Consider the following 70,253-nt stretch of genomic DNA (forward strand, 5'->3'; position numbering starts at 1 on the left):
GGTAAAAATATATTGCTTTTATAATTGGATGAAGTTTATTTCTTAGTATGTTTAGTTTTGAAATTAAATAGTTATTTATTGAAATAGTTGTAATGTTTATCATGATTTTTTTTATTCTTATTCATTGTTAACTCAAATAAGAATTTAAAAATTCAGAAAAAAATAAGGTCAAGTATTTATTCTGCAACGTTGCAATAAATTTTTAGAATAATAGAAAAAGTGGGTTGGCAGATATATGAGCATTGATGAAATTTTATAAGATATAATGTTGAAAAAACTTCATAGTACTTAGTTTCCTCCTTATGAAACTGTTGAATGTATTTAAAATTTGGTTTCTTTTAATTTTTCATGAATTTTCTTTTATCTTTAATAAATGATAAGTCTTTTGTGTAAATAATAATGTGCTCTAAGATTCATTTATTAATTTGTTCTTGGCATTTGTTTTCTTCTCTTATATAAAGGTCACCATTCATTGCATTAATAGATTTGTTACAAAATGTTTTGTATTCCTTTAATTGCATTAAAATGTAAAGATATGATATTAGAAGCAATTTTCTTTTAGCACTGACAATAAACAATATTTTAAGTTTGCGAGCATTTATATTATCAGAATTGTGTTTATTACTTTAATTTTGAATTATTTGACTGAAATTTGAGACAAGTATGTAAATTTTTTATTTTCATTATGTTTAAAATAATATAACGGTAAAATAATGATAATAGCAAAAAATTCTTTGATTGATTTAATGTTTAAAATTTAGCTGAAAAACATCTACATTATAGTAAAAGGAAGAAAAAAAATTGAAATCACAGTAGAAAATTAGGTAGAATTTCAAAAACTAAAAGAATATGATCATTGAAAAAAGTGAAAGAAAATTTTTGGAAGAAAGTAACTTAAAAAATTTTAAAATAGTTTTCTTTATCGACATAATCATTACAGAAAACGATAAATTAAATTATTGCATATATAAATCAATTATTGTTTTGCTTAGAGAGCATTTCAAAATTTACTTCCATGGCAAGGAAGACAAAATAAAAGGCTTTATAGGAACGAAGAAACATTATTAAAAATAATGAGAATTTTTGTCAATGACGGACTGAAGGGCGAAAGTCCCCAGCCATTTTAAATAATTTGGTTACCGCTTTATCACCCAAAAGACCATGAGAATTAATATAACCCTGTAACTGAAAAATTTTTGTGTTAAGAGAAATAAAATAGTTAAAGGAATAAAGAGTTAAAAATAGATTTTGATATTCAATTCAGCCACAACAGTGAATTAATGAGTTATACATTTGTATTGAATTAAAACGTTAACCGTTACATTGATTGTTAAGAAGAGAATAAAATATTTATATTAGCTTTATATAAAATGTAATAAAAATGAAATAATTGGTTGAATTTAATTAAAATTGAATTAAAAATGATTAAAAAAATTAAATTTAAGAAATTAAAGAAATTTTAAAACCTAAGAAATATGCAATGCCATCTCATCATTCACAAAAAAACCAGCTGGACACAAAGTATAATTTGCGGGAAGAGGAAGAAAACTGAATGATAGCAGAATTAATTATTATTTATTATGTACTGCTAAGTAAACAATTAGTGAATGACAAAGCTACTGATCCATGTTTTACTTCTTCACAACAATACAGAAAATTAAGTAAATTTATATTGCTTAAATATTATACTACCATCCAAATCATCCTCTTGTTTATTCCAAAAATATTAATTAATGCAAGATAATAACAGAAAATATAAAATTAGATAGCATCAAACTTATGCAAAATATTACAGCAAACTCTAAATAATATTATTTTGTATAGAACCTAACATTACATGATGCAGAGAAAACAGTGACCTTTTTGAAAGTCATGAAAAAGATTTTCTGGCTTTCTAATGTTCAAAGTGACATATAAAAGTTAAGAAGGTAGCTCAAAGTGACATATAATACAGTCGAACCTGCCTATCTTGAATCTCGCGGGAAAGGGGAAAAAATTTGAGATAGAGAGGTTTCGAGATATACAGGTAAGTTTAAAAAATGAAATTCGAGCAGCAATGTTTAATTAAAAGAAACTTTAAATCATTTATGTTGTAAAGAATTTAATTATGATTACATATTAATTACATCTAATAAAAGTTTTTAACAGTCATACGCACCTCATAGGTAGTCTTTTAATGATTTCTGACGTCGGATTTTCTTTGATTCGATAATTTTTCGAATGTTGGAGAGAGCAGCGAACCCCTCGTGTCCAACCTTTTCTTGACATTCAAGAAAGTTTGTTAAACGTTCCACGGCTTTTTCAGCTTCCTTTACTGTCACTTTCGGTGCTTCTATATGCTCTTCGTCTACTTCATTTTCGTCTTCGGAAATGCATCTGACATTATCGACAATTTCCGAATCTGTCAAAGTTCCACATGTGGCCAAGGAGTCATCCACTTGCAAAAATTCTTCAAAGGAAATGTTCACTTTTAATCCAGATTTTATTGCATTCCAATCTTGTGAATTTATTTCGATCATTTCTTCATCAGGGATATAAGTTTCCTCAGCTTCCTTTTCGGAAATTTCAGTCTCTTCTTCAATAATCCCCATCTCTTCTTCACGCTCATTCTTAAACCCAGCTTTTTTAAAACCATTTTGAATGGTCTTCTGTGTTACATTTCTCCATGCGTGGTCTGTCATTCTGATAGAATCCAGTACATTTATCTTGGGAAGGGTACTTCCTTCATCAATTGCATCTACGAGTTTGCGGATCAACTGTTTTCTGTAGTTAACTTTAAAACTTCTGATTACTCCCTGATCCATAGGTTGAAGCTTTGAGGTGGTGTTTGCGGGAAAATACTTAACACAAACATTTTTCAGTTCAGGCAGATTGTTATGAGCACTACAGTTGTCTATAAAAAGAATAATTTTTCTTTTTTTTAACCGCATGGATTTGTCTAAGGACTTTAACCAATTTCCAAAGATTTCACTCGTCATCCAAGATTTTTTATTTGCTTTGTATGGAAAAGGGAAGGATTTTACTTTAGTAAAGCATCTAGGCTTTTCTGAGCGTCCGATCATGAGAGGAGGAAGTTTCTCTGTGCCTGCTTCATTTGCAGCTAAGAGCAATGTCAAACGAGCTTTACTTTGTTTTCCTCCCCTGCATGCTTCATCTTTAAACATAGCAGTTTTGTCTGGCAAACATTGGTAAAACAGTCCTGTCTCGTCAGCATTGAAAATATTTTTTGGCTCATAGCCTTTCACTAAATCAGGAATGTTTTTAATCCAATCTTCGCATACACTTTCCGGAACAGAGGCACTTTCACCACAAAGTTTTCGAAAAGTAATACCGTGCCTATTTTTAAAACTTTCTAGCCATCCGTTACTGCCTTTAAAATTATCTTCATGGCCAAGCTCTTTAGCAAAATCCTCAGCTTTTTGTTGCATTATTTGTCCACTGATAGGAATACCGCTGCTCCTGCATTGTGTAAACCATTTTAAAACACATTCATCCACGTCCGGAAAAGTGCATTTTCGGCTTTTTTTTTTCGCATTCTTGTTGCTGCTATGAAATTTTTGCTCCACAGCTTCTCGATTCTTAATAATTGTAGAAAGAGTGCTTGCTGGTAAACCGAACTTCACCGCAACTTCGTTTTTTTTCATTAATGGATTTCCGTCCAAGAATGTTAAAATTTTCATTTTTTCTTCAATGGAGAGAACATTCAATTTACGTTTAACCCCTGCCATACTTAATCAAAATTCAATTGAACAATGTTTTAAAAAAGACTGAGACGCTCAAACCAACGACCTCCTAAAAAAATTCTACTGATAAAAGGAAATTCTCTTTGTGTTGTTCTTATCCATGTGTGGAAACTGATGCCTAGTGGTGACGCCCCCCTCATCAATCAACTTTTCATTGTCCGAATACACTCAATTGGTTGGAGAGTGTGACGATAGTAACCGGAAATTCCAAGAAACGACCCCCCAATCTGCTCATTCTTACTTCCCATGGGGCTAGGGAATTTTTCGGTTCTTCTAATGTAGCTTGTTTGAACAAGTTCTGCTGTCCAGGCATCGATTATGATGATGTACATTCTTTTTCAAAATTCGAGAAACACAGGTTTTGAAAGAAATTTTTTCGAGATAAACTTGGAAAAATACATTAAAATTAAATCATTAATGTCGGGAAACTAAGAAATTTCGAGAAATACAGGTTTTCGAGATAAGCAGGTTCGAGATAAACAGGTTCAACTGTACCATATTCCACTTAACTTATAACAAATTTTTGAGTTTGGTAAACATAAATTGAAAATTTATAATAGACTATTTGTTATTGATCAAAACCTTTTGAACCTAATGATGAAACTTTATAAGATATAATGTTGAAAAAACTTTATAGTACAGTAGAGAACCATTTATCCGGTATCCAGATAACCGGGAAACCAGAAAACCGAGAAAAATTTTGATCGGTTTTGCCTCCATTTTAAACTAAAACGATTATGAAAAAAAGCGGAAATGAACTCATCCTTGAAGTTGAGTAGAGGAAAATGTAAGGAAAGGGAGAATTTTTTTCCCCGTTTACCCAGAGAAACGTCATTTCCTCCGTGACCTCCCGAGCATCCCAAATAATTGGTTCTCTACTGTACTTAGTTTCCTTCTTATGAACCTTATGCTTGAACTTTATATATAGACATATTATGTCTATGAAAATCTGAATCTAATTTTTCCTTTAGTTCCATTCTAAAAAATATCTATTCCAAAGCAGGGTTTGAATGAGAAAATTTAAACATCATAAAAAATGAGTATTGAGAATAAAATTAGAATTATATCTGATGCTCACTTATTCCACCAACAAGTATAAAAATTAAAGTTATGTATATTTTTATAAAAAAGATGTATTGTTAATAACCTAATATAAAATATTGAATGTTGAAGAATTTTTTTTATAACTTCAAATGGAAAAAAAATATCCTTATCATTAAAAAAATAACTTTGAACACGAAAATTAGAAAAACGTTCTTTAAAAAAAAATAAAACCATTGTAAAAATGATGGGAATAATTTTAAATACAAATTTTTAATTTTTTGACAATAAATTATAATAAGAAAATACCTCTATTTTTGCTTTTGAGTCACTCATTCTTTCTTGCAATTTATTTTTTTGTAGAATAAAGTTTTAATTCTTTGTTCATAATGAACAATTCTGAAAAAGAAAAATATTTAAAGTGAATGAAATTAGTTATTGCTATTTATTTATTAGAAAAATAACAGCATTACTCAGTCAAACACTCAAAGACTGACAAAGGCAGGGGCATGAGGGGCAGTTGCCCCGGTCCCCACCTCAGAGGGGCTCCCTAAACCGAATTAAAACTTTACTTTAGGTTTCCTTCATTAATGAGCTTTTTTTTAACAAAGTATGTGTACAGTGTATAATCAGTCAGTTTTATGTTAACTCCTTCATAAATCTATCATATGAACACAAAAAAAAATCTATATTTTGTAAATTCATGGCTTTCTAGTGCGGAATTCAGTTAAATTTTTGCAAATACGATGGAAAAATTCGGTCAATCAAAAGCCTGTATTTTTGCGTATAGCAAAATGCGATATAATTACAAAATTACAGGTTTCTGATTGGCTTGAGTGAGTCATTGTAATTGCGAAAATTTAGCTCAATTCCACCCTAATGTCAGCAAGGATATGAATTTTTTGCAGCCAGATGACAAAGTTAACAATCAAAAGTATTTTATTTTAATTAATTCAACATGATTTTAAATTTTCAATTTTGTTTCATAAAGCTACGGAAATATTTTAAAATAAAGACAACTAATTGACAATTTAAATCAGTGTTTCCCAAAGTGTGGTATACGTACCCCCAGGGGTACGGGAGCAGTTCAGCGGGGGTACACAAAGGCTGAAAGCCCTTATATAGTAAGACGGAAAAGAGCAAAAACTGCCACGAAATACATTTTACTTTAGCATTTTTTCGAGAAAAATAAAATATCTGTAACTATCAATATTTCTTCTATAGTTTTAAGATATAGTAAAACTGCTTCCTTTCCAAGATAAAGAAGAAATTGTTGAATAGTTTTAAAGTAAACTTCTGTCGAAAACTAGCAATAACTGAATTGGTTTTTCTACCAGCCTTTCCTCTTTTCCGTCTCGCTTTCACCCCTGGGGTACACGTTCTTATGCAAAATATCTTGCAACAAATGAAAATTTCAAAAAATTTTACTTAAAAATAAAACTAGCCATGAAACTTTATGATTAAGTATTTTTCTGTTGACTATTATTTGCAGAGATAACAGTTAATAATCAGTGGTATCAACAGCCAGATGTGATTTTTAACTTTAGTGCCATTTTTTTACAGTAAAAAAATCCATTCATTTTTTTATCAGTGGTAGACAGCGTTACGAGAAATTTAAAAAAGGTACACAAAAGTCATAAGTTTGGGAAACACTGATTTAAATAATTACAAATATTTCAAGTACATTTAATTTAAATAAACTATAACTTCGATAATAACATTAAAAAAGTTAAAAAAAGAAGATTTCGGATTGAAATATATACAGGACTTGTGAATTGTAATAAACTAAAAAATAGCATTTTCTATTTAAAAATCTAAGGTCACACTTTTTTAAAAATATATACAATTTTATTGTGATGGCAAAATGAAAACTTTATTTGGCAAGGAGCCACAATAAAACAATTTATATACTTTATCACCCTCAAATAAACTGTACATTTAAAATATTTATATAACATATTTTTAATAAAAAAATTTCCTGCTCGTTGAAAAATACAAACAAGATACTATAAATTTTTCATTTGAATTAATTTTTAAATTCATTATTAAAAAATTTTGATAAAATCCAAACTGCTCTGATCTATTTTTAAAAGCTGCTTAGATGTAAAAGTTAAATTTAGCTATTATTTTCATTTGTCTTAAGCGATTAATATGTATTTCTTACAAACTTTATTTTTATATACAGTAAAGCATTATTTTTATGTTCCTCACATATCCTTTTCCGTTATTAACATTTATTATTACCATTATAATCAGTTATTTTATAATAACTTTTATTTATCTCTTTCATTTATTTGTCATTTCATAGTATTTCCAGTTTATTCTTAATCTATGCATCTTAATTCTTTTTTATGTTAAAAAAACAATTGGTTACATGTCTCATTTTTTTGAAGTATATAATTTTTTCGCCTGGATTCATAAAGTTCTAAGCAAGGCTCACAAAAGGAATCCTCCCCCCCCCCCTAATTTCAACTAAGTAAGTCCCATAAAAAAGTAGTAGTTAAGAATAGGGAGTAGGGATTAAAATATTTGCTGAAAAAGAATGACATATGCATAAAAGATCAGTACTCACAAAAAACTTTGTATAGAAACTTTAAAAAAAACTTCATTATTGAAATCTCATATCTCTGAGCACGGTTTTTAGAAACATTCCTACAAATCAAAGAAATTTTTAAAAGCACAAAACAATTTCACTGACAGATAATTGTAACAGGTGTTTTGTTAACTATATTAATAACCATGTTGATTGTTTTCTACATCATTAATATTAGGTTGAAAACTAATGCTCCCATCAAGTCATTATTAAAATTTTTATTTCAATGGTGAATTTGCATTTTGTTTCCTTTTAAGTTATACATCCGTTGGTTTATACACTGATAATATATCAGTCCCCTGACAGACATAAAGAATATGCTTTACTGTACTATAATTTTTATTTTATTTTGCCCTTTTTAAAAAATGGTGGTTTAATGCAGCAAAAAAGTTAAAAAAGTTTTTCTTAACAAGGAACTTTGGTCATTAACTGAGACTACCAAAAGAAATTATTTTCTAATATTAAGTCACTTTGGATTTAATATTAAATTGGGGAATGGGGGGATAAATTAATTCAATATGAGACTGGTAATTTTCAGTAAAAAAATTTCATTTTGGCGAACAGTTGGATTTTTATGATATTTCAAGCTTTATTGTATTACAATTCAATTTTAAATATTGCAGAAATAATTTAATTAAATTTTTATTTTCAGTAGAAAAAGATATACCTTAAATTTAGCTTTTAACAAAATCACTTAATAGAAAAAAATAAGGCATACTTGCTTATTTCAAATAAAAATCTATCAGATCTAGCCATATTATCAATTTCTATGCTATGTTCTTCCAAAAGGACTTTTTCCTCATGACTAGGCATAAACTTCAAAAGCTTTAAAACAAGAATAATGATATTAAATAAAAAAATTACAAGAAAAAGAGTAACATACAGGTTGCTACGCAAATTTCCGTACTTTATAAATAGTTTTAAAATCCTTGCAAAAATGAAGTAAAAAAATATATGCAATATGAGTTGCAACTTAAAATTTACAGTAAGGTAAAATTACAGTGAGGGAACTTAAGTGATGAAAAAAATCAGTATTGCTTGAGAAATTTTTTGAGGGAGATAGCTGAATTAAACAACATTCTGAAAAAGATCCTTGGCATCAAGCAATGTACTGTAAAAAAAAAAATTTCTTCTGGTGCGTTATTATACAAAATGGCCACCATACAGCTTTTTTTTTTTGTACTGAAGACTTACTTCTTGAAGGGTGTATGGCTGGACAAGTAGCACAGCGAATTTTTAAGTTAGAATGAAAAAACCGTTTTAATTTACCACAGTGTAAGAAAACATTCCCTAGAACAATCACTAAAAAAACAGTTTATAGCAAGAAAACAATGCAATAAAATAATTTGAATTTTTTAAAAAAAAATCTATTGTCTCAATTATTACAAAAATAACAATTTATAAACTCTAGATCTAATTTTATTTTAATGTTTTTGGAAATGACTGACATAGTTACATTTCATGAGAAAAAAAAATTAAGATAAATTTTCAACTAATTCAAATGTAAATTTAACTTTGTAATTATATAGGGTGGTTTTTTATTATGTAGTTTCAGAATCTAAATAATGAATGATAATTATCAAATAGCAAGTGGCTTAAATTACGACTTTTTTAAAGCATGTTTTACAAACATTGCAAGAAGAATAAGATTATGTATGAAGAATAAAAGTTGTATGAAGAAATGTATGAAAAATAAAAGTTGAGATATAGTATTATTTCTTAAATAAATTTGAAATATTAAAAAAAAATCATAATATAACATAAGAACAAAAGATATACTTTGGAGTAGGAAGGAGGAAAATGGATGGTAATGGGATTCGCTAATATAATTTTATTTAGTATTTCTGTATTGCTAAGTAAATAATACATGGAATGACATTATAAAAACTATTGTTCTAAGTTTTACTGCTTCACAGCAATGCAGAAAATTAATTAAAACCATATCACCTAATAATTCTACTACCATCCAAATCTTCCTCTGGCTTACTCCAAAAAATAAAAAGCAAAACAAGATAATATCAAAATACAAAATCTAACATCATATAGCATCAAAACTAATGCAAACAATGACTTTTTGTATCTTTTTAATATTAGAAGTTATGCAAGATAACGTTAGATTTTATTAATTTTCTGATGTTATCTAATATTAGTTGCTACTTTGGTAATGTTGTGTTTAAAAAAAGAGAGGACAGCATCAATGGTCAAAAGAACCAGTAGCTGATGGGTAACCAGGGGCCTCAATCATTAGAAATTAATTTAAATTGATTATTTATTTAGTTACAATGCAAAAAATTATTACAATATTCAAATTCCAAGTAAACTTAATTTGCAGAAACATTAAAAAAAGAACATTTAAGAAAAGAAGCTTATTGTTATAAACCTAAAAACAGTCAGACTGATTAGAAAATATCAGAGAATCCATAGCAAATAATTGAATTTTTCGACTGACCTATGACATATGAAACCTACAAGGGAAGAACAGTTTAAGCGAAATGAGAAAGCTGATACAAAGAAAGATGATTTTGCGTGGGGAAAGGTAGGGTTTTAGTATAGTACCGTCCTTCTTCACTGTGTAATAACACCCAAAAAGAGACTATTTTTCACATGATTACTTTGTCAAAACTTAGCAATGCTCAAAATGCAACAGATGGAGATCCAAGTATAGCTCGTTCACCAGGAGTTGGCACTTGGCTCCACCTTCATCACGTGGTATGCGACGATACTATTGCGCTATTTTTGGGAGAAGGTTGTGAGCAATCCTGAACAATGTTGCTATTTGGCGATCGTTTGGCAAAAATATTTATTTCGCAAACTTTATGTGCATTTTTTTAACAATGAATATTCCATAAATTTGACGATATTTTACACTATTTTTTTATGATATTTCTTTCTTTTGAGTGAATAGTTTGTCCTTTATGAGACATTTCGCTGGGAGAACAACAGTTTCTAAATGTAAACTATATTTAATTAGCTAGTGTAACAAAAGGTATATTAGCAGATGATAAAGCAAAGTAAGTGAAAAAGAATTCACTTTCTGTGTTTGGCGCAAATTAAGGGTTGTCTTAATTTCAACAACGGAGATGTTTTTCCTCTTACTCCCCCGCGCTGAAATGAACTCTGCGTCCGAGGAGGTGGAGCCAAGTCTCAACTCCAGGTGAACGAACTATATCCTTTTTTGAGAAAAATTGACTTAAACTGTTCTTCCCCCTTAATATACCTACTTATATATAAAGATCAATTATCTGCTCAACCATATCTTTTGGTAACTGTTCCTTATTATCCATACTAAGAATTGTTCTACAAATTTCGTCATTTGAGAGTCTTAATTTTGATAACAATATTGTACAATTTTGAACATGCCTACCATCAATGACAGAGAGTTCTCTTGATTTGGCTTTAGTCACCACTGCTGGTATATCTTCTATAACTGAACCAATGCACTACAAATTAATAACAAGTACTTAAGAAAAGCATAATAGGCATTCATTTAAAATATGCAAAATGTACACTTATATAATATAAATGTATACGTTTATAATAGCTTTTAATTTTCTGTAATGCAAGGATAGATCAAAAAGACTGATATTTTTTTAAGAAAAGGTTGAGACTTGTTAATTAGGGTGTGTTTAAATTTTTTTTTTTTTCATTTTGAAACCTAACTAATATAGAAAAGCTGCTTCAAAGAAAAACTGATATGACTAATTTTCACAAACCAAACGTAATAATCTTTTAAAATTAACAATAATGTAGAGTAATTCCTATTTCTTTACTATATATACATGTGTATGTATATTTCACCACAGTTTTCAAATTAGAAATAAACAGAAAATCTCAATATTTACGATCGTTCAAAAGTTATGCACTGAGAATAAATTTCAGCAGAAACTTATCAAAATCTGAAATACTTCATAACTTAAAAGGAATATTACCTATGAACAAACACAAAGAAATTGAGAAAAAAAACACAGAATATATTTTTAATTTTAATCTAAGTTTAATTTTATACATTAAATCCAATTCAATCAGAGAAAAAAATTATTTTACTAATTTTTATGAAAATGATACCTGCTGTTTTTGATAAGCACAAAATGTCTTATCAAATTTTTGTAAATCAATATCTTTGTACAGTTTTCCCAAACGGTTCAAATAACATTGGCTATACACTTATGAATTATTTTTTTGAAATGTATATTAATAAGCAAGTTTGTTTTTCTTACTTCTGGTAGTTTACACCAATTAAAGGTTTTCAAAGGATTTGATGGCTGAGGAATATTTTTAGACATCACTCTTGACAAATTTAAAGGTTTGTCATTTAATGAACCTAAAAAATTATTCATACAGAAAATAATCACAATAATAAATCAAAGAAGACACAAAAAAACATAATATTCAATAAAATGTCTACAAATAAAAACAGTTGAAAAATTACCATACTAAAATATTTGTTCAGAATTCACTTGACCCTATAAGCATTGAGATCCTGGGTAATATTGTGCAAAAATTTCCTAGCTATACACTAACATTGAATAACAAGGGGCAGGGATTGATTTTTTGATGCAGTAAAGTTTGCAGCTAAGAAATCATAAAAGCACATAAAACTGCATGAAGCTAAGAAGGAGACTTAGATTTCATTGAAATCATCTCTTTTTACATGAATGTTTTTCCAACCAAGAAACAATTTTTAAGTCTAAAGACTGTCATTTATGTGCAGAATTGCCAGAGACTACAGTTTTAAAATTTATGTCATTTGATTTGTTAAATTTATAATGGGTTTTTCTTTATTTGTATGAATGGCAAACTAAGTTAATAAATGAATAATTTTTCCCTTAAAACTGTTTCTTTTTTTTTATTACCTAACATTTTCAGAAAATTCAATATTTATCAACAATTTTATATGCCTCGATATATTTGTGGTTTTATATCATAGTCAACAACTTGGGGTTAAGAGATTGTTACCGATGTGCATCATCACCAAGAGAAATTTTGGATTGGATTATTATTTAAGTGTAGGATTGACAGAGAGCATAATTTTAAAAATTGTCTGCTTTATAATGGAAGTTCCTGAAAATTGAAAAAGTTTTAGTTAATATATGCAAAGGTTTCACCTCAAAACTGTACTGTCTTTTTTCTTACATGTCATTCTAACAAAATTCAATATTTTCAAACAATCCTATTTTCCCTAATGTACTTATGGTTGTATAGAAAACCATTTCAAAGAATAAATACTTTTAAAATTTTCATATAACTACTAAAAAATACACAGAATTTTGTGTCTTGACTGGATAACAGTGATAACAGAATATTATATTGAAATTGAATGCATTAACACATATTGTATTTATGTCAAATAAAAGCTGTTTTACCGATACGAAATAGAGGTGGTGGTGGAGGACATGGTACTATTCCAGGTGCTGGGGTTATTCCAGCTTTAGCATCATCAGATAAACATCCAGCTTTTGCCAAATTTTCAACTTGAGTCCTTTGTTGTTTTTCCATCTCAAGCTACATTAAAAAAAATTATGAATTAAATAAAGGGGTCCAATAGTAAGGCAAAGTCCATGTATATGTTTAATATTATATACATGATCTTTGCCTTACTTACCTTAATTTATCTCAAGTAATCATAATTTTCAGAATTCACACACATTCTGGCTAATCAAGCTTTTACTATGTATTTATTGTATTCACAAAAGACATTTTAATTTGAGAACAAATTATAAATTGTAAGCAGAAAAAATTTAATGAAATTAATTTAAATCTATGTGGGAGCAAATTAAGAATGTGCTACAACCCATAAAATTTCAAATTTAGAACAGAATTACTAAAGAGGTCAAACACCCTTTTGGGATTTATTGTAGATGCCCTAGTTAATCACTAAAATACTTATTATATTTTAATTAGTGGTATTATATTATATATTATACCATTAAATATCAGTACAATACTCGTGCAAAAAGGATTTTAACTTTTACCTATTTGGTTGCATCCTTAGTGCAGTTTTTAAGTTGTCTAAAAGTTTTGCATGGGCTATTATTTCATCCTCTTCACGTGGAAACAATAACTGAAACATACAATAGTAAAATTTTTATTCTGTTAACTGAAGAATAGGGATAAATATTTCAAAAATTAACTACAATATTAATTTTGTGAAAAAAACAAAAACATTTATTTCAAAACTTACTTCAAATAGTGTAGGGTGATTCCAATAGAGATGCGCCAAGTGTTTTTAAAAATACTGTCTTAAACATGAATTTCAAGTGCAACTAAATAGATGATATGGTTGGTAATGTTTCTGATACAAGTACCAGAAGTCATCTAATTTAGCATTTTTATAAAAAGAAAACCCCATGTTTTTTTTTTAATAAAACCTGCAATAGGAGAATCACCAAATGAAATAGAGGTAAATGGAATGTACTTAATTCATGTAAACTAAGAAATATGAAAAAAACTTTTGATTGTTCAATTTTTGCATTAACATAACTAGTAATAGTTCATGTTTAATAAGCTTTGTATTTTCTAAATAGGGTTGATGTTGGTTGCAAGTACATAACAGAATTTATTATAAACTGTTCAGTATGAAGACAGATTTTATACTTATAGTTTTCAACCTAATCACTAAAATCCTGACAAGTATTTTAACATTTACATACCCTAATGGAATGAGTAGTTCATGTTATGAAGAATAAAAAACATAAACTAAATTTAATATTCACTTTTACTTAAACTAATAGCATATAAAGGTTTGAGTGATGGGCATCATTCACAGAAATTTTAGTCATGATTAAATTTAGCCAGAATAAATTTATTCTGAATGATTATTCTATAGCAATTAAAAAATAATTCAATGTACTAGCAATAAACTCCTTACTCTATTTTACAAATAGATCTGTAAGCTAACAAATATCACTACTGATGTCATATTTAAAATAGTTGAAAAACTGAACTGTCAGAAGTTAAATTCAAAACAATGGGTACTGCTTAACTAGTCAGAATTTCCTTGTTTGCCTATCCCACTTGAACAATTCGTCATAGAATGCTATAACACTGACAATGATCTTCTTAGTGCTTTGAATTATATATATGCCAAATTTCATTGCATTTGGCACACAGACTTAGCCCAAAGACATTCATTTATATATATATGTATAATAACAAATTTAAAATAACTTTTATGTTTGGAAAAATTAGTACTTACATCATATTTACTCTTTTAATCACAAAACTAAGGAACTAGTAAAACTATGAGCCTTTATTACTTAGAATTTTTAAAAAAAATTATAGAAACATTCTATCAAAATAAGTGAACAGTAAAATATTTAGAGGAAAGCTGTTAATTGTTTAAGTTATAGTTTAAAAAGGTTAGAAGTTACAGTTTAAATCAAAATGTCGATATTTTAAGTTCAAAGTGAGTTTTTGCAGCTATCTTAAATTTACAGAAGAGGTCAGAGTGGTGCAAAACTTGAACTTTGATATCTAAACAGGGAGGTGTTGTCGCTGATGAATTTGTACATGTAAATAGAACTAAGAGTTTAAAACTTAATGTGATTTAATGAAACAAAAAAAAAACAAAAAAAATTACAAATTTAGACTAACAAATATTTAAGCATCTGACACTGCTGTCTGGGCTAGTGAGGTAATGTTTCATAAGTTTCATTTTCATTTAATTTTCAGTTTTATGTGAAATATTGATTATTAATATTGCTAAGAATTTTCAATGAAATTTATAACATTAAGTTATAATTAAATATTTCTTTAAATTAAACTCTTTGGTGAATAAAAATACGCATTGTGGATACATAACGGAGAATATCAAAAATTAAATGAGTTTTTAAAGATAACTTTTTCTTTAATGTTTGTTTATAGAATTATGGAAGCCAGGTGGCACTTTATAGACGGTGTCATGTGATGTGTATATATTTATGTATATATTTATGTATTATGTTAATATGTATTTATATCACTACGTAGGATTTATGCAGAGTTTTCCTTAAACAACTTTAGAAGCCCTGTCTACCCTTTGATCCCTATAAATGTACCCTCTTTGCCCCTTCTGTAAAAATAGCCACCATCTCTTAGAAACACTGCCTATTTATTCATATTCCATTTTTAAGAAAAATAAATGATAATTACACAATGGTAAAATTATCTGTGTTCATAGATTTAATTTTCAATACTATTACAAATATTTACTTTGTTAGAATTATTTTTATATGGTAAAATTTGCATAAGTATCTCTTTCTCCGAAAAGGGAATATTAATGACTTTTTTTAACCAATTTTAAAGTTATTTTTTAAATAAATACTTTATTTAAAAAAATACACCATTAAATGCTTATTTTCTAATAATTTTCTGTTTGAGTTATACAAAAAAGCTTTCAAGCTGTTTATTGAAAAACAGTTTTTTTTGTTTTACTTTTTTTTACAACTAAATATAGATCAGAGTTAGATTGCATAGTATTCATATAAAGAGAAATTTTTGTATGATGAATTTTCTAAAATAAATTACCTAAAATCTGAAAAATATTTTACATTTTAAAAATATATTTCTAAGATGAGAAGCCAATAATTTCTAAGATGAGAAGCCAATAAATATTAGGAATTATGAATCAAACTGTGAACTTCAGGATGATTAAACCATAGCCATTCTCAAATAAAAACTAAAATACAATGATTTTAATCATTTATGAAGGAATTTTTCTTCTTAGTTAAGAACTAATTAACTTCTGACCATGTAAGTAAATCTTAATTGTACCTTAAATACATATAATTTTTTAACACCCAAAAGAACATGATCATAAAAGTTTCAATAAAACTCATAAATACCCAGGTATTTATGAATTTTAAGTATTTACCCGGGTAAATACCCAGGGTATTATATAATATAACATCTAAATAGTGAAATACAAATTTTACAGCATCTTATCTGCTGTAGCGTATTTTACAGATATGACTTAATATTCTATTAAATTAAGGCAGTTGATAAATATGCATTTTACAGTGCTGACACCCTACTTACAAGAATGCTCATAGTACTTTTCTTATTCCTGTTATAAAGAAATAGACTAGAAGAATTTAACACTAAGTAAAATTAATGATAGGATGATTTTAAACTTTTAACAAACGATTATTGATCAATATATAACTATACCATTTAAAAAGTGTTTACATAATAGAATGTTACAAATATAAAAGGTAATGCAAGGTAGTTAAAGGTAAGTAGTAAATGAAACATTTAGGTAGCAAAACTGAAAACCAGCACCTTAGTTACATTTAGCAGGTCTATTATGTTACAAAAATAAATTAATAAATGATCCACATATTAAAAATTCATATTGTAGGCTCGTCATATAAGAACTCGTTCATTATCAATTAATAAATTTAAAGTTTGGTTTCAGTAGTTATTATAAATTTTAAAACACACAAGAAAGAGAATTATTGGCTTAAGTTATTTTTTAATTATGTAAACATTTTATTATGTAAATGCCTTTAACTACCTACTGCAAATTCTTGTGAGTCGTTTTTTCTAAGCATTTACCTCAAGAAGGAAACTTTAAAATACAAGGGAAAAATCTGTACTTTTTCCGGAGCACAATCATCTCTCTAATATAATCAAAGTTCATAAATTGTATGTAAAAATTAAGTTTATTGTTAATTACTAACTAACCATTAGATTAGCTGATAGCCTCTAGTTTTTGACTACCAATGATACCACCATCAATTCTTTCTTGTTTGCAATCTTCAGCTTCCAAAAGAATTTCAAGGATGTCCAACAATTTCATCATCTAGATAAGAAAGAAAAAATATTTTAAATTAAGTACATAAATAAGCATAGCTATCAACATGAAAAAAAAAAAACAATCTGAGGATTTTGCAAAACTGTAAATTTCACACCAACCAACTATCAAACCATATCAATATTTTTTTATGAGCTTCGAGATTTGATAATTAGCTCACTTTAAAACCCAATTTCTAGAAAGTACCAATTTAACTAAGGAACTATTTTTTTAATTTAAACTAATTATCGCTAAAAAAAAGTTTTTTAGTGATAAACTTTGTATATTTTGAGTGTCTTAAAAGTCAAGCAAATATTTGTACATAATGCTTTTTTTTTATGATAGGTGCCCTTTTTTAGGGGCTCTTTCCAGTTTCTAATGCCCTTTTTAAGGTCTAAAATGAACACCGTAGACTTTGTATCTTAATATAACAGTTACAAAACAATGAAATAAAGATAATATTTCAATTAAAAATTGCAATTGGAATACTGAGAAGTAATGTTTAAAAACATTAGAACATTTCAGATTAACAAAGCTAAGTATTACACAATACACACAAATTTATCAAGAAAATAAATAAACAAATAAACTGGTTCCTCGAATGTTAAGCACTGTTTTAAACTAGCAAATGAATTATTTCAGTTTTGTTATCTCTTACTAATGAGTAAATTTCTTGTTCACTTCGTTACAGAACGATATAATATATATATACCACACCAAATAGGTTTACACCATTTATAATATCCTACACAATTCAATAATTTTTCTCCAAATAAAACTTCAAAATAAAAGAGAGCACTTATAATAAATTTGAAACTAAAACTAGCTCAAAAATAACAAGTGGAATATCGACTTAAATAAAGCAAAAATTGAAATACTAGTACTATTTTGATCTTATGATATATATATATGCCCCATCCCTGCAGATAATTTTGTTTCTGAATATAATATTTATATGAAAATTACTATAACATAAAATACTCAAGCAACCTATCACTAGTCAACATGCAGAGTAAGTATTAAAAAAAGTTGTGCACCCCGAAATTTGTAGTTTCAAAGAATTTTTTTTATTTTAGTCGAATTTTTTTAATTTAAAAATTATCTTTTTGTTATTATTTCAATTAATTAATGCTAAAAGCAATTCAAATGCTAATAAAAAAAATTGACATTAAATCAGTTTCGAAGGACTGTGTGAAAATATTTTTACGCTTTTAGCTTACTAATTTTCTATCCGTTATTAATTTTTTTGGAATTCAAATTTTAGAAAAGGTAAGATAGCAGTGCGCGGCAGACTGTTTGGTAAACATCTTAAAAAAAAGAGAAGAAATTAGAATAAATAATCTAATTCTAAGCATAGAGTTAGCATGTTAGATAAGGGGACTCCTTGATCAAGTATTGGGGACAATTATACGTTCGTGGAGGATTTTTTGCCGTAAATAACCTGCATTTGTGTTACATGGAAAGGAAAACCTTCCACGGTTAGTCTGACGGCATATGATTAGTCTAACCCGTGACCCGTCTACCACTGAGGATATTTTTCATTTGTACTGTGGTCGGTGTGAGCTGGGTGCCGAGTTCGAATCGACCAGCTATCATTGGGATCGAACTCAAGTCACCTCATTTAGAGGCAAGTGCTCTATTCTCTCAGCCACCCTTCTCAGTATTATAGCGGTCGTTGAACAGCCGACCCAATTTTTTCGTGGTGTTTACGAATGTGGATGTTCAACTCCGTAGCCTAGTAATTTTGAACCCAGTACAGATGACAAGGGAACCCCGGGATCAAATATTCGGAGAAATTTTGCCTCCATGACGAATTTTTTTGATGAAACTAACCCGCATTATAGTTGCATGGAGAATAAAACAGCAAAAAACTCCCACGGTTAGCCTGACTGCAAAGGAACCCATGATCCGTCTACCACTGAGGACACTCTTTATATTTTATTTTATTTTATTTAACAACCGATCCGATTTTTTGTGTTCACGACTACTCATGTCCAACTCAGCAGTCTTGTAATTTTTAGCCAAATCCAGAAGACAAGGGAACACCTACGCCTAGTATTGGATTTGTTGTTGTTGTTGTTAATTTACGTCGCACTAGAGCTGCACAATGGGCTATTGGCGACGGTCTGGAAAACATCCCGGAGGATGATCCGAAGACATGCCATCACAATTTTGATCCTCTGCGGAGGGGATGGCACCCCCGCTTCTGTAGCCCGACGACCTGCGCGCGAAGTCGAGCACTTTACGGTAGCACAGTTTAACGAGGACCAATACCGCACACCCTCGGTCCCTACGTAGACTGATCCAAGTGGTCACCCACCCGCACACTGACCGCAGCCAGTGATGCTTGACTTCGGTGATCTGCTGGGAACCGTGTCCTAACGATCAGCCCACTGCGGGACCCTAGTATTGGAAGAAATTTGCCTACGTGGAGGACTTTATGATGGAACTAACCCGCATTTGAGTTACATGGAAAGGAAATCCACGAAAAACTCCCACAGTTTTGTTTTTCCTGACGACGAGCTGAATCTAACCCATGGCCCGTCTACTACTAAGGATACGTTACATCAGCACTATGGTTGGTGCGAGCCGGGTGCAGATCTCGAATCAATAAGCCATTGTCGGGATTCGAACCCGGTTCACCATATTGGAAGTCGAAAACTCTATCCCCTGAGCCACCGTGCTCCAACTTCTCTGCATTGAGCTATCTGTCTCTCTATTTGACAAAGGTATAATAAGAATAACGGGGATATTTCCGTATCGTGATCTAAAACGCCAACTTCGATCTCTAAGGAGCCAAATTGATTTTAATGGGAAAAATTATTAAGAAAAACATGCAAATGTTTGCTTGGGAGTGGCTATGAGTTACACCCTTCGAGTTAGTCTCATTTTACGGCGTTTCTTTTAGTTTCTCGTGGTGCGCTGACCTGAAGTGGCCAAGATATAGCGATTATTCGGCCACAAATCACGGTACGGAAATCTTCCCAGCCTAAATTGAGCACACAAACCTGCAGATCTAATAAATAATAACCAAATTCTTCAGCAAGTTTGAGTCAATCTTATATGACTTAAATGTTGCTACAGTTATCAAAGTGCCCTCGAATGATGATCTGTTAAATATTTTCTTTTTCTTGATTAATTTTTCTTTGGGGAATTAGCTTATTATTTTATTAAAGGCATAATAGAGCATGAATTCATTTTTTTTATTATCTATTACTAGCTGAGTACCTGTTTTTGCGTTTTTTTCAATTTTTTTCCATATTTATCATTAATTAATTCGACTAAAGAAAGTATATATCGATATTTGAATATTGGGGAAAAGGAATAGAAATTCTATGAAAAAAATTCGTAATGCTCACTGAAAGAAGAGTAATATATATATATATATATATATATATATATATATATATATATATATATATATATATATATACAAATGTATTTTAATGAGTAATATAAAATCAAATTAAATATCTTTATTAAAGAAAATTTATAGAGTTTAAACAAAAAGCAAAACTTAAAGGCAAAATTTATTATCGCAATAATCGAACAAAAGATGCATTAATTTACGATAAAATTAGCACGAATAAGTAACTATGAGTAATTATTTGAATGTATGATTTATAATTCCCATGATGAAATAAATATCGGAATTTTTAAAATCATCTGGGATTGCATTATAAAAACTGCCAAAAATTATAGAATAACATGGATTTTCTATAAAAACGGACAAAACACAGTACATTAAGAAGTGATTATTTAAATGTGTGATTTAAAACTCGCGTGTTGTAATGAAACTGAGATTTTTCACACTAAAAGCATAGCAGTTACTTGGCATTATTCACGTAGTGACAAAGTATATTAAATTAAAATAAGTTCACGCGATATTAAAATAAGTTTTACGTAAGATTGGAAAGAAGCTTTGACTCTTAATTTGTAAAAATAATAACTTATAACTTGTCGCAACTTTCTTTTTAAAAAAAATCGTGACTTTCCTCTCCACATAACGCAAATGCTGGTTATTTTCCCAAATAGTGATGAGGAAAAGGTACTTGATCCAGGAGTTCCCTTGTCTTCTGGATCGGGTTCAACTTAGGAATATAATGAAGTTAATAAATTTTATCTGAAAAAGAGTTGTAGTTATTATAGTTAGAAACAGTAATAAAAGTAATAATAGAAAAGCAATAGTTGTTTTAACTTTACAGATAAGAAGTTCAGTGCTATAGCGTAGGTGGAGAGTCCAAAAGCGAGAGTAAAATCTGTAAATTTGCATGAATCGACCACAGTGCTGACTTGAAATATCTTCAGTGGTAGATAGATCATGGGTTAGAGTCCCTTTGCAGTCGGGCTAATCGATGGAGGTTTTCATGGTTTTCCTCTCCAAGTAACGCAAATGCTGGTTAGTTCCACCAAATGTCCTCCACGAAGTCTAAATTTCGCCCTATACTTGATCTTAGTTTTCCCTTTTCTTCTGGATTGACTTCAATATTTGAAGACTACGGAGTTGAAAAATAATAGTCCTAAACTCTAAATCTGGGTCGGCTGTTCAACGACGGTTGTTAAATAAAATAATTTAAAAACGAACCTTTAATTTAAAGAAAGACCTAAACTAAATGACTAGCACAATTGATTAGTATGTTATTGAAAATATAATTTGCGTGGTTGCGTACATAATAAGATCTTGAAAAATGTAAAAATACAACTAAATAGTTGGTCAAATAGTCAGCTGCGAAAACAGGCAAGGCCGCGTAATTAAGGGATTAAGTTTCAAAAATGTTTAGTTTCATAAATGCCCGCCAACTGTCCATGAGCGGCCTGCGGCAACAACCTAAAAGGAAAAAAATAAGAAATTTTTTTTTTAAATAAAAAAAAAAATCAGTAATTGCTTCGTAAGGTTATTAACACACCCAATCTCAATCAATGTCGTTTTTCGATCTCTTTTTTTCGATTTTCAACCCTACGGATTTACGCATAGTTTTGAAAATACCATATTTTCAAAACGACATTATTACGATACACGAATTTTGAATTCTAGTTATCACTTTTGACGCTCTTCATGTGTGTGGGTTAATGGTAAATTCAATGACTTTTCCGTAGTTATTGCTACCCATTTTCACGCAGTTTCTGAAATCGCAATTATTTTAAAAATTTATTTTACGTTTTGAAAGTTTGAAATGGGGCATTTAAATAAACTCGTTTTCGACGTACTTTATTTGCGCAAACTTTATCGCAAATTAAAATGACGTATTTCCACGATGTTTATAAAATTTCGATATTATTACGAATCGCTCATTTAGATATCCAACCATGACGTGGTTTGTTTGCGCCGATTTTGTAGCAAATCAAATTATTTGTAGTCTCAGGATTCAGAAATCCTATATCGCGATTCGTATTTACGCATTTTAAAAATCATGCGTTTTGATTCTTCTCGCAATTTAAAAATCACGCATCGTGATTAGCTAAAAATCCCGTTTTGTATTCATCATTTTCATATGCATATGAAAAGAATTCACATTCTAATATCATGTGCAATATTTTCTCATTTTGAATGAGGAAGAAAAAACACATGAGTTTATTTCAAGTGAAATGGACCAATGTCGACATATGTAAACTATTTTTATAAGACAATGCAATAAATTCATTTAATTTTCTTCTCTGTATAAAAATTAATACCTTACATTTTATTTACATAAAAAGTGTGTATTTTTAGAAAAAAAAAAGTTTTTTTTATGTATTCCTGATTTTGGTAGATACTATCAGTAAATTTTCTCGTTTTCTAATGTATTAGATAAGAATAAATTATAATCATCTAGCAATGATGTACTTGTTAAAAAATCAGCCATGTTGACTAAAGAAGCAATATAGAGAAAAAGCTAATCGCTACAAGGATGAAAACGAATGCAACCAGCGACCCCCCCCCCCTCCAGCTGTTTAATACCTCCTTATTCCAGTTAATAATCGAAGTAAAGTTTTCAACATTATGAAATATACAAATGTTTTTTTATTCTTCTTCTAAGCCCTACACCCTGGAGCAGGGGAACGCCGGTTATATTAATACTGTTTGTAAAAAAAGAATAAGTTTGCAAGCTGATTTTACTTAATTGATGTTTACATTAAAAATATTTCTTCATTACGTTTGCTTTCTTTTTAATTGTTTTAAGTGCATTTGTTTCATTTTTGTGCTAGAATAAAAATTATCATTTATGTATATTTTTTGGCTTACATTTTTAAGGATTTATTAAAGAGTCTATTAAATATCAGAGAGAATAAATGTGACGGATTAGAAGTATCAGCTCTGCTCTTACCTTTTTTACTTAATTTTTTGAGAGAAGTTTAAAAATATAATATCCAGGTCATTAACTGAAATTAAATTGGCTTTTTTTTTGTATGCCTTTTTTACTTACATCATCCACACTCAACTGTCTGCTCTAAATAATGCGAGCATGAAATGAGATAGCAAAACAAAACGTGTGGAGTTATTTGAATTCATATTCAAAAGTATTAGTTCATTGTTTTTTTAATTGACAATTTCAGTCATTTTTTAGGTATTTAAAACTGCTGCATATCACATGAAAGCATTAAATGTATCATTTGTGCAATTTTAAAGTAAAATAAAAAGGAATTGCGATCCTTAGAAACAGATATTAAATAGTCTCATGAGCAAATGATGGGACAAAATTACCTTTTAAACAAATCAGCAAACTCTTTTACCTTTAAAACTAAAAATATTGCTTATTTTTAAGTAATTCATTAATACTCAAATTATTTAAGATATGATGCGTTCCTTTCTAATGACAACAGAAGTTTTTTATTTTATCCGGTCATTTATTTATATTTTTTAAATTTCCTTTTCATTTGTTTTTATTTTATTAAATTAAATGCACAGACTTAAAATAAAAACAAATCTGTCAAAACTTCATAAATAGTTTCCATTTACAATTTTAAAAACTTGTTTCGACTTTGATTTAAAAATTTAAAAGTCTTATAAAAATTTGAAAGCCTTATTACTTTAAAGACATAATAACAGCAAAAATAAAAAAGTTAAAAATAGAAGAACGTATGTTGTTGTTATTGTTAATTTACGTCGCATTAGAGCTGCTCAAAGGGCTATTGGCAATGGTCTGGGAAACATCCCGGAGGATGATCCGAACTCATGCCATCACAATTTTGATCCTCTGCGGAGGGGATGGCACCCCCGCTTCGGTAGCTCGACGACCTGCGCGCGAAGTCGAGCACTTTACGTTAGCACAGTTTAACGAGGACCCATACCGCACACCCTCGGTCCCTACGCAGACTGATCCAAATGGTCTCCCACCCGCACACTGACCGTAGCCAGTGATGCTTGACTTCGGTGATCTGCTGGGAACTGTGTCTTAACGATCAGTCCACTGCGGGACTGAAGAAAAGTATGATTGATAAACATTTATGTACGAAATATAATATTTTACAAATTAAACATATTTCATATTTAGGGAAAACATGAAAATTTGGTCAGACAGGAGACTTGAACATTTTTTTTACATATATATTAAAACATTTGTTTAGCTAATGATCACTTGACTTCAATGCTGTATCAAGCAATATCACATGGTGTTTCTGTCTTTTAGCCGTAAGTAAAATTAAAATAAAATCAGATCTGTAATCTGAATTTCATCCAAAGTAGACCAAATGAAGAATTTTAGTAAATCAAAGAGGGAATTGAATAGCAGTAACTAAATAAATAAATAAAAAACTAAATAAATTAAAAAAACTAAATAAATAAATAGAAAAAGATATATTTCTCTCCAATAAGTTCAAATTACTGAATAAACCTTAATATTCATTCCTTAATAAGCATTAATATTAATATTTAACAATGTAGCTTCAGATTTCTTACTATTCAACAGTAAATAACAATAAGATTTGATGTTTCTTTAAACAAAATTATAGCATTTTTTAGATATACTTACTTATTGCTTTGTTGGTTCACAAAATACTCATCCTTCAGAGCAAAGTGGGTCAAGTTACCCTTTAGTAAGAAGCTTTGGCTTAGTTCTTCACCTCTTAAAAATTATTTATAAAACATATTTTTTAATTTGACAAAGTTTTTAATTTAAGTAAAAAATATTGAAGTAAGCTGGGGCAAATATAATAAGCTATTAGATAATTGATAATTTCATTATGTTAAAAAATGTATAAATGAAAAACTGTGCAAACCTTTCACATGTTTTCCCTTACCACAAAGTTCATTTAATAAAAGCCTTTACTTACCTCCAAAGGTGAGAAATTTATGTCTTCTTGATGTCCTTCAATATAGAAATTCGGAGTTCACGAATTCATGTGTGATTATTTTAGATTAATTAAACAATATAAAATCAATTACAATAATTAAGCAAATTAAACAATTAGGCTAGTTGAAACATTTAGGATAATTAAAGGGAAAAAAAAGCCTTTATTATAAATTAGAAAAAAAGATCTAAATTTTGCAAAAAAGAAAAATTAGAAGTGAACGAGTGATACAACGGAAATCTCGAAGCAGAGTGACCCAAATAAAGAAATACGAACAAGACCTTATTAGCAGTCTTAGAAATTTTTTGTTCCAAGCAATTTATGACCAGAAATCAAACAAAGGGGTGTTTCTGTGGATATCCGATATTTCCGGAAGTAAGGACAAAAAGAGTCCAAGCTAAAAACTAAGAAAGAAGCTAAAAACTTTTTCCAACAGTGTGAAGTGAGGCAGCTATTTGACAATTCTGTGGGTGGTAGCTACGACAGCAGGAATGTTTATATCAGTTTTATTGCTCTTTTGGTTAGAAAAGTGAAGACAATTATTTTAAATTTGTAAGCACTACGATTAAATTTTGAAAACCGTCCGCCAATGTGAAAAAGAAAAAAAAGATGTATTTTAGGTTTCAGAGGGCCCCAACTCCGGATAAAACTTTAAAAAAGAAGAAAAAAAAGGGGAAGGAGGGGCCTTGCCATCTCGGGGCCCCAAGCTACAGCTTACTTAGCTTATACGTAAATCCGGGCTTGCATATTGTGGACCCACTAATTTGTTGATAATTATGTCCTTTGGTAAGGTAGCATAGAGTATACTACAATATAGTAACTGGTCGAGTGTGAAAATTATAGGTTAATATTACGAGGGTTGCTATTTATATTTCTGGCCTTGGCAACAGTAAGTGTTGCTAGGCGACTGCAGACGATTTTAAACAAAAGTTTGATATTTTTAAACATAAATTCAGTAGACGATTTACCATTATAGCTTTATTTGTGTTGTTGACAGTAAATTGAAAAGTTCTTCTCTTTCAAAAAATGGAATTGAATCGTGAACATTTTCGTGCCATTATTTTTAATAACTTTCGACGTGGATTGTCAAGACAAGAATGCTTCGATGAACTTAATTCTTTATTCAGCGATAAAGCGCCATCCTACAGCACTGTAAAAAATTGGTATAACGAATTTAATCGTGGTCGATGTTCGATCCAGGACGAATCCCGTGCAGGTCGTCCAAAATCCGTTGTTGTGCCAGAAAAGATCGATGCTGTGCGTGAACTGATAAAGCAAGATCGTCATGTGACATACCGTGAGATAGAGGCGTCTTTGGACATTAGTATGACTAGCATCAATAAAATATTGCATGAGCATTTGAGCGCAAAAAAAATTTGTTCGCGTTGGATCCCGCATAATCTGACAAACGCTCAAAAAAAGGCTCGCGTCGAATGGTGCAAGGAAATGTTGGAAAAATACGTTCAAGGTACATTAAAGGCTGTGTATAACATCTACACAGGTGACGAATCATGGATCTATGCATATGAGCCGGAAACAAAACAGCAATCAACTGTATGGGTCTTCCAAGACGAGGAAAAACCAACAAAAGTTGTTCGAGGAAGAAGCACATCGAAACAAATGATTGCCTGTTTCTTCGGCATTAACGGTCAACAGTGGCGTTAGAGCAACGCAGGACGGTCAATTCTGAATGGTACACGACCATTTGTTTGCCAGAAGTCATTGGAGAAATTCGAAAAAAGCAGAAGAACAGGCGAATCATTCTTCATCATGACAATGCGAGCTCTCACACATCGACTCAAACAAAGGCATTTCTGACGGAGCGAAAGATCGAATTGATGGGTCATCCGCCGTACAGCCCTGATTTGGCACCCAATGACTTCTTCTTATTCCCACATCAAAAATAAATTACGTGGACAACGATTTTCGACCCCCGAAGAAGCGGTTGATGCATTCATTTATTTACACAATAAATAAAAATTTACAAGATTATTTGAATGAGCAAATAAATATTTTCACCACAAATCCACCTCTATTTTTTTTTCGCTTTTTTTGTTTGCTTTCTCTCCAGAATACAAGAAGCAGCGACGTCTAAATTACGAAAATATGAGCTATCCGGCCGACGGATAAAAAATACGGAAAATCTTATTTTCTATGCGTGAAATCGGAGAAAATAGCTAATATAAGTAAACATGCGGAAGGATTAGCAGCAAGGACGTAATTTGAATTTTCTGTTTTTCTTTGAAAATCGTAAATAAATATAATAATTTGACTTCAACGACTGAATTTTTTTTAAAAAAAAAACGTAATATTTATAAATAAATAAATAAAAAAAAAACGAAACTTTTAGAGAATCTGAGTTTTTGATAAAAAGGCTGAAATTCGAGAGACAAAAGCGAAAAAAATCTCATCCCTGTATAAAGGTCAACCAGTTTTATCCCAAGGATGATTTTTAGAGAAACTTCAGAGGGAGGAATGAGGACTTCAATAATTTCGCTCCGCGGAAAATTAAATTCCTCATAAAATATTTTAACTTGTGCAAAAAAACATTTCGCCGGAAATTAGCGGGAAAAATGGAAAAATCTGAGAAAAAGCGGAATTCTGCGAATCCGCGGAAGAATCTCATCCCTGTTATAAGAATGAATATAGTTCGGCTTTACCCTGTCCCGCCCCCATTTCGGGGCATCCAGGGAATACTGTTGAAGGATCGGTTTAGGCCAGATCCTCCATTCTGTTTTCAAAAAGTCTTTTAAAAATCTCTTCAATTCCTTTGTTTAGTTTCTTTTAATGGTATCAAAGTTGAAATTTCTCGGGAAAAATTTAATTCTTAAATCATCATAAACAGGACAGACAGTAAGTACGTGTTCGATATCTTCATAAGTTTTACAAACTTTGCAGTTCGGGTCTTTCCCGAACAATTTTGACTGATAACTACCTTGAGCTCCATGGTCAGTTAGAAATTGATTGATATACAAGTTAGAGTAGATTTTTCGATTGCTGTCTTTTGGGATATAATATATATATATGAATACATAAAGGATGAATATATAAAGAATGAATAGGTAATTTTTTAAAAAAAAAATTTAATAAGCCACAATAAAGGAACCTTACCTTGCTACAATGAAGAAATCTCCCTGTGCAATTGATGAGCCTGTTATTCTGCTAGCACTCATTCGCCTCAAATAACAATGCCGCCTATAGGTCATTGAGTTCGCGAATACTATATTATAATATTTGGTCGGGTTTGAAAATTATAAGTTAATATAAAGGGAAGATATAGGTCATTTATAAATAAAATACATGAACAACAATTTTTCTATTTTAATGATATTATACGGGCCTAAAAAAAGAAACAAATAATAATTTTAAGAAAATAAAATCTTCTATTAACGCTAGAATATTGTAAAATAAATAAAAATCACATTTATTTTTATTAGATATAAATTTTACTCATTGACCATAACCGTGGTTCGAACCTCCGATCAAGCACTTCCAGTAACTGCAAACTGATTTGTTTTGCACGTTAATTCAATCAATTCGATTTTCAACTCAACTGGTTAAAGATTCTTCGTACTGTCGGACTAAGATTGGAAGGTTTTCACCATTAAGGACAGGATCAAGGATAGCATTAAGGACAACAAAACCTTTCTACGAATCTTCCGTACAGCTCATAAGTTAAAAACTTGGCACTGAACAACGAATAATTTATGAGAACTATGGGCATAGCTTGAAAGGAGTGTTTAAAAAAATAAACATGGCTCAAAACGTGGTTTTAAAAAGAGATCTAGCATTTGGTTTTGTTTTTTAAACTTCTCTAAAAATTTATCTTTTTAAAAGAATAAACGAGTGAACCCTCATGAATTAATCGACCATTTATTTTAATCCTTTTGGTCCGAAATTTCCAGAAGAATACCAAAGTTAAGCATCCCTGACTGCTGTCAATAAGAACGTGTGACCACTTTCTTCATCCTGCTTAGGAACCGAGGGTGCGCGGTATCTCTTTAAAGTGTTCGACTTCGCGAGCAGGCTACGAAAATGGAAGAGAATTGTGAAGGCGGATCATCCTCAGGGATGTTCACCAGAACGTTGCTAATAACCCATTGTGAACCGTGTTAGCTCCAGGGGATAGAGCATTCACTTTCCAATGAGATGAACCGGGTTCGAATCCCAGCGATAACAGATCGATTCGAATTCTGCACTCGGCTTCCACTGACCACAGAGCTAACGTAAAATATCTTCAATGGTAGACGGATTATGAGACTTCCCTTGTCGTCAGGCTAACCGTGGGAGGTTTTAATGGTTTTCCTCTCCACATAACGCAAATGCAGGTTGGTTTTACAGAAAGTCACCCACGAAGGCAAAATTTCTTCCTATGCTTGATCCAGGAGTTCCCTTGTCTTCTGGATCGGGTTCAACTGAAGAATATAGTAAAGTTAATAAATTTTATCTGAAATTTTTATTTATTTATAATAGTTAGTAATAGTAATAATAAAAAAGCAATAGTTGTTACTTATCATATAAGAAGTTCAGTGCTACAGCGTAGGTGGAGAATTCGAAAGCAAGTGTAAAATTTCTAAATTCGCATGAATCGACCACAGTGCTGACGTGAAATATCTTCAGTGGTGGATAGATCATGGGTTAGAGTCCCTTTTTGCCGTCTGACTAATCGAGGGATGTTTTCATGGTCTTCCTCTCCATGTAACGCAAATGCAGATTAGTTTCACCAAAATGTCCTCCACCAAAAGTTTCACCTAAATTTCGCCCTTTACTTGATCTAAGATTTCCCTTTTCTTCTGGATGGGTTCAAAATTTGAAGACTACGGACATTTGTAGTCGTAAATCCAAAAAATTGGGTCGGCTGTTCAACGACGGTTGTAAAATAAATTAATAACTCATTGTGCTGCTCTAGTGCAATATTAAAAAAGTATCTACCTAAGTCACTTTTTTTTAAATCATTCTTTTTCGCGATTTCAAAAATAATTTCAAAAAACTAGGCAGTTATTTCTACTTGGTAGTTCCGGGTTTAATGAATTGATAAATTGACGTTGTAGTACAAATTTAGATTTTTAAAAACGACTTCATCGCTTAGTGTGCTGAAAAGATTAGGCCCAACATGGAGATTTGGAGCACGCTCCAAACTGTTCAGACATTGATACTCGTAACACAAAAGTTAAATCGGTTTTCATCTTAAGAGGAAGCGATACCACGGGAGAAACTTTTCATTGTAAAATCTCTTCCACCTTCATAAAGGATTTTGAATATAAACTATCGAAAAATTGAGATCAGGAAAAATAGTTTCAAATACTGAAATGAAAATTTCAAAATATCAGAAAATAGAAACTTTGTGAGAGGATAACTTAGGAACACTCTACAGGGAAGTTGCCTTCCAATAATTGATTGCATTTTTATTTTTTCAAAAAAAATTTTTTAAGCAATTAAAATTTTTTGACTAACTTAAGGTGTGCCGGAACTCACGTTTTCTTTGCTTGAATTTACACTGGCTTAAGAAATTAAGAGAATTTGCAGACTTGATCGATTATCTTCAGAACTACAGAACCGATTTTAATGAAATGTGCTTACTTTGATGCAATACAAGACAAATAACTAGTTAACAATTGTTATACACATGCATGATCGTGCGTTATACTCGTTGGAAGGTATGAAATAGCGGAATAAACAAAGAAAATGGGTCTCTTACAGGCGTGATTTCATACTTGAAAAAAGGCAGTTTATTATTGTCGTGTGGCAATTTCATACCTTCCGACTCCAACGAGTGCACGATCATCATGCGTGTGTATTAAAATTGTGTTATTTGTTTTGTATTGTATATACATATCAAATCCGTTCAGTAGTTCTAGAGATAATTGTCTGAAAATTCTCTTAATTTCTAACACCAGTGTAGTTAAGGAGGTAGTACTAAACTTGCGAAGAAATGTTACTCCTCTTAAGAGATGTTCTGTTATAAATAAACAATTTTATATAGAATTGAAATGTTCAGAATACAAATTTTTCATTTTAATAAAAAATGTTTTTCCAATGCTGAATCGATAATATTTTTTTCACTTTTCCATCAAAATAAAAGAGACAAGATATACCTATAAAGTACACATTAAGAAAATTAAGAATTTGACTAGCGCATTTAAAGAATCACATTACTTTCGGTAGGAACATTCCATTAATTTATAAAAATTGCGAATTGCAGTTCATTAATTTCTACGCTTCATTTCTAGTTTAATTTTTTGAAGAAAAAAATTAAATTATTGGGAAAATAAACTGTAAAACAAATAGCAACAGTTAAACGATTAACTTCTCAAAAGTTTAAACAAAATTGGAGCGGGCCCCAATAGCTCTGTGTCACTGAACAGGCCCTTCGCCGGAAACGTTTTATCTGTAATAAACCCAGCAATTCCGACCCCGAAATGATTATACTTAGTGTTTAGTGCAGGGATGGGCAAACTACGGCCCGCGGGCCAACTGTGGCCCGCCGGAAGGTTTTATCCGGCCCGCGGATATAATTTTAATTTGCCGATCAGTGGCAATATACATAAACAATATACATCCATTTTCTTGTCAACTATTTAAAATTATTTCTGTTTTTCCTTTTTTAACAAAGTACTGATGACTTTTTTACTTTCTCTATTTTTGTTCTACAAAACATAAATTGATGGAAATAGTTAGCACAGACAGCTTCAATTGGTAAAATGTTGAAAGCAGAAGTTCTTCATAGAATAGTCTTAGATTGGCTCTAACTAGCGTTTGTCTTTCTCGAGGAATCTAATATAGGTAAATTGTACTTCACATTTGGCAGACTACGCATTTTAAGATCCAACGAGCGGACAATCTAACAATCATCTGAAGCAGTTGTTTCTAAATATGCCAAAGTTTTACAAATCATTACCAAAAGCTAGTTTCCAAAATTTAATATTTCATGCCCAGAAAATCAGCTCTATGTTTGCTTAATTTTATATATGTAAACAAGAGTTTTCAACTTTGGACCTTAGAAAGAATCATTTCAGAAGTGGACTAACAGAAAAGGATTTAGCCTTGTTCCGTAAAATAGGCACATCTCGCTTCGAACCTTAATATTCGCTTTTTTTTTTTAAATTTTGAAAATTTTATTTGTCCCACCAAACATTTTTTTTTTCTCGATTTTTGGCCCTCGACCAAAAAAGTTTGCCCATCCCTGGTTTAGTGGATAGATCGCTGGCCTCTCAATGAGGTGCCCCGGGTTCGATCCCAACGATACCTGGTTGATTTGAATTCCGCATCCGTCTCACACTAACCCCACTACTGACTTAAAAATATTTTCAGTGGTAGACGGATCACGAGTTAGAGTCCCCTTTTCATTAGGGCTAACCGAGGAAAGTTTTCCTGGCTTTCCTTTACATGTAACGCAAATGTGGGTTAGTTGCATCAAAATGTCCTCCACGAAAACAAATTTCTTCCAATAAATGATCCAGAAGTTCCCTTGTCTTCTGGATTGGGTTCAAAATTACAAGGCCACGGAGTTGAACATTAGTAGTCGTAAACCCTAAATTGGGTCGGCTGTTCAACGACTGTTATAAAATAAATAAAGAAATGAAGTATACTTAGTGTTTAATACGCGGTGGATAAGGGTATAGAGCATTCACCTACCAGTGAGGTGACCCAGGTTCGAATACCAGTGGTGGCTGCTTGATATAAATTCTGCTCTCGGCTTGTACCAACCACAGTGCTGAGGTAAAAAATATTCCCACTAATAGATGGTTCGCGAGTTGGAATCCTCTTGCCGTCAGGTTTACCATGGGAGGTTTTCGTAGTTTTTTTCGCCATGTGAAGAAATTGAGGATAGGTAGAGTTCCATTAAAAATGCACCAACGAAGGCTAGTTTATCCCAATGCTTGATCCTGGTGTTCCCTTGTCTTTTGGGTTGGGACCAAAATTACGAAATATTACATATTATGTACATAATCATAATATGCTTAGTGTTTAAAAAAGTAATTCCTCTCTTAGTTGTTAAATTTGGGTTGAATATTGATTTTTTTCTTCAATTTTTTTAAACATATTTCTTTGATCTGTGTCCAGAACAAAAAGTTCACTGACTGCAGGCATATTTGAAGCTCAACACCGTAATTTCATATTAAATTAAATTGACAGTTCATTTCCAAGAAAAGCCATTTCTGTCCTGCATATCATTTAAAATACGCAGAACATTTTTCTTCAAACATTTATTAAAATCTTAAAGACTTATAAGTGCTTGTATTTTGTAATTGTTTATTTTTTTTATTAGTGATATGAATTTAAATGATTATGAATTGTGATTAGGAATTTAATTTATTAATGTTTACGAAAAATTTTTATTAATGATTATGAATTATGATGAATTTAAAGTAAATAGGAAAAAAACTCTACTTTAAAGTGGTTATAATCTGGAGAAACTTTACACAAAAACCCAAATGCAGTAAATAACAGTTTTTAAACACTTTCAGAAAAAACTAAAATATGCATGAAAGTTTCGAATTTTCAGCGTTTTCTCTAAAAGATTTGTTACGACAGTACTGTTTAAAATCAATGCAAAGAATAGATTTAAAAATATATATATATATGTAAAATGTGTCCGAATTTAGAGTTTTACAAGTTAAGTAAAAAGTAATCGCTTTTTTATCTGATTTCGCCAATTTGTATGCAAACATAGCCAACTGGCTGAGATTTGGCTTCGTCATACTTAATCTGGTAACCCTTCAAATTGTTTTAAACATTCGCAATTTTATTTCACTCTGTTTGATAAAACTTTAACTTGAGCTTGCTTTCTGCTTTATATTAGCCTTGCACTATACATTTAAGAAATCTTTGATTTCGACTGTTTGATCCATATATTCTTACTGTAAGTACATTTTATCTTAAAGTGCAAATTATTGTATTTTTATATACAGAAAATTACTTTAATTCTTATTTCTTAAAAATTTTTTTAATGTTGCCTGTTGAAATATTTTTCGAAAAATGCCTTTTATGATTAATATCAATTATATATATGTATGTAAGCCATTTTTTACCTAGCTCTAATTTCAACGAGAGCTTAGTACTGGTAGAACGAGTTTTTCTTTTTTAAGAGTTTTCTTTTGAAGTTTTTCTTTTTTAAGTACAATCAAAAAGTGCTTGCTAGAGTTTGAATTTTAACTCTAAGGTTCACTGCTATCTCTAAGAGATTGTATTGTCTGACATAATAAAAAATTAAGAGGGAGAATATGGCTCTATAGTGTCATTTAGTATCTAAAAGGTGTTATTGCCATATAGAAATAATGATAAGAAATAATATGGCTCTTCAGTGTCGTTCAGTACAGAAATGTTGCATAAATTTAATTCTCATTTTAATTAGTTAGATTAAAGAGTAAAATCAACGTCATTTTATTTTAGTATTCTGTAATTTATGAAACAAATTAAAATATAGTTTTAATAGTTATAAGATTTTTAATTTAGGTCTATACAAAATAAACTTAATTTTAACACGGCAATAAATAAACAAATAAATAAAATCCAAATATAATAAATTCTGCTATTCTGCTGTAGCATGTTTAAAAATATTTATTGTGAAAAATGAAATATGTAATATTATGATTTTTTTTTTTTTTTGTATTCATATGATGGAAACTAATAAAATTAGCTGAATTACAGTGTTTTGAATTTTGTACGTTCTGAATAGTTATCAGAGAAATATAAACTATTATTGGTGAATTTATTTTATTTTTGAATGGAAAAACTGGAAATTTTCATGTGTCTTCATCATGTGTCATGAATCTTCAAGTGTCATAATTTTTTCTACTCTTTAAACAATTCTAAGCTAAATAAAAGAAAAACAAAATACATTTGATAGCAAAGAAATCGTATCTTCCACCAATATATTTTAATACTTAATTTTCTCTCCTAATGAAAAAGCTAAAGAAAACTCAAATCTGAAATTCAGTAAGCAAACAATTTTAATAGTTTTAGACAGGATGATTCTAAAGCAGGGGTGTCAAACTCAAAAGCCAACTTGGGCCAAATAAACGATGCTTAACTTCAGGTGAGCCGCAAAAAAAATTCAATGTTCATAGAAACAAATATTTTTATTTTGAATTGTAATAAACATATATGAAGTTAAATTATTGTTTGCGTCCTGATACTTGACATCTCTTCTCTGCTATTATCTTTTCTATTTCGGGAAAAATTTTATTAGCCGAATCTACTTTTAAAATTGACCCAACGTGAGCTTTATTAATACGGTTTCGGACAGGAGATTTATTTCCATTCATAACAGAAAATAATTGCTCTCACTGATAAGTACTTCCAAACTTGGAAATAATGTCATGCGCGAATTTTCGAGTATTTTCAAACCTTGCTGGTAAATATTCATGAAATTTAGGCACACCCACTTCAATGAATTTTGCCTTCAAATTTGAGTCTCAATCACTATCATTTGCATATAACTGGGTACTGAGTCTATATTTATTGAGAAAATCGAAGAAAACAAACAAAATTTGTCTTCCAAAGAATTAAAATCTTTAAACCTTGTTTCAAATTCTGTTCTAAGATTTGAAATTTTTTTCTGCGTATTTTTGATACGATGCAGTATCATCTAAACTAGATTTGTTCTTGTTGCACTTTGGGAAGTGCGTTAAATCTTCATTTTTCAGTTGCTTTTCCCAAAGATATAGTTTACATTTGAATGCTTTTTTTAATTATGTCAAACATGTTTGTAATGATCTGATCCTTGCCTTGTAACAATAAATTTAAATCGGATAAGTGTTTGGTTATATCAACCATATTTGATCGGAGAACAAGCTTGTATCTTCATTTATAGTTTGTAAAAACTTACATATTTTTTCTTTCAAATCCCAGAATTGATTGAGAACCTTGGAGCAAGATAACCAACTTACCTCGCTATAATAGGATAAACCTGATTATGTACTATCTAATTGATAGCTTAGTGTGAAACGGACTCCATTTCAGCCAATTCGAATTTTGCATTTTCGAGCGGACAATTTAAAATGATCCGTATAGTTTACAAATAAAGTATATTATAATTTTATATGCTGGTTTCGTTTCTAATTCACACTTCTATTTTATTTGTACTTTGTTTGGGATATATTGACTGGGCCTCAAAAATGTTCATCTCGGGCCGCATGCGGCGAGTTTGACACCTCTGTTCTAAAGTAATAATGGGTTAGTTGTAATTTAATAAAGAAAAACTGGAACATTAAATCATACTTGTTTTTTTGGTAAGAAGTTCATATTTTTACTGAGAACATCGAAATATTTTGTGTTATTCAATCCTATCTTAACAAAACTAATTCAAGTGATGAACACGTTTCATAATATTTTTGAAAGTTTTTCAAAATAAAAAATGCTGGTAGCAAAATATGTGTTAGTTTGATTTCAGAAAAGTTCCAATTTTAAGGAATGAATATTTTATTTAATAAGCAATCTTGAATAGCCGACCCAATTATTAGTTTACGACTATCAATGATGAACTCCGTAGCCATGTAATTTCATAACCAATCCAGAAGACAAGGAAACTCTTGTATCAAGCGTCGGGACTTGGCGATAGAACTAACCCGCATTTGCGTTTCACGAAACGAAATACCACGGAAACCTCTATCGGTTAGCCCGAAGACAATGAAATTCGAACGAATGATCTATTTTTTGACAGTGCTGCGGTAGATTAAAATCAAGAACAGATATCTCAACGAAATTCTTTTATATTTATTATCCAATTCTGAATATACTTGTTTTTCTTCGGCTTTTGTACATTTTGCAACATAGGGATAAAATAAAGGACTTGAAGCTGTTTTGCTTTGATACTCAAAAAGAATTGTGAAAGAAAAATCTTGTAAACTGTTCGCACTTTCAAATTAATATTCAAGTGTATATGTTTTGAATTTTGTACACAGAAACCAAATATATATTTAGAATTTTGTTCAGAGAAACCAAATATATATTTGGAATTTTGTACAGAGATGAGTTGGATGAACTATTTATTCTAAATTTTAGTTTTCAAATAAGCATGCTAAGTCAGGTTGAAGCAACGTATGCAATAAGTGAGCTCGTTATGTGCAGCAATCGAAGGGAACTACGCAAGCAGTTCTATGAGCTGGCTAGCATTAGCAAGCAGGGCACATAGCATCCTAATATAGCAGTGGTGCCAATCTATTACAACTTAACCGTAGCTGTTACCATTTCATAGTAAAGCTTGCGATTTTACGATTGAATAATAAAAATTACACTTTTTAAGAAATTTCGTATTAATTTGCGTAAAATTAATTTTTTCTTCCTCTTAACTACTAAGAGTTTAAAATTTTGGTGTTCGCAATTAATTCTATGATAATTTTTTTTCTACTCCTTAATCAACTCTAGCAGAACAAATAAATAAAAAAACAAATGATTTGATAGAAAAAAGAGTTTTTAAGGAAGGAAATCTCATCCTTTTTTCTCCCAACAAACTATTAAGAAACTAAAATCTTCTCACCGCATGGAAAAGCAAAAGAACGTAAATATGAAATGCAGTGGGCAGAAATTTTTAGTGGTTTTAATGCGAAATGGCAAAATAATATGGACTAGTTTGAATTTAACCAAAATCTTGACCATTGATTCCATGAAATCAAATTTTTTCATGTTATACCAAAGTCGAAATTTTTGATGGTTTTCTATTGATGGACTAACATAATTTTGAAGGCAACCATCAATAATTTCATCATGAAGCATTTTATTTTTGATGGTGACCAACATAAGTAACCATCACCCCAATTTAAGCATTCGGACTGATTTATGATGTTCCAACGTAAGAATAGCAACTTGTTTTGATGGTTCGTTCATGCTGAACTATCAAAAATTTCCCTCATAGTTTGTTAGAAATCAAATGTTGGAACGATCATGAACCACCATCAAAACAATATAGGAATGATTTATGATGGGCTAAATTGTTCCTGCTGAACCAACCAGAATTCCCATTAAAGAATCAGGGAAATGTATTATCTTCTATGAAAAAAAAATTTTTTTTTTTTAATATGTAATTAGAAGCCCAAATGTTAATATTCTATACCTATATAGAACTAAATAGTACATACACCTTAAAATTGCGCTAATTTTATCGCTAAATGTATATATTTCTGCCTTATTGTATTTCTGATAGATAATTTGGGAAATTGGAACCTCCGTGAGTTTATTTGCGTGTAAATGAAAATAGCTATGAATATTTATTAAGCATAATAATCTAAGTTATAAAATTTCATACAGATACTTTGTCCCCTCTTTGAAAGCAAATATTGAGATGGTGTATAAAAAATAATAGGTTTACTTTTAATTTATTATACTACAATATTGTGTTATTTTGTTGTTTGTATTTTATTGTATTATACTTAATTGAGTTATTTTATTGTATTATTTCAGTTAATTTAAGTTATTGCACGTTTAAATCACTTTTTATGTGACGCAAAACGACGAGCAATTTTTACTTCAGAGATTACAGTGATTTTGTGAGCAGTTTGCTTCTTCGAGCTTTTGTTAATTTGAAAATTTTGCTTTCTCGGGGAAAACTTAAAAAAAAAATGTTTTCCTAAAAATGTTTACAAAATATTGTGAATTTTAGTTATTGTACTTGTTTGAACAAATGCATTTAACATGAAAACAATGGAGTATTTAAAGATCTAACAAAAAAATGTAACTGTAAAAAAAATGTAATAATAGCTTTTAAAAAGTTTCGAAACTTTTAAATTTTTTTACTAGTTTTTCATACATAATTCCATATTTGCTCTCTAAGAGGAAGGGATGACAAAGTTGCGACAAAGTGCTTAAAAACTCATTTTTTTAAAAAGATTTATTCAAAAAAAGAACCATCTTTCATTCTTTCCTTCCAAATACAAAATTAGCTCAATTTTAAATTTTGACAAGTTATGATAAAATAACTGGATTCTGGTGTTTTTTTCCTATTTCAGTATCGAAAATCTGGTAATTTCTGCAGAATTGAATTTTTTCCTATTTTTACATTTTTAGGAAAGATTAAAAATTAATCATTGAAAAAGTTCAGTTTTTTCGTATTTATAACAACATGGTCTTACATTGCGTAAAGAGATACGGTTCCCAGTAGAACACCGAAGTCAAGCATCACTAGGGTTGATCACAACCTCTGCACGGGGGACAGCAGCGGTATCTGTTCTACCGAAAAATGCTCCCGCGCAGAAGTATTCGGGGCTACTAAGGCAGGAGAGCCGTCTGCAGAGTTTTAAAATTGCGGTGGCATGTCTTCGGATCAACCTCAGGGATGTTTCCCAGACCGTCGCCAATAGCCCATTGTGCAGCTCTAGTGCGACATAAATAAAGTGCCTACCTACGACAACGCGATTTTTCAACGCCCACTATGAGTTGAAGAAAATTAAAGTTTGCAAGTCGAATTTTTCTCCCTAGGATTTCCCCTATACGAATGATCTCAATTTTGATTTCTCATTGCACTGACGAAACGTTAACGCATGTGTCGATTTCGTTTCCACTCGTTATGAAATAATTATTCGCTTTTTTAAAATTTTAATTCAGTTCTATTTATTTTCCTTACTATTTGTTATCTTCATTAATATCGGAAGTTTAACTTTCCACACGTAATTTTATCGTTAGGAGAAATTTATTTCTTCGGTTTTATTCTCTTTGAATTCTTATGTCGCAATTCGAATATTTTTGAAATTTATGAAGTCGAATTGCCATCGCGATTAACAATTCTCATGGTTTAGGACTTTACATGTTTTCCGAATCTTAAATCATATCACCCGATTTACTCACTGCGAATCGCAATTTGATTTCAATATATATATATATATATATATATATATATATATATATATATATATATATATATATATATATATATATATATATATATATATATATATATATATATATATATATATATATATATATATATATATATATATATATATATATATATATATATATATATATATATATATATATATATATACCCTCTGCCTTAAATTTCGCTTGATTTCCAAAGAAGGCTTGCTGTCTAGACAAGTGGATAACAAAAACAATTAATTAAAAAATTATCAAATTTTCTATATCATTTTTCTGCTTCTATTCTTTTTATTCAATGATTGAAATATTGTTCAAATCTGTGTCAAAAATATAAATTTTATTAATACGGATTGATATTAATTAAGATAAAATCAACTAATTGTTAATCAGATATTATTTGTTTTCATCATTTCATATTGTCAAAAATTTATTGCGTCATATATTAAATGAATGATCTTAATTAATTTTTTAATTTACTTATGTAGTTTTGACATTTTCAGATTTAAGAATGAAACGAAGTTTCGATGTAGCCGCCGGGGGCTCAAGTGCTCCATCCGGATCAGCGTCTGCTTCAGGCCCTTCTGGTTCTGGACAGGAGGGTCAGAGTAAGAGAAGGTATGTACATTAGAAACCTTGTTCTTAGTTTTAAGGGTTCATATAGTCGATTGGGTACTTATAACTACAATATACCTATTACAATTGAGTATAACTGACTTCCAAGCACTTTTAAGCTTCATTTTACTTTGTATTATAAACGTCATTGAGCAGTCTACCCAATATGGGTTTACGACTACTAATGCTAAACTCCGTAGCCTCCTAATTTTGAACCCAATCCAGAAGACAAGGGAACTTCTGCATCACGTATTGGGGGAAATTTGCCTTCGTGAAGGACTTTGTGAGGGCACTTACTCGCAGTTGCATTACATGGAGAGGAAAATCACGATTAGCCTGATGACAAAAGGACTCTAACCCATGATCCGTCTACCACTGCGGATATTTTACGTCAGCACTGTGGGCAGTGAAAGCCAGAAGCGAAATTCGTATCAACCAGCCATTGCTGGGATTCGATCCCGGCTCGTCTCATTGGATGGCTAACGCTCTATCCACTCTTTTATAATGTATTACGATTATTTTTTTTCCAATCCATAATAATAAGAAAAGGCATGAAACTAATTGTTCTAAACTTAACAATTACTAGCCGAACTGAAATTTCGCCTTGCCCCTACTTCATATTTAAGAAAGCATTAAGAACATGTAATTGTTATTGCAATAATTATTGCCATTGTTAGTGCAATAGTAATCATGTCAAGTCAACGTAAGGAAGTCTGAAGATTTAAAGATTCCTGTAGGAACACTTTCGTTGGTAAAAAATGAGTGAGTCAGTATTAATGAATGAGTAAGTATCAGTACTACATCTTTATATAATATAAGAAGAAAGTGAAATGATGATACATAGCCAATCACAGAACATTTGCGTTTAGTAACGCACAAAACAGCCAATTAAAATAGAGAACGCATGTGTGTGAAAATGATTTTTATTTTCTTTTGAGTGTCTTATAATGCTGTCAGAGTTTTCCATTGTTGTCCGTGCATTTCTATTGGCTTAAAAATCACGAGGTGCGATCCGGTTTTTCCTCATTCATTACTAATTGCTTTGGTTGTCATCAGCATAAAATTAACAAAAGTCGTAAAGGTATCGTTTTTCTTTAAATATTTTTGTATCCCTAATTTAAAGTTATTTTCCAGTACCGCTATTAATAACGAAAATTTTAAATTATGGTTTTGAACTTATCAAATTTATTTGAACACTATATTGTTATAAGAATATAAATGTTATTTTAAAAAATGATTGCTTCGAAAAATCACTTCTGTTCACCAAGAGATCTAAATGTTTATAATACTAATTGATAGTAATATTTGGACGTGGGAAGTACAGGCGCAAGAGTAAGCAAACAGTGAATAAGTTTAACTTTAGTAGGAAAACTGTTTTTGCCAAGAAAAAACAATTATGGCGAAGCTATCATCGGGGTTGGTGAGCGGTAGCGAAAAGGGGGCTTAGCCCACTAGTATATATATATATATATATATATATATATATATATATATATATATATATATATATATATATATATATATATATATATATATATATATATATATATATATATATATATATACTACTGTACTTTAAAATTGAGGCATGATATTCTAAATGAAAATAGCTTAAGTTACAACTCAACGTTTCAAAAGATGAAACTTACCCACCAGAATTAAATATTTGATTGCCAATGTTGCGAGAATAATGTTTCATAAAATTTCTACGTCAAAGTGCTAATGCTATAAACATTAGTATTTTTATTTGGTATTATGCGACAACAATGTTTTTTAATCTTAAGTGGTTTGTCTTCTAATATGGAATCTTGTTTTTTCCTATTGACAAGCAAAAAAGTAAACACTTATTAAGCAAAAGCATTCACAAAGTAAAACAAAGTTACTTTTAAGAGTTGCTAAAAAATTTTGAAGAAACTCTATTTTTGATTTTGTACAAATGTTATTTTTTGTCCTTTTTTAAATTTTTTACAAAAGGATTTTTTATTGACATTTTTAAAATTTAATAATTTTTTTTTCTTCTGAAACATTCGATTCCTGTAATTTTGTACACGAAAAGTTGTATAAGTTTTTCAGAATAAATAACTTGTACAAAAAAAAAACTTATACAAACTTATACATTTATACAATACCATGTTTTATCCTAATCCAGGTGAGGGAATTTTAAATCTGAAATAAGTTTTGCTCCCAGATTTTAAAATTAAAATAATTTTTTAAAATGACATTTTTAAACTACTTATTCATCAATACGTACACATTTAAAAATGCTATAGATAACAGAAGGTCACGCTAATGTTGCAACAGACTTCTCGGAGAGTTAAAGTACATCCTTACGATTAAAATTTCACAAAAGCCCATTCCCGGAAATGTTGTACGCGGCTAGGAGCGATTCCCTATAATAACTAACCTGTTTAGAAGCACACGAATAAACAGTTCGTAATAGGGAAAGATCCGTATCGGCGCATGACAACATTTCCGGACATTTTTTAAATGGAATTTTAGTCCAGAAGATGTGCCGCAACTAATAGAAGTTTGTAGCAGGATTTAAGCTACCGTCTGTTATATATAACGTTTTCAATCATGTACAGTGAGCACAAAAAAAAAGGAAAAAGAAAGATATCACCTTGTTCGTTCTAATGATCAGATTTCCACTTTCGTTCTAATGATCAGATTGCCACGTACTAAGTGTCAATCTTAATGGTTCCCGGGGGGGTGACCTCAAATATGCAAATTATTTAGTGCTAACTTTTAATTAAGTTACGAAATCGGACATAAAAACTTACTTTCTCTGGATAAACATATATTTTTTTAAACATATTTGGATTCTTAACTTTCAAATTATAGGGGGTAGCCGCAATCTGGGAAATATGATCCTCATAGTTTGGTCAGGAGAGCGATTCAAGGTTCGGACCATTTATTGTTAATTTGTCTTTTTGCGTTTTTAGTCATGTTTTTAGAACTAATTAAGCAATTCAAAAAAATTGTACCCACTTATAAAACCCATTAACCCAAATATAATTTCATACAAAAAATAATTTTTAATAATTGTTTATTATTTTTTATTATTCAATTCGATTGTGGATGAAAAGAATTTGAATTATGAGGCATAGATTTTTTATACCATATTAAACTACGTATTTTTTCTAATGCACAATTTAAAGTTCCCCCAGTTTTTATTAGGTAGATGCCGAGAAAAATTAATTTTAATTTAAAAATTTATTTTGGTGACAGTGAAAAAATATTTAAATGGAGCGATTAATATTTAAATGCGGTTAATTTATGAGGAAGTTGACTTACGCACACGTAGGGAATTTCCTATATATTTTTTTCGCTAATATCCGATTGCTATTCCTTTTTTTTTTTTAATTATAAAATACGATGTTTCTTTCTCAGTAGTCTAAAAATTTATTCGCAATTTAATAACGAGATTTGAATAAAACATTTTATTCAACGAATATTGAGTTTTATAAAAGCATGTTTATGATAGAATGCGATTATACATCAGCTCTTTTTTATTTTATTTTTTAGCTTGTTCTTTCAAAAACAACGTATGCATAGATTTGGAATAATATATTTATCAATTTCTTGAATATATGTTTTATAATTATTAATAAATTACGTAGTCAACATTTTTAAGCATCTTAAAATTTTTCAACATCTTATCTATCGTCTTTATCTTAATATAAATTTGTCAACTACCTGTCTACGATTGTTTTGCAGAGTTATTTTGCTAACTATATAATTAAATTGCAACATTTCTCAATCTTATTCTTTAAGCTACCACGTGCATTATTTTGCCCTTACTGTGCAAATCAATTGATTTAGTACTTTAATTTAGTAAAATTAAAGTAAAATTCCCTTAAACTATTGTCAAGTTTTTATTGTAAGAAAATAATTGTCAGCTAGCTGAGAATTAAATCTTGTTAAGAAATTAAAAATATTCTGTTAATCAAAATTGTTTAATTCAGAATAGCTGACTATTTTTTTTTTGAAAAATGATGATGAAAAATGAAGATCGGCGTTTTTATTGTTTCGTATTTATTTGAGTGATAAAAAGTAAATGCGTATGGGTGCACAGCAAAAAATATAAAATTATGCTTTGTTTTTAAATGAGCAAAAAATTGCAGTAAATATTATACAATTTTATTTTGACGTCTATTTGATTCTTGCCCTCTAACGTTAAGAAAGTTGCCATTTTAAAAAGGATAATGTTGAAAAAACTTGTTTAAAAAGTTAATATTATTTATCAACTTTAGCACAATTCAAGAAAATTGCATCTCAAGAAAATGCTCGATGTGCCTTATTTCGTTATCGATTCAAAAACAGTGCTATTTTTAGAATCATCATCTCTGAAATAGTTCTTTTTCTAACATTAGGATTTTTCTACTTAAATAACTTATAATAATAGTTTTAACACATGTTTTGAAGAAATTATGAATACAAATTGTGATCTAATATTTCGCAGTAAGGAAGCAAGAATATTAATGATTCATTGATAATTGTTTCATTGAACCAGAGTAATTAATTTTTTTTCAAAACAATGTCGATATGATGTAATCGACCTTGCAACTATTTAACTTTTATTCTTTGGATTAGGTGTCATTTCATGTATGTCATTCGACTTTGAAATTTCAAATATAAAATGAAAAAACTACAAGAGTGAGTAAGCTGGCTTTAACTAATAATTAAAAAAGGTCAAAAGTTATCTCGTGATAAGAATATCAGAGTTAAAAAAGTATTGTAAAAAACTGAAACAAATGTTACTCTTGTTTAATTAGGGGTATTTTAAACCTGTATGTTCCTTTCTTTCAGTTTTATAAATTATACTTTTTAATAAACTAATGAAATGAGTGTGATGTAAATAACGTCCATTCTTTTTACTGCAAACCAAGTTTACTCAGTACCATTCACAAATCTTATGAAGCGCAAATTTTTTGGGCCCTCGTATAGGGCAGTATATTAGTAGGTAGCTAACTTCCTTAAAAATTCTAAATTGGAAAATTACTTGTTATTTCACATGTTACAATTAAAATTTTGAGACCCAATATTTCCTGACCACAAATTTGCAAGTTTTTAAAATTAAATATTGAATGTTGTGGTGAATATAAACATAATTAAATATATCTTCTTAGCTTTGCTGCCACATTTTTATTTCTTAAAGATATTACGAACTCTACTTAAAATGAAGCTATCAGATGTTGGTAGTGAGGATGAGAATCGTGAAATAAGTTAATAAACAAAGAAACTTTAGTAGCCATATTTTGTGATAAATATGTAACTGTTTGTAATCGAAGAGCTTAGTGGAGCGACATGTTGAGCAGGTTTGAACGTGGTTGCAAAAGTCAGTTTCAGAATGTATTGAAACATAAAACATTGGGATGCTATTTGCAAATCATGTTTATTTAAGAAAACCATGTAACTTAAATATTTATCTGAGTGAAATGACCTGTAGTAATAAATATGTATGTGTGTAGATGTGTGTGTATATATATATATATATATATATATATGTATATGTATATGTATATGTATATGTATATGTATATGTATATATGGTTAAAGGCTTTTTAAGAATTTTCTATTTTTCTTCTAGAAGGAAAGGATTGGAAACGCCAGAGAAGGTAAGTTTATAATTTTCCTTACCTGTTTTTAACAATAGTCGCTTACTTATAAATAAAACGCTTGTTAAATTATTAAAATTAAAAGCCGTAGTAAATGAAAATTAACGTTTTAATATTATTTTATAAAAATAATTATCCAAGAAATTATGCAACGAGTCTTATGGATTAAATTCCAAAGTAAGTGTAAATCTGAATGCGGTTATTTATTTTAATTTCCTAAGCAGCAAGATTTCAATTAACTTTTTCAGAACATTCTCCAGACTAAAAATAAATGATAAAGATGAATAATAATATAAAAATAAGACATTTTGACCCATAATTTTTTATAAATGTTGAAACAGTTTTTAACACCTGTTTCAATTTGTGAATGAAATAGTAGACAGATTGTATTTCATAAAAGGAATTCTCAAGATAATCTAAATTTAGAAAATAATGAAAATACAATTCTATTTTTTCCTTAATGGGACGATTAGCTGTAACATTTTTTATTATTTTCTTCTTTTAAAGAACACATTATTTCTAATTAAGTCGGTTGTTTTACAGACATCTCTTAACTTTTTTTTAATTGCCAGAATAAAATAAAAAACAGGTACGGACACCTTTCATATTTAGGAAATAGAATAGCTTAGTCAAAAGTTTTAAGATAATAAAGGATGTCCCAAAAGTAACGCAATGTTTGAATTAAATAGAAAACTCAGTTCTTAGCCTTTTGATTGTTATGTTTGCATTGAATCATAAAGAACATAGGATAGTGTTATATCGGGCAAATGGGCTCCACGGCTTTCCTGGCACATGCGCACTCTTCTGTCGAAATTTTTCCTCTCCTTTTGCACAATTGTGGCTGAATTTTGTTGATGCAGTGTTTAATTTCCTCTTGTAATGAATGGGTGGTTGAGGGCTTATAAATCCTTTGATTTCAAATAACCCCTTAAGAAGAAATCTAATGGAGTTAAATAACATGATCTAAGGGCCAATTCTTGTCATCGAAACGAGGGAGTACACAACCAGAAAATGTCTCATGCAGTAATTGAACTGCCTCACTGGCTGTTTGGCACCGTCTTGAACGCTCCATTTTTACCAACTCTGCTGTCAAATTGTTCTTTTTTCAGAGTTGTCAGCAATTTACTGCATGATAAAAACGGCAAATTCAAATCTTATGTTTATTTTAGAACACTCTTTAGTTTAGCCGAAGAAATGGAGAAAACTGCGAAAAGAACTTTGGAAATCGTAATGAAACAGAAATTTTTGAAGAAAAAAAGCATGAAAACTAAAAGCTGAGAGGGGAGCAAAGAAAATCTGATAGTTTTATGTTTCCTTAGAATGTTCTGGGGGTTCACTTTAAGATAAAAATACAAAATTGATAATATGAAAGATTTTAGTTACAAAATGACGCGTGTTAAAGTAATTTTAAACAAAATCCGTAAGTTTGTAATAAAAAATATTTGTTTCAAACTCAGTAAATTTCTATTTTTTCACAGATAAAGTTTTGTTTTCGAATTATTATCCTTTCATACTATTATTAATTTTTATTTTATCGTTGTAATCTTCATCATTGTTCCTTAACGCTGTTTTTCGAAGCTCCGTCGAAAAGAAAAATTCCGTCGAAACTGTGGCATTCGGTGCCTCAATTTAAGTCCTTTACAATTGTAGCAGTTCGATGATTTTAAACTATAGATTGTATATATTTTTTATTTTATAACCGTCGATGAACAACAGACCCAAATTTTTGTGTTTAAAACTATTAATGTTCAACTCCGCAGCCTTCTAATTATGAACCCAATCAAGAAGACGAGGGAACTACTGGACAAAGTATTGGGAGAAATTTGCCTCCGTGCAGGACTTTTGATGGAACTAATCTGCATTTGCGTTACCTAGAGAGAAAAACTCCCCTAGTTAGCCTAAGGGCATGGGGTCTCTAAATCATGATCCATGTAAGACTGATGATATTTTACATCAGCTATGGTTGGTGCAATGCGGGATTCGTATCGACCAGCCATCCCTGGGATTCGAACCCAATTCACCTCTTTGGAAGACGAACGCACTATCCTCTGGGACATCACGACTCATACTATCTATACAATCTTGCCATGAAGAAGTATCTGGGCTTTAGTACAGATAAATAACTTAAATATTTTAAAACTCTTTCTTCGAAAATCTCCAATTTGGGGAAATTCTTTTTACCTAGAATTATCAAAATCACTGCCTCAGTTTTTTTCACCTTTTTAAGAGCCCACGTAAAGCAGCATTGGAGTAAGATTTTAAATATTAATGCTTTTCACAAAACTGTGGTTCTTCTCCCTATTGACGTTTTGAGCCATTAAACGTAGTCAGCACTAACTTTAGATAGACTAAATTTGATCAAACAGTGATGAGTAACAGTTGAAAACTCACAGCAGTTATAAAAATAGCATATTATTCGCAAAAAAGCATAATTTCGACAGAGCCATCGAAAAACAGCCTTGGAAATGCTACTTGTATCAGTATGTTTTTGAAATTACTCTTTGATTTTTTGTTATTTATGTTCTGCAGTCACAATTCTGGCATTCTTTTTTAGGTGAGGGAATACAGGCAGGGAAAGGAGAAGTCCCAGGCCATGCGTGACATCCATGCTTGGTATGCTCAGGAAGAACGCCGCAAAGCCCAGCTGTACCAGAAGCGAAAAGATGAGCAGGAGGTGAAAAGGAGAAATGAAGAACGCCAACGCATCATCGAGGAAGCTAGCGCCCTAGCCACGCGACTAGCACACGAACAAACCATCACCTTAACGAATCGATTCATTGATAGAATGTCACAGGGAGCATCATTTGAGGAGGCACGAAATCAGCTGGCAACCGACATTGACGAAAGAAGTGAAACGCTGCGAAGATCGATTCAGGATTCTTTAAATCAGTCTTTCCCTCCTGAGGTACTGGATGTTGTTTCTTCTCCAATTCAACAACCTTCTCCACCACCACAAGTCCAGGATTTGCCGTCACAGTCACCTGAACCAGTACCATCACCGTCTCTCATGACTTCTCCACCACCACCGTCTCCCATTCCAGCAGCACAGTCACCTCCTACAGCAGCAGCACAGTCACCTCCTACAGCAGCAGCACAGTCACCTCCTCCAGCAGCAGCACAGTCACCTCCCCCAGCAGCAGCACAGTCACCTCCCCCCGCTGCTCCACAGTCACCTCCCCCCGCTGCTCCACAGTCACCTCCCCCCGCAGCTCCACAGTCACCTCCCCCCGCTGCTCCACAGGCACCCGCTCCCTCTGCTCCAGCTGCACAACCTTTGCCTCAACGAAGAAGACCAGGAAATCCTGGCAGACGCAGCACAAGATTGGCCATGCTGTCAGAAGCGAGTTTAGCTTTTCTGAAGGTGGAACCATACATCGACCGTCTGAGAATGAGGCCTCTCATGCCAAGCCGCTACACAGCTTAAAGTCATCATGGTTCTTTTTAAACATTTATCTTTTTAAACAAGCTCCTCCTCCTCATCTAAAGTCTTTAAGTGGTGGTGAAAAAAATAAGTTCAGTCTCCAGCTTTTTTCATCCAATATTTTTCCTACCTGTCATCTTAGAGTGTCGCAAAGAATCCTATCGTGAAGACGATCGGGACGTTCCCGAAGACGATCGTCTTTTACTCATCGGTAGACTTCGTCATCTACTCATTCTACCACTTCGTCATCTACTCATTCTACCACTTCGTCATCTACTCATTCTACCACTTCGTCATCTACTCATTCTGTCTCATCGTCTTCAACTTCATTATCTCCTTTCAAGGTGGTGGTAAAAAAATCAAGTACCCGAAATCTTCTCTTTATTATCTTCTGAAATTTACTATCCCATTTCTATATGCCCAGAACATTGGCTATTGGCACCATTAGTTCTCTTGCCTTTCCATGACTCAGAAATTTGCGCCAGAAGTGCATCGATTCCTATGCCTTAGAAAAATGAAATCTCTGAAATCTTGGACTATTTGAAAAAATCAGGCAAATATCCTGCATCCCATCTACAATTTCGTTGAGTGGAATAATGCTGTCTTAATCTGTGTTGCTATCAGCGTTGCTAGTTCAGCGTCCAACAATCTAGTAAGTTATTATTTTGAATTCTAGAAATTTGTCTTCCATTTATTAAATTTAAACGTTTACATGTGATCTTTGGCATTTAAAAAATTAATAATTCACTCAAAGCTTCTTTTCCGCTGGTGGCAACGTTTGCTTTGTTTTGAAAACACCAAAGCATTCTGCCCCTTCATGATGTGTTTCTAATCTAAAACATTTCGCTAAAAAATAACGAATTCTGAAAGAGATAAAAATAAACAACTTAAAAAATAAAAATGCTGTTGCCAGCCATAGAATTTTTTGAAAGTTAACTTAGCAAAATAAATCAATGACATAGAAGCGCAACTAGATCTAAATTATGATACCTGAGCGCTTGACGTAACAAATCCTTCAATTCTAAAAGTGTTGTATCGCCAAATGCCCACATTAACAATTGTGTTCTTAAAGAAATTCTATAAAGTTTTAAATAAACAACCTACTTCTACAACTGATTCTTGAAGAACTTGGCTCATTGATTAAAAATATTGTTTTAATTTTACAGTACTAACTTTACTTCTACTTTCATTATTGCTGTGACCCTCTTTCATTATATTTTACAACTTCATGCTAAATTTGAGGACTTTAAGTTGTTTTGTGGTTGAATACTGACAGAAATGTGTACATAAAAAAATAATATTTAGAGGTTAAGAGTTGCCTCAGGAAATATTGAATTGTCGACATTGAACTTAACAATGGAAACAATCGTTTTTGTGAAAAATTGAATTGTATTGTTGACATCAAAACTAAAAATATTGTGTTTCAACTTAACAATACTACCTTAATTTATATTTTAGAATTGCCTCGGAGAAATTTGAATTGTTAGCAATGACATAAACAAAAAGTTTTATTTTAACTGACAATTACTATATTATAATTTTAACTTTTTCTGTGACTATACTCATTTTTTTGTGATAAAATAAACTTATAGCTGTTCTGCTTCTGAACACTGATGAAAACACAAAATGATCGGCTTCATCAACAATCAAAAATATATAAATTTATTTTACAAATTCCATATTATTAAGGTGGCACCCTTCAGAGAATTAAAAATACAAAATTATCTTCATCAAAACCGATGCTTTACATCCAGCGCTCAGTGGCAGACTACTATTTCATATTGTTTTACAACACATGGTTTTAGCCCTCTGGTGGGAAAGACTTTAAAACAAAACTTACAGCAGTTACTTTCCTCAACTGAAATTTAGAATAGTGTGATTAAGAAAAATATGTGAATTGTTTGCAAGTTCAAATTAATATTGAAATGTACAGATTTATAATTTTCTACAGTGAAAAGTTTTCGGAACTTCAGTATTCAAAAAAGTATACAAAAACTAGACGTTAAGAACGTATCCAATGAGCGAGCAAAGCGAGGATTGGATTGCGAAGCAATCCGAAATGAACTGTGAAAGCAGTTCCGGGGGTTGGTGAGCGCCAGCGAGCAGGGAGCGAAGCCTCCTAGTTATTATTATATATATAAAGATTGTATGCATACTGTTATAAGAAATGCCCTGGTGTTTTCAAAATATGTTGTGCTAAAGTTTTACTATGTGCTTTTCCCAATTTTAAAAAAGCTTCTTTTCCTTTGGAAGAAATAGAAAATTTCAAATTGAAAAAACTATGAGAAAAATCACCACTATAAAAACTAACAAAAAGTGTTTATATAAAAATAATCCAGATAAATTTAAAGGTCATGATACTAGAGTGTACCTTATCTTAAGACATTAGTATTTTTATACATATAGCGTTTTTCGCTTTTCATTCAGGATGTCATCTCTACCGGAAAATTCTGAATACTCGTGGGTGTGTCAGCAATGTGTTACACGCAACTTGATTCCAAATATTATTATTTAGCATTAAAACTGTATCGAGCATAGTTTTAATCTAGAATAAAGAATATATTATAAAAACTCATACAACGGTGCATACTTTTTTGTTATCAATGTTAATTTTAATAAACTAATTCAAATAAATTTTACTTCCTATTTCCTTTTAAAAAAGCATTTTGTTTATAACAATAATTAAATGATTAGATTATAATTTTTCAAACGTTTATTCGTATCTAGAGCTTTGAAAAGCTCATAATGAGCCTTGTAGGCAGAAAGTTTTTAATATAGTACTTTATTTTTACTATTTTTAGTATTATTACTATTTTTAATAAAATTTAATTTTTTTTACATGTTAAGTGCAGTTTTTTTATTCAACTTTTAAACTATAATCATTCATTTCATATGCATTATTAGACTCACTCTAAGATTCGATCTTAATGATCACGTGATACAGCTTTATTGTTCTAACGCGGTTCGGTAAGCGTATCAGTTAGTAAAAGTTATTGCATGCAAAACATGTCATTAATAAAACACTGTCTAATAATTTGTTCTAAATATAATACCTGATATAATGAATATAATATACCGTCTAATTTATCCAATCATCAAATTTACATTATATATCGTCTAATTTAACCAATTGACACACTAACGCAAACAAGTGCAAACCGGTTTCAGTCACGTAAAAACAATAATGCTGTTATAGTATCACCTGATATTTAGGATTTTTCATAGAATCTAACAGTGCGTCTAATAATTTGGCCAGGGACTGTGCAATACAAATTTTTGTTATTTGGACTATTAGTAAATCTAAAAATTTTACTTACAATCGAAAAATTTGTAAAGTTTAAAAATGCAATGCAGAATGTAACCTTAAAATGAATATTTATGTAAGAAAATAATAAATAATTAAGCATCCTTTATTGTCTTCTAATTTAGATGAATTCAGAATCACAAATATTTGATATATGCACATGAGCTGTGTCAGGCTATTTCTTAGGCTAATCTGGCCCATTGCTCTTTTCGAAATGCATTGTTAGTCCTATGCAATCACCACCTGTTTAAAACCCATATTTGCAATTTTCTAGTTTCTTTTTTAGAATCATTTTAATATACCAAAAAATAAACTACTTTTAACAAACTATATTACATAAGATTTCACTCTCAATTCATTTTCGACCAAAGTTGCAACAACATTTCAATAAATATTTTTTTTATTGAAATGGTTAATGACAAATGAAATATTTTGAAAATGTCTGATTATTCCTTTTAAGATTTATCATATGTTTTTACGATGAGCTAAAGTTGCAAGCCAGAAAAAGAAAAAAATTTCATAAACACAAGCGTTTAGCTAAATGGTTTACGCATTAATTTGGTGAATGATGACTACATGCAGCATCTTATTTCTTAAATAAAATATAATTTTTCATACATGAAATATTTTTTTGTGTCTTAATGAAATATAAGCATATTTCAATGAAAATAATGCTACATTTTTATCAAATTTCTATATTTGGCCTGAAATGGGTTAAAATAATTTATTTGAATAATATTTCAATTGATTTCTTAGAAAGGAGAAACCAAATGTTTTACTGATATTTTTTTCAGTATTTCTTAAAATTTTAATTGAATAAATGCCTAATTAAATCCTTTTGGAATGTGTTTTCAATGATATAGATTTGCCTCTTCTGGCGCATTACTTTCAATTTAATTTGACAGATTATCTGGAATGTTTTTCATTTTATTTAACTCTGTGTTTCATTTTTTCATCTTGGCATTCAATTTTAATCTTATAAAAAAAATTCTTTTTTTAGAGCAAAAGTGAACTGGATGCCGTTTCTTCAAGACTGTTTCCATAATTAAAATGAGACCATGATATCTTCAATCTTCAATACAGAATATGTTGTGTTCAAGCTTGATGTAGCAACAGTGATGTCCTCTTCCAACATTTGATGACACAGAACTTACTAACAGATATGTAATTTCAATTTATCTACAATTATGTATAATTGTGAAAACTGTTTTAGTGTAACTCATTTGGTTTAATTTTTGTTAAAAGACAAAATGTTTTGCCTCAAAATGAATTTTCTGATTTTTGTGAGGGCCTTCCCCTTAGTTTTAGTAGCAAGACTGTGTGAAGTATTGGGGAGACATTTTCTTTTATGAACATGTAAACCAGATCACGTGACTCATAATGTTGACAGCATTTTAACAAATGACCAAAAGAGTAGAGGGTGAAAAAAAAAAGCCCACAATTTATTGCAACCCACGAAATGAAAGATTTGTAATGAAAGAAAAAAAAATTCAAAATTGTAATCTGAACAATATTCGAAACGATATTTAGGCGTATTCAAAACAGTTAAATGTGAGAAAAACTAAAAAAAAATCTTAGCCAATGGTAAAGATTATTACAAAAATTAAATTATTCAGAATTTCATAGCTAAGGTGGAAATATTAAAGTTCTAAAAAGTTAAAAGATTCTAAAAATGAAATATTAAAACTATTAGATAATGTAACAGGACAAATGTTTATAGTGAGTGCATTTTAGTGAAAAAGGATGGTTTTTCCCTCTGTTATACAATTTAAAAGAAAACTCTCATGATGTGAAGAATTATTATTCTCATTATGTATTAAAAATTCAGTTTTTTTCCCTGCAAAAATGAAAGCTAGCCTTCATCAGGCAGTAGAAAAGATATAAATTTTTTAAATTAGTGTGCTCAAAACTGAGGGAATAGTAAAATGAGAATCCAAAAAAAGGAACTAGAAAAAAAAAATCAAAATGAAAGAATCAAAAAACGGAAACTTTCTTTCAATAAATATGACTGTAGTAACAAAAAGAGAGATACCACAATGTTTAGTTCAAAAATTAATTATTGTTTAAAACTCAGTTAACGTTGGCTGTTGTGGCTGTCAATTTTTTTTCTAGTGTTAGAGAAGTTAATGCACGATTCTTTGTTTAAAAAATATAAAAAGAAAGCTGAAGCATCCAATAAATTCTATATAATATTTTATTTTTGAATTTTCATGACTCTTAATTATACTATATTAAAATAAAACTATATTACGGAATATTTCTTATGAAGTTTATAAGGGGGAATTAAAGGTCATGTATTCCTAAGTTGAAATCGAATCTAGTATAACAGTACCAAAAAATTTTAATTGTGTTCCGTATACTTAAAATTATTTAAATATAATTCAATAGACGTCAAAATTTTAAAAATGTTTAGTTGCCTTCATAGCTTGCAAAACACTTCAATTAAAAAATATCAAACAAATTCCAATTTTCTATGATTCCTTTTCTTATTTATGAAAAAAGTTCCAAATGAGTCTATACTGACAGAAAACTAGGAAAGGAATTTAATTGTCAGCATATAATATTTAAAGCTGGGTTTAGGTGTTTCTTAGAAAGTATTTTATTTTTTTAATTCTGTAAATATTTTTAGGCAAATTTTGGAATCGTTCGAAATGTTGACAACCCTCTTCTACATGATGAAAATTTCAAGATGTTTTTCATTTACAAAAAGAAAAATATATAAAAATTTAATGCAAGGAAAAAAGTGAATAAAACATAAATAAAAGTACAGAAATGGACATTTGGTTCTATAAACAAAAACCTTCCCCAACACCAGAGGATAGTAGAAAAATAAAGCAACAAGCATGTGCAAAGTTGCTCAACCAATAGGGACAAGTTTGAACAAGATAATAAAAGAAGATAAGAAATAGGTGTGATTGGGTTTGGCTGTGACCCCAGGATGCAATAGATTATAATAGAAAATAGATTTCCAATCATTGAGAAATAGTGGGATATTAAAAAGGTCATTGTAAAATTTATTTGAATTTTTTGAAGTATGGAATGATTCCCAGAAATCAAGTTCAGTAGAGGAAGAGTAGTGTTGAATGATTTTAGCAAAAGAAAACTAAAATATGTCATTAGAATTCCAACTATGTAGATTGGTTGAGAATCATTATTTTGGATAGATTCTTCGTGTTATTTAAATCTTAATTTAACAGTGCGTTTAGTTTGTAAAATATATATGCGAGATCTCGTTGACACAAAATTTGATAAATCGCTCATTTATTAATAGCAGCTATAGTCTTTAAAGCTGGTGAAATTCAGTTTATTTACAGAGCTGAAAACTACTTAAAACTCAAATTTGCTTAAAGTCTTAGCAAATTCGGGGACTGGTCAGATAAGGTAAAGCAATCTAATTGTTAAAGTTCGATTTACAAAGTTTGGAAGATTGCAAGATCAATTTTTTTATAGATGGAATCAATAATATTAGGAAAATCACGGCCTACAGCTATAGCTTTTAAGGGTACATAGCTTTTTGTTGATTAGATAACTAGTAGAACAAATTTCAGATGCACATTAAACATGTGCGTGCAAGGCCAATATTGGTTCCAGGGATGAAATGAAAAGTTATGAGGTAATAGTGAAACTGCACACAGTTTCTGAGAAACTATAGTAAGCTCTTATTTCTTGTTTAAATGTGATTTGTATGGAATTCATACTACTAAGTACATGATCAATGTCGCTTTTGTCCATCAATGTGGAACAATCGTAGATAAACTTCAATAAATCATTTCATATACGGGTTACTTGAGAAGGGGCTAAGTGGGTTTCCCATAGCTAAGCCATTAATTATTTCATACCATTAAAACTAAAGGGAGTTGATTTATAACTTTTTGTGGTTTACTACTAAGAGATTTATTAATTTATACTACTAACGCTCTTTCCAATTAACCTTGCTCCATTTTTTTTTTCAAGTTTCTTTTCATTGTTTTATTCAAGCTTCTTTACATCGTTTTTTTTCCCCAAGTTTCTTTACATCGTTTTTTCAAGTTTCTTTACATCGTTTTTTTTTCTTTCAAGTTTCTTTTCATTGTTTTTTCCCAGGATTTTAATTTCTTTTCAATTATATTTTTTCGAAGGTTGTTTTTCCATTTTGTTTTCCAAAGATAATATATATGGTGTTCATTTCAAAGTGTTATTCTTTGTGCGTTTTTCCAAATTTTGATTCAATGTGTTTCCAGAGTTTCATTCAATGTGTTTCCAAAGTTTCATTCAATGTGTTTCCAAAGTTTCATTCAATGTGTTTCCAAAGTTTCATTCAATGTGTTTCCAAAGTTTCATTCAATGTGTTTCCAAAGTTTCATTCAATGTGTTTCCAAAGTTTCATTCAATGTGTTTCCAAAGTTTCATTCAATGTGTTTCCAAAGCTTCATTCAATGTGTTTCCAAAGCTTCATTCAATGTGTTTCCAAAGTTTCATTCAATGTGTTTCCAAAGCTTCATTCAATGTGTTTCCAAAGCTTCATTCAATGTGTTTCCAAAGCTTCATTCAATGTGTTTCCAAAGCTTCATTCAATGTGTTTCCAAAGCTTCATTCAATGTGTTTCCAAAGCTTCATTCAATGTGTTTCCAAAGTTTCATTCAATGTGTTTCCAAAGTTTCATTCAATGTGTTTCCAAAGTTTCATTCAATGTGTTTCCAAAGTTTCATTCAATGTGTTTCCAAAGTTTCATTCAATGTGTTTCCAAAGTTTCATTCAATGTGTTTCCAAAGTTTCATTCAATGTGTTTCCAAAGTTTCATTCAATGTGTTTCCAAAGTTTCATTCAATGTGTTTCCAAAGTTTCATTCAATTCATTGTTTTCTCCAAAGTTTTCCTTTTCTCCAAAGTTTTTTTTATTTACTTATTTTTTTCCCAGGGTTTTTTCATTGTTTTTTCAATTTTTTTCACTTTTCTTCACTTTTTTCCTCCAAAGTTCTTTATTTTGTTTTTCTAAGTTTTTTTCCTATTACGTTTTTTGTAGGATACTTTTTTTCTTTTATTTTTAAGTTTCGTTCCATTGTGTCTTTTCCTGATTCTTTCTCCTTATTTTTTACATTTTTTTTAAGTCTGTATTTTCAAGTTTTCATTATGTTATTTCCATTTTTATCTTTTTTTGAAGGTATTATTTTTTCTATAGGTTTTTTTTTTTCAAATCATTTTTCTTTTATTTTTGTATTTTTTTAAAATTATTTTAATTGCAAATTTTATTTAATGATTCAATGCTTAGCTATGGGTAATTCTCTCAGTCCCTTAAGTAACCTGTATATCCACTACTTTAAAATGAATTTTTTGGGTCAATTAAAGTTCCCTCTTTATAGACGCCGGTCGACGATTGTTTCACACTGATTGCCAATAAAGACGTTGTTAATTTTCCCAATATTACGATTTCTATAGATCTTTGCATAGAATTAACATTTGGACACGAAAATAAGTTACTTGTCTTGGACGTCTTTATTTCTCGTAATTGTAATTTCCCTCATAACATTTTATTCTATCTCTCTAACGAAAAGATAGATGGCTTACTAAATTTTTAATACAGTGCTTCTAAATTTTGCACAAATAACTATCGCCTCATTGAAAGCTTTTTTACATTAAAGTTAACACTGTAGACTGTGGTTTTCTTTCTAATTTTGTTGATTTATCGACAGAAAATTACTCTAACAATTCACCAAGCTCTCTAATTCAAACTTTAACAGTTTGATTGTGTTACCGTGAGCAGTGCCCAAATTGCTATGATGATGAGAAAATTTGAGTTGATTCTCCCATGTTAATATATTTCCCCCAACTTTATACACCCTATTGTTCATATTAATATCTAGGGTATTAATCAAATTTTGTGTCAATGTAGCCTTGTTGTATACATTGGAAAATTCAAATGCACCTTAAACTTTGATTTAAATAACAAGAAATATATGTCCAATATCAGGATATTAACTGAACTTTATCAAAACATTCAATGCTGCTCCTAATCTACCGATGTTTATTTTTGGGAATCGTTCTATATGTTGAAAAATTCTTAGAAAGTTAAAGCTATTTCTAGTATCATACTTTTTTCCTTATGTTTGCAACGATTCTAATTGTAATTTAATATTTTGACTCAAGGAGCACCTTCCCCTCATCTGTTTCTTATCTCCTTTCGTTTATTATCTAATTCAAACTTCTGTTCCTATTAGTTAAAAACATGATCAAAGAGGTGTAGGTTTATCTATGTTTGTTTATAAAACAATAGTACTTTCAGTACTTTCATTTAAGCTTTATTTAGGTTTTTTTTTTTCGCAGTAGTTCATACTAATTTTAATCCTACTATTAGATTTTTTTTTTCATTTTTAATTCAATTTCATCTAAAAGTCAAAAAAGTTAATCATTTTATTACACTTATTTTTATCTGAACATTTTGTAATAAACTTCTCTTTATAAATTTAATTTTACGTAGAATTTGATCATTTCTTTTCTAAAAAACATTCTTTTGCGAAAAAAATATTTACAGCGAACTTTGGAAAATTCCTATGTTAAATAATGCTAAAAAAATCAAAGAAATTTTTGCAAATTCCTTTGAAATGATGGTTGAGGTAAAGGAGGAAGCGAGTATCTGAACAATCTAAAAAAATACTCATTAAATTCTATTGTACTGAAATTATCATTAAATTCAATCACTAATATTGCTGGAGCCTGAAAAAATTAAAAATTAATCATTTGAAATTTGCCTAAAAGTATTTACAGAATTGAAAAATTTATTAATATAAAATTGTGTACTAATCTTCCATATTTCATTGTTCAAAATTTCCCTAGTGTTGTAAAAATATAAAAGAAAACAATAATAAATCCTGAATGCTATAATTGAGTTTGTTATTTTTAAAAAGTCTGTGTTCATGCATATAACGCCTGCGTTGCAGAAAATAGCGTAAACCGAACAAAGCTTTGAAGATACAATTTTTTCAGTAGCTTCACTGATCTTCTATTTAAATACTGTCGTTCTAAAGATACTTTACTAAATATTCTACGCTTGTAATATGAAATTAAGATTTTACAGTTTTTTTTTTCTGGTGCATCACTTATTGAAATAAAGACAGATTCCCAACCTGCTTGCAATTATGAGGTACTGCGTTAGTAGGGTCAAAAGGAAATTTTAAAAAAAAATTATTTTGTTAATTTGATATGCGATTTTTTAGTAATATTATTTAAAATAAATGTAGGAAATAAATCACTTAAATAAAATATAAATCTTTGCAATTTTTTTATTTACCTAAAGGTAATGTTAACTGAGGTGCAATACTAAGCACTGCAGCACCTATTGCTTTGCTGCATGGTTTCTGTTACCCATAATTTTAAAAATCAGGAAATTCATAAAGCAAACAAGTTTTATAAATACCCAATTTGTGTGTCTGCTTATAATGTTTTTGAATCTTATTATAATTTATTATATTGAATATGAATCTAAAATTGAAATGTAACAAAATAAAAAAAAGTTGTAGATGCATAAAACAGCATTAAGCAGAACTATAATATGCTGTTTTCATGAAAAGCTATTTTTTAAAGTTAAAAATAACTTTATTTGACAAAGAAAAATTAAAAAGAAAAATAAACTTCTATTAGCTATATATCAAATTATATATTCATGCGAACATAATATAAATATTATTATTATAAAACTTTAAGCAAACTTTTGGACATTATAAATTCTGATACAAACTTAAATTCTTCAGCAGGAATTTCATAATTTTTATATTTTCTGCTTTAGATAATCTGAGTATATCTTTTCATGTTAAATTATGTTTAATTTTAAAAAATTAGACGAAATAACGAAACAACAAAAGTAATATTAAATCAATAGATATTTTTATTCCAATAACGGGACACTTGAAAGCGAAATTGCTTCTTACCTAAAAGAAAGCGACTGAAATTAAGAAGAAAAAAATAAAAATGAAACATATCATCTACAGTGGCATCTGTTATCATTACAGACAATTGCTCTCAAGATATCCTCAGGAAATTCTGTCAGACAATGATTTGCAATTTAAAAGTCATTTGCAAATGATTGCTGATCAACCTGCTTATCATTCAAAATACAATGCATTCTGGACTGTTATAGATTAAATTACTGCAGATGAGGATAATAAATCTTTTCTAACCAATGATGTATTAAGTTTTTGTTGATTTATCATTTATCACCTTACAGAACAATAGATAAACTTCTGCTAAGTTTCAGACATACTTTACAAAAAAAGACTTTGACGAAGTCAAGCAACTACAGAGAAGAGGTGTCTGGTAGAACTCTCCAAAGTTTCTACTCCGGTGGTAGTTTTACCAATGAAGAATAAAGCTGTCAGCCAATTTTCGGCGATTTAAAATTTACTGCCAACAAAGTGAACGAGGCAAATCAATATGTTTCACAATATTAGATTTAAGAAGAATAAAGCATTCAGATGCCACGGGCATTTGTATTGCAATAAAAATTACAAACTCAGATATTTCCAAGTTGAAAACACTTAGTCCAGTGCTCAACAATGAAAAAAATTTCCCCAAATCACCCAAAGTTAAATTAAGAACAAGTCAAAAAAGAAATGAAAAGTAAATGCTTTTTATTTGAAGCTAATCACTAAAAGCTGAAAATGCACTTCCAAATGCAATTTTTGTTTAATAATTGCACCAGTTTGCATGTCAAAGCCAAGTAAAGAGAGTAAAACCATCAGAATCATCGAAGATCATTCAGAAACTGGAATAAGCTGTATAGTAGGAAATGTATCAAGGTGAGAATAGAAATAAATACGCAGTAAATGCTAAAATTGATACTCAACTAATCAAGATGGAATTTGATACTGCTGCCAATATATTAATTGTATGAGAAACTTGGATAAACTCCAAATTACCTTGGTCAAACATTTTCCCCACAACAATTAACCAAAAAGATTATAACCAAGTATTAATAGGTTCAATATTTGCCACCTTTGAAATATAATAATGTACGAACTGATAAATATATGCTAAGTAGTTTAAATAAAGACCGAAGCAGTTACATTATTCAATAAATTTTGGAAAAACAAAAACATAACAAATTCAACAGAAATTAAAATTATAAAAACGAATGGTAAATCTGTTTTATAATATGGATCTATGACATGGCACGGCAAGAAAAATAACTTGAAAAAGTAAAGTATTTATTATCAACTGTTTAAGAAGAATCGAGTGCATCAAAGTAAAATTTCTCATGCAGAAATATTTAGATAAGAAAAACACAAACTAATCTGGAAACTAAAAACTGTAAATGAAAACGGATTAATCATATTTCTACATAAACCTGAAAATTTTAAAGTAAAAAATTTTTTTGTTTGGACCTCTCAGGGCTTTGAGAAAGAGGTAGAACTGAAATTACTTTGCGCAAGATGATTGCAAGCGGATTGAAAACAATAGGAAAGACATGAAGTAAGATAAGCGATCCAGACACAAATAGAATGAGATGGAAAGCTGTGATAGAAGATCTATGCTGAAATTTAGAGAGATGGAAAGCTGATAGATGGTAGAAAGCACCAATTTAGAGTGAGATGGAAAGATGTGAAGTGTTAGAAAGCTCCAATTTAGACTGTGATTGAAAACTGCAAGGTGGTTAAAAGCCCCAATTAAGAGTGAGATGGAACGTTGAACTGGTAGAAAGCCCGAATCTAGACATGGAAAGCTGTGAAGTGGTAGAAAGCCCAAATTGAGAGTGAGATGGAAAGATGTGAAGCGTTAGAAAGCTCCAATTTAGACTGAGATTGAAAACTGCAAGGTGGTTAAAAGCCCCAATTAAGAGTGAGATGGAACGTTGAACTGGTAGAAAGCCCGAATCTAGACATGGAAAGCTGTGAAGTGGTAGAAAGCCCCAATTGAGAGTGAGATGGAAAGATGTGAAGCGTTAGAAAGCTCCAATTTAGACTGAGATTGAAAACTGCAAGGTGGTTAAAAGCCCCAATTAAGAGTGAGATGGAACGTTGAACTGGTAGAAAGCCCGAATCTAGACATGGAAAGCTGTGAAGTGGTAGAAAGCCCCAATTGAGAGTGAGATGGAAAGATGTGAAGCGTTAGAAAGCTCCAATTTAGACTGAGATTGAAAACTGCAAGGTGGTTAAAAACCCCAATTAAGAGTGAGATGGAACGTTGAACTGGTAGAAAGCCTGAATCTAGACATGGAAAGCTGTGAAGTGGTAGAAAGCCCCAATTGAGAGTGAGATGGAAAGATGTGAAGCGTTAGAAAGCTCCAATTTAGACTGAGATTGAAAACTGCAAGGTGGTTGAAAGCTCCAATTAAGAGTGAGATGGAATGTTGAACTGGTAGAAAGCCCGAATCTAGACATGGAAAGCTGTGAAGTGGTAGAAAGCCCCAATTGAGAGTGAGATGGAAAGATGTGAAGCGTTAGAAAGCTCCAATTTAGACTGAGATTGAAAACTGCATGGTGGTTAAAAGCCCCAATTAAGAGTGAGATGGAACGTTGAACTGGTAGAAAGCCTGAATCTAGACATGGAAGGCTGTTAAGTGGTAGAAAGCCCCGACTGAGAGTGAGATGGAAAGATGTGAAGTGTTAGAAAGCTCCAATTTAGACTGAGATTGAAAACTGCAAGGTGGTTAAAAGCCCCAATTAAGAGTGAGATGGAACGTTGAACTGGTAGAAAGCCCGAATCTAGACATGGAAAGCTGTGAAGTGGTAGAAAGCCCCAATTGAGAGTGAGATGGAAAGATGTGAGGCGTTAGAAAGCTCCAATTTAGACTGAGATTGAAAACTGCAAGGTGGTTAAAAGCCCCAATTAAGAGTGAGATGGAACGTTGAACTGGTAGAAAGCCTGAATCTAGACATGGAAAGCTGTGAAGTGGTAGAAGGCCCCAATTGAGAGTGAGAATGAAAGATGTGAAGCGTTAGAAAGCTCCAATTTAGACTGAGATTGAAAACTGCATGGTGGTTAAAAGCCCCAATTAAGAGTGAGATGGAACGTTGAACTGGTAGAAAGCCTGAATCTAGACATGGAAGGCTGTTAAGTGGTAGAAAGCCCCGACTGAGAGTGAGATGGAAAGATGTGAAGTGTTAGAAAGCTCCAATTTAGACTGAGATTGAAAACTGCAAGGTGGTTAAAAGCCCCAATTAAGAGTGAGATGGAACGTTGAACTGGTAGAAAGCTCGAATCTAGACATGGAAAGCTGTGAAGTGGTAGAAAGCCCCAATTGAGAGTGAGATGGAAAGATGTGAAGCGTTAGAAAGCTCCAATTTAGACTGAGATTGAAAACTGCATGGTGGTTAAAAGCCCCAATTAAGAGTGAGATGGAACGTTGAACTGGTAGAAAGCCCGAATCTAGACATGGAAAGCTGTGAAGTGGTAGAAAGCCCCAATTGAGAGTGAGATGGAAAGATGTGAAGCGTTAGAAAGCTCCAATTTAGACTGAGATTGAAAACTGCATGGTGGTTAAAAGCCTCAATTAAGAGTGAGATGGAACGTTGAACTGGTAGAAAGCCCGAATCTAGACATGGAAAGCTGTGAAGTGGTAGAAAGCCCCCAATTGAGAGTGAGATGGAAAGATGTGAAGCGTTAGAAAGCTCCAATTTAGACTGAGATTGAAAACTGCAAGGTGGTTAAAAGCCCCAATTAAGAGTGAGATGGAACGTTGAACTGGTAGAAAGCCCGAATCTAGACATGGAAGGCTGTTAAGTGGTAGAAAGCCCCGACTGAGAGTGAGATGGAAAGATGTGAAGTGTTAGAAAGCTCCAATTTAGACTGAGATTGAAAACTGCATGGTGGTTAAAAGCCTCAATTAAGAGTGAGATGGAACGTTGAACTGGTAGAAAGCCCGAATCTAGACATGGAAAGCTGTGACGTGGTAGAAAGCCCCCAATTGAGAGTGAGATGGAAAGATGTGAAGCGTTAGAAAGCTCCAATTTAAACTGAGATTGAAAACTGCAAGGTGGTTAAAAGCCCCAATTAAGAGTGAGATGGAACGTTGAACTGGTAGAAAGCCTGAATCTAGACATGGAAAGCTGTGAAGTGGTAGAAGGCCCCAATTGAGAGTGAGAATGAAAGATGTGAAGCGTTAGAAAGCTCCAATTTAGACTGAGATTGAAAACTGCATGGTGGTTAAAAGCCCCAATTAAGAGTGAGATGGAACGTTGAACTGGTAGAAAGCCTGAATCTAGACATGGAAGGCTGTTAAGTGGTAGAAAGCCCCGACTGAGAGTGAGATGGAAAGATGTGAAGTGTTAGAAAGCTCCAATTTAGACTGAGATTGAAAACTGCAAGGTGGTTAAAAGCCCCAATTAAGAGTGAGATGGAACGTTGAACTGGTAGAAAGCCCGAATCTAGACATGGAAAGCTGTGAAGTGGTAGAAAGCCCCAATTGAGAGTGAGATGGAAAGATGTGAGGCGTTAGAAAGCTCCAATTTAGACTGAGATTGAAAACTGCAAGGTGGTTAAAAGCCCCAATTAAGAGTGAGATGGAACGTTGAACTGGTAGAAAGCCTGAATCTAGACATGGAAAGCTGTGAAGTGGTAGAAGGCCCCAATTGAGAGTGAGAATGAAAGATGTGAAGCGTTAGAAAGCTCCAATTTAGACTGAGATTGAAAACTGCATGGTGGTTAAAAGCCCCAATTAAGAGTGAGATGGAACGTTGAACTGGTAGAAAGCCTGAATCTAGACATGGAAGGCTGTTAAGTGGTAGAAAGCCCCGACTGAGAGTGAGATGGAAAGATGTGAAGTGTTAGAAAGCTCCAATTTAGACTGAGATTGAAAACTGCAAGGTGGTTAAAAGCCCCAATTAAGAGTGAGATGGAACGTTGAACTGGTAGAAAGCTCGAATCTAGACATGGAAAGCTGTGAAGTGGCAGAAATCCCCAATTGAGAGTGAGATGGAAAGATGTGAAGCGTTAGAAAGCTCCAATTTAGACTGAGATTGAAAACTGCAAGGTGGTTAAAAGCCCCAATTAAGAGTGAGATGGAATGTTGAACTGGTAGAAAGCCTGAATCTAGATATGGAAAGCTGTGAAGTGGTAGAAAGCCCCAATTGAGAGTGAGATGGAAAGATGTGAAGCGTTAGAAAGCTCCAATTTAGACTGAGATTGAAAACTGCTTGGTGGTTAAAAGCCCCAATTAAGAGAGATGGAACGTTGAACTGGTAGAAAGCCCGAATCTAGACATGGAAAGCTGTGAAGTGGTAGAAAGCCCCAATTGAGAGTGAGATGGAAAGATGTGAAGCGTTAGAAAGCTCCAATTTAGACTGAGATTGAAAACTGCATGGTGGTTAAAAGCCCCAATTAAGAGTGAGATGGAACGTTGAACTGGTAGAAAGCCCGAATCTAGACATGGAAAGCTGTGAAGTGGTAGAAAGCCCCAATTGAGAGTGAGATGGAAAGATGTGAAGCGTTAGAAAGCTCCAATTTAGACTGAGATTGAAAACTGCATGGTGGTTAAAAGCCTCAATTAAGAGTGAGATGGAACGTTGAACTGGTAGAAAGCCCGAATCTAGACATGGAAAGCTGTGAAGTGGTAGAAAGCCCCCAATTGAGAGTGAGATGGAAAGATGTGAAGCGTTAGAAAGCTCCAATTTAGACTGAGATTGAAAACTGCAAGGTGGTTAAAAGCCCCAATTAAGAGTGAGATGGAACGTTGAACTGGTAGAAAGCCCGAATCTAGACATGGAAGGCTGTTAAGTGGTAGAAAGCCCCGACTGAGAGTGAGATGGAAAGATGTGAAGTGTTAGAAAGCTCCAATTTAGACTGAGATTGAAAACTGCATGGTGGTTAAAAGCCTCAATTAAGAGTGAGATGGAACGTTGAACTGGTAGAAAGCCCGAATCTAGACATGGAAAGCTGTGACGTGGTAGAAAGCCCCCAATTGAGAGTGAGATGGAAAGATGTGAAGCGTTAGAAAGCTCCAATTTAAACTGAGATTGAAAACTGCAAGGTGGTTAAAAGCCCCAATTAAGAGTGAGATGGAACGTTGAACTGGTAGAAAGCCTGAATCTAGACATGGAAAGCTGTGAAGTGGTAGAAGGCCCCAATTGAGAGTGAGAATGAAAGATGTGAAGCGTTAGAAAGCTCCAATTTAGACTGAGATTGAAAACTGCATGGTGGTTAAAAGCCCCAATTAAGAGTGAGATGGAACGTTGAACTGGTAGAAAGCCTGAATCTAGACATGGAAGGCTGTTAAGTGGTAGAAAGCCCCGACTGAGAGTGAGATGGAAAGATGTGAAGTGTTAGAAAGCTCCAATTTAGACTGAGATTGAAAACTGCAAGGTGGTTAAAAGCCCCAATTAAGAGTGAGATGGAACGTTGAACTGGTAGAAAGCCCGAATCTAGACATGGAAAGCTGTGAAGTGGTAGAAAGCCCCAATTGAGAGTGAGATGGAAAGATGTGAGGCGTTAGAAAGCTCCAATTTAGACTGAGATTGAAAACTGCAAGGTGGTTAAAAGCCCCAATTAAGAGTGAGATGGAACGTTGAACTGGTAGAAAGCCTGAATCTAGACATGGAAAGCTGTGAAGTGGTAGAAGGCCCCAATTGAGAGTGAGAATGAAAGATGTGAAGCGTTAGAAAGCTCCAATTTAGACTGAGATTGAAAACTGCATGGTGGTTAAAAGCCCCAATTAAGAGTGAGATGGAACGTTGAACTGGTAGAAAGCCTGAATCTAGACATGGAAGGCTGTTAAGTGGTAGAAAGCCCCGACTGAGAGTGAGATGGAAAGATGTGAAGTGTTAGAAAGCTCCAATTTAGACTGAGATTGAAAACTGCAAGGTGGTTAAAAGCCCCAATTAAGAGTGAGATGGAACGTTGAACTGGTAGAAAGCCCGAATCTAGACATGGAAAGCTGTGAAGTGGTAGAAAGCCCCAATTGAGAGTGAGATGGAAAGATGTGAGGCGTTAGAAAGCTCCAATTTAGACTGAGATTGAAAACTGCAAGGTGGTTAAAAGCCCCAATTAAGAGTGAGATGGAACGTTGAACTGGTAGAAAGCCCGAATCTAGACATGGAAGGCTGTGAAGTGGTAGAAAGCCCCAATTGAGAGTGAGATGGAAAGATGTGAAGCGTTAGAAAGCTCCAATTTAGACTGAGATTGAAAACTGCAAGGTGGTTAAAAGTCCCAATTAAGAGTGAGATGGAACGTTGAACTGGTAGAAAGCCTGAATCTAGACATGGAAAGCTGTGAAGTGGTAGAAGGCCCCAATTGAGAGTGAGAATGAAAGATGTGAAGCGTTAGAAAGCTCCAATTTAGACTGAGATTGAAAACTGCATGGTGGTTAAAAGCCCCAATTAAGAGTGAGATGGAACGTTGAACTGGTAGAAAGCCCGAATCTAGACATGGAAAGCTGTGAAGTGGCAGAAATCCCCAATTGAGAGTGAGATGGAAAGATGTGAAGCGTTAGAAAGCTCCAATTTAGACTGAGATTGAAAACTGCAAGGTGGTTAAAAGCCTCAATTAAGAGTGAGATGGAACGTTGAACTGAGAGAAAGCCCGAATCTAGACATGGAAAGCTGTGAAGTGGTAGAAAGCCCCCAATTGAGAGTGAGATGGAAAGATGTGAAGCGTTAGAAAGCTCCAATTTAGACTGAGATTGAAAACTGCAAGGTGGTTAAAAGCCCCAATTAAGAGTGAGATGGAACGTTGAACTGGTAGAAAGCCCGAATCTAGACATGGAAGGCTGTTAAGTGGTAGAAAGCCCAGACTGAGAGTGAGATGGAAAGATGTGAAGTGTTAGAAAGCTCCAATTTAGACTGAGATTGAAAACTGCATGGTGGTTAAAAGCCCCAATTAAGAGTGAGATGGAACGTTGAACTGGTAGAAAGCCCGAATCTAGACATGGAAAGCTGTGAAGTGGTAGAAAGCCCCAATTGAGAGTGAGATGGAAAGATGTGAAGCGTTAGAAAGCTCCAATTTAGACTGAGATTGAAAACTGCAAGGTGGTTAAAAGCCCCAATTAAGAGTGAGATGAAACGTTGAACTGGTAGAAAGCCCGAATCTAGACATGGAAAGCTGTGAAGCTGAAAGAGCACACTTTCATTCTCATGGAAAGCTGAAAAAGAATTTTAAAAGATGAAATAAACACTTTGATATCCTAATAATCTTTGTAAAGAAAAACACGATACATTAAAAAATATAGTTCTATATTGATAACAAAGAAGTGCTTGAAACACCATCATTTGAAGAAATTAGGAAATAGATAAAAGCTTAAGGAAGAATTTAAAAGATGGAATTAACAGAAAATTGAAACTCTGAAACTTAGCAGATCTTAAGTTAAGAAAAAAATGTTCCTCAGAAATGTATGTATGAAGTAGAGACAAAATTAAGTCTACATAATAATTAGTTGCAAGTCAACGTGAGATATCCAAAAAAATTATTTTAAAAAATTTCCTCAAATTTTTAAAAATTCATTACTAGTCCTGCCTTATTAACACTTTTCAATAACAATACTTTAAGTTAGGAAAAAGTTTTATGTGTCTACAAACTTGTCAGTAATGCTTTTTAATTTGTTAAAAAATGACTACCAAATGTATGTACAAATCGTGCGTCCTTATTTATGCACGATATAATGTTTCTTTATTGTTCAAGAAATTTTGAATGTATGTATATATCTGAAATATTTTTTCTCTTAAGCAAATTTCTGAAATAAGCATTTCTTTTTAATGACTTTAGGTTACAAATTGCTGAACTATCAATATAATTCATTTACAGTAAGAATTTTCGTTCTCCATAATGTGATAAATCATTACACGTACTATGAGACAAACTTAAGCTTTAATATTTGGTTTTAAAGATGCAGAGAATTTCATTTAATGCTTGAGAATAAGATTTCTTTCATAATACTGGCCGACTTCTTTCATTAAATATTCTAAATATTTTCTCAATGTAATGTAAAAGTAATTTTTTAGACTTAAAGGTGACTGTGCATTTTTTTATAATCCTGGCGTTCTTCCTTTTTAATACAAATTCTTTGCAATCTAATATGTAAGTCTTTAGTTAGAAATTGTTATCTGAAATGTGGCAATTAAAGATTGCTGTTTTTTAACTGTACTTCTCCATAAATATTCTAAATATTTTC

The 70,253-nt window shown here is 31.2% G+C and overlaps 1 protein-coding gene and 1 long non-coding RNA gene across 7 annotated transcripts; one reads left to right on the forward strand and one right to left on the reverse strand.

Moving 5' to 3' along the window:
• Positions 1-5,132: 5,132 nt before the first annotated feature.
• Positions 5,133-28,744, reverse strand: LOC147816987 (uncharacterized). 6 transcript variants are annotated; one of them, XR_015429749.1, is made up of 6 exons: positions 28,529-28,744; positions 25,099-25,191; positions 17,041-17,158; positions 12,741-12,879; positions 10,742-10,817; positions 5,133-5,183 (listed from the first exon to the last, which is right to left on the reverse strand). It is a non-coding gene; the product is annotated as an uncharacterized LOC147816987 (long non-coding RNA). The 6 variants fall into 6 exon arrangements; XR_015429751.1 differs by lacking the exons at positions 25,099-25,191; positions 28,529-28,744 and adding an exon at positions 18,140-18,299; XR_015429752.1 differs by lacking the exons at positions 5,133-5,183; positions 25,099-25,191; positions 28,529-28,744 and adding exons at positions 7,419-7,436; positions 18,140-18,299.
• Positions 28,745-34,173: 5,429 nt separating this feature from the next.
• Positions 34,174-54,452, forward strand: LOC147816988 (uncharacterized). Its single transcript, XM_087153355.1, has 5 exons — positions 34,174-34,280; positions 40,732-40,846; positions 46,434-46,461; positions 49,016-50,534; positions 54,187-54,452. Exons 2-4 carry the CDS (start codon positions 40,740-40,742, stop codon positions 49,883-49,885), a joined length of 1,005 nt encoding a protein of 334 aa, XP_087009481.1. The 5' UTR covers positions 34,174-34,280; positions 40,732-40,739; the 3' UTR covers positions 49,886-50,534; positions 54,187-54,452.
• The last annotated feature ends 15,801 nt before the right edge of the window (positions 54,453-70,253 follow it).

This window comes from Parasteatoda tepidariorum, chromosome 1 (assembly GCF_982258835.1).
Source record: "Parasteatoda tepidariorum strain Cologne lab strain chromosome 1, Ptep-v5.0, whole genome shotgun sequence".
Lineage (NCBI taxonomy): Eukaryota > Metazoa > Arthropoda > Arachnida > Araneae > Theridiidae > Parasteatoda > Parasteatoda tepidariorum.

Excerpts from the sequence above, each read along its gene's own strand:
- LOC147816988 (XM_087153355.1), top strand. The coding sequence starts at position 40,740 with ATGAAACGAAGTTTCGATGTAGCCGCCGGGGGCTCAAGTGCTCCATCC. Across the intron at positions 40,847-46,433 it reads GAGGGTCAGAGTAAGAGAAG|AAGGAAAGGATTGGAAACGC; the intron begins GTATGTACATTA and ends TTTTTCTTCTAG. Across the intron at positions 46,462-49,015 it reads GATTGGAAACGCCAGAGAAG|GTGAGGGAATACAGGCAGGG; the intron begins GTAAGTTTATAA and ends ATTCTTTTTTAG.